The 72,089-nt window shown below is 39.7% G+C and overlaps 1 protein-coding gene and 3 long non-coding RNA genes across 4 annotated transcripts; 3 read left to right on the forward strand and 1 right to left on the reverse strand.

Moving 5' to 3' along the window:
- Positions 1 to 9,723: 9,723 nt before the first annotated feature.
- LOC132541979 (uncharacterized) lies at positions 9,724 to 53,550 on the reverse strand. Its single transcript, XR_009553097.1, has 3 exons — positions 53,438 to 53,550; positions 51,421 to 52,144; positions 9,724 to 9,789 (listed from the first exon to the last, which is right to left on the reverse strand). It is a non-coding gene; the product is annotated as an uncharacterized LOC132541979 (long non-coding RNA).
- On the forward strand, positions 12,056 to 14,587 carry LOC132541977 (uncharacterized). The gene is made up of 4 exons (XR_009553093.1): positions 12,056 to 12,125; positions 12,682 to 12,740; positions 13,767 to 13,826; positions 14,455 to 14,587. It is a non-coding gene; the product is annotated as an uncharacterized LOC132541977 (long non-coding RNA).
- LOC132542145 (uncharacterized) lies at positions 15,068 to 41,416 on the forward strand. Its single transcript, XM_060204919.1, has 9 exons — positions 15,068 to 15,213; positions 18,137 to 18,170; positions 20,545 to 20,663; positions 25,965 to 25,998; positions 30,203 to 30,331; positions 32,290 to 32,414; positions 32,998 to 33,141; positions 36,242 to 36,275; positions 40,890 to 41,416. Exons 1-9 carry the CDS (start codon positions 15,068 to 15,070, stop codon positions 41,268 to 41,270), a joined length of 1,146 nt encoding a protein of 381 aa, XP_060060902.1. The 3' UTR covers positions 41,271 to 41,416.
- On the forward strand, positions 42,392 to 47,279 carry LOC132541978 (uncharacterized). Its single transcript, XR_009553095.1, has 2 exons — positions 42,392 to 42,634; positions 47,072 to 47,279. It is a non-coding gene; the product is annotated as an uncharacterized LOC132541978 (long non-coding RNA).
- Positions 53,551 to 72,089: the final 18,539 nt, after the last annotated feature.

The following is a 72,089-nucleotide window of genomic DNA, read 5'->3' on the forward strand; positions in this document are numbered from 1 at the left end:
GCTCTTAAGTCTAACCTGTCAGAGAAAGTAAGGACTACAGAAGCTGGATAATGGCAGGAGACCAGCATGCTTTCATTATGGCCCTTACTGAAAATACTATGGAGCACAATTGAAAACAGGAAAACAATGAAAAGCACTCAAAGTAGAATGAAATAAATGAAGTTACTCTCTTTCTGATACTTTATTTTTATAAAATAGATTCAAGAGAGAGAGAGACAGAGACAGAGAGAGGCCCTGAGAGTCTGACAGACATCAGAGTACTGCTCACCTCTGCATTATAGGGTAATATAGGGCTTGAACCTGGGAATTTAGTGCACTGGGCATGAAAGTCTTTTGCATAACCATTATTATATCCCCCAGCCCAAAATGAAATAATTTCTACTTGTAAATTGCATGATCCTCCAGATAGAAATTCCTAATGACTTCACAAAATGATATTAGAAGTTGTACATATTGGGGGGGTTGGAATTGTCATGATTTATATTTATATTTCTCTTTTTTAATTATTTTATTTTTTTAAATGTATTTAAGAAAGGAGACATGAACAAAACCGTAGGATAGGAGGGGTACAAATCCTCACCATTCCCACCACCCGATCTCCATATCCCATCCCCTACCCTGATAGCTTTCCCATTCTCTATCCCTCTGGGAGTATGGACCCAGGGTCATTGTGGGTTGCAGAAGGCGGAAGGTCTGGCTTCTGTAATTGCTTCCCTGCTGAATATGGGCATTGACAGGTCGATCCATACTCCCAGTCTGTCTCTCTCTTTCCCTAGTAGGGTGGGTCTCTGGAGAAGCAGGTATATTTCTCTTTCTATGCAAAAAAGCATCATGATTTTTAAGACAAGTCCATACGTTTTACAGAATTTCGGCATTAAACACTAACACAACTCAGTTCTATTTTTCTACTTACCTAGAGACAATCAAAATAGAAGATTTTCATTTACATAGCCTCTAAAGAAAAAATACTTAGGAATCAATTTAAACATGGATATGTAATATTCACCACATTGAAATCTACAAAGAAGTGATGAAATTAAAGAAGACCTATATAAATGAAAAAACTCTCTGGATTACAAATTGTAATAATGTGGGGACAAGTGGTGGTACACCTGGTTAAGCATTTACATTACAGATCAATAATTTTATTTTATTTTTAAAAAATATTTATTTATTCCTTTTTTGTTGCCCTTGTTTTATTGTTCTAGTTATTATTGTTGTCATCATCATTGGATAGGACAGAGAGAAATGGAGAGAGGAGAGGAAGACAGAGAGGAGAGATGGAGAGAGGAGAGAAAGATAGACACCTGCAGGCCTGCTTCACCGCTTGTGAAATGACTCCCCTGTAGGTGGGGAGACAGGGTTGGAACCGGGATCCTTAGGCCGGTCCTTGTGCTTTGTGCCACCTGTACTTAACCAGCTGCACTACAGCCCTACTCCCTAGATCAATCATTTTAAAAGGCCCCAATAATGTTAGCAGTAGAACCCAATGTGATCTATAGGTTCTGGGCAATCCTTATTGAAATTTCAGCCTGTTTTAAATTTTCAGATAAAGGAACAGTAACGTGAAGTGAATGTAGATTCCAAAGGACCTTGCTTAGGGACAGTTTGGCAGTCCTACAAAGTGGAAATAAAATCATCATACAAACAATCCATTTTATTGCTAGGAACCAACTAAAAATAGGTCTTCAGACAATGACTAGTACATGAATGCTCATAGAAGCACATTTTCAATATCTAAGCACGGAATCACCCTAAATGTTCGCCAACTGAGAGAAGGGGAAAATGGTAATATATAAAATAGAACCTTATGGGGTTTTTTTGGTTATACTTTTAAATTTTGTATCACAGAATTACATGTCAGCAGGTTTTGAATCCACACCCTTCTCATCACCAGAGTTCTGAGTCATCATTCTACCCACTACAATCCACCACAATGCCCCTAAGGTTGTAGACATGGGCCAACCATCTTCTCTTCAACTATCTGCCCACATTTATTCATATTTGCCACCCCCTTTTTCTGATTCAATCTCTCTTCCTCTCCAAGCCACTCTTGACAACATAACTACCTCCCTATGTCCTTTTCCTTTTCCTTCTCTCTCTGGGAGCTGATGAGCTGAAGTTCAGAGCCATCTTATCTTTATCCTACCACTTTTCCTCTTCTGGGAGTATGGATCACGGTTGATTTTTGGGGAGCAGAAGGTAGGAGTGGAACCTTATGTTTATTTGTATGGAAAAGGATGATGTATTGGCATATGCTACTACATGACTGAGTCTTGAAGTCATACACAAGCAGAAAAATACATGTTATGTGACTCAATTTATGTGAGACATCCAAAACAGGCAATTCTATAAATGACAACAAATTTGTAGTTGCTCTTGGGATTGGGTGCTTAATTTTTAAATTAATTTATTTTTTCTCTTCTTTCTTTTCTTCCATCACTGGGTTTTCTCTACTCCAGGCTGACTTTTCTCAGGTGGATACCTACCTACCAACCTACCTACCTACCTACATATCATAGCTCTGACACTTCCTCCGGTGTGGTGGGGCTGGGTTAGAGCCTGGGTCCTATGCCTGGCAATACAGTGCACTATCCAAGTGAGCAGTTATGCTGGACCTCTTTATTTTATTTTTATGAGAAAGTGAGGTAAAGGGAAAGAGGAAGAGTGGGGAAGAGAGAGGCAGATAGACACACACCAGAGCAATGCTCAGTTCTGGTTTATGGTGATACCAGAGCCTGAACCTGTAACCTGTATGCCTCAGGCATGAAAGTCTGGTGCAAAACTTTGATGCTATCTCATTGGATCCAGCTGTTGATTAAGTTATGTAAGTGCTTACTAAGGGTATGTGGTTCCTTTGCAGTGTATTGAATATACTGGGGATGTAAATGGTGGTGGTGGTTGCCCAGTATTATCACTGTCAGTAAGTTTTAAAATGAAAAAAGGTACATTGTGAATTTCACATTATATGCACTTCATCACAATTAGAAAAGAGGGAAACAGCCAGGGACTTAACTGATGGAGCACAGGATATGCATGCCAGAGCTTTCCAGTTGACCATCACTGTGTTGTAGGGCATAGCTGCCTCCCAGCCCCCTCTTGTTAAGTAAACACTAAAAATGAAAGCCCTTGTTAGATATTGCAAAGTTCCACCTGCTGCCCAGTATCCAGATATTTCACACAGCAAATATCAGTTTACTAAGTATCCATCCTCCATCACCCGGGTCTACCTAATCTTGCTGCTGCTTCCCTTTTTTTCCCCTTTAAATCTTTTATTTATTGTAGAGACAGAGAGAAACTGAGAAGGGAAGGGGAGACAGAGAGGGAGAGAGACAGACAGACACCCACAGCCCTACTTCACCACTGGTGAAGCTTTCCCCATGCAGCTGGCTTGAACCCATGTCCTTTTGCTTTCTAATGTGTGCCCTCAACCAGGTGCACCACTGCTGGCCCCATCTTGCTGCTGCCTTTAACAGTGGTTAAGTCCCAATGCTGGCACTAAATGTTTTTATTATCTTTATTTGATAAACACAGCCAGAAATTGAGTGGGGAATGATGTAGAGAGGGAGAGAGAAAGGGAGACACCAGCAACACTGCTTCACCACTCCAAAAGCTTCTGCACTTGGCACCTCACCCTCCAACCACCTTCCCAGCAGGGCCCCTGGCGCCCCTCCCCCACCAACTGCCATTGGGGCTGAGGGTTCTAACTGCCTTGTTGTGTGGAGCAGGGTGCTGCTTGGCATTCCAGCGCTGCCTGGAGAAGCCAGAGGAAGGAGAGGAGGATTCCTGTTTCAGGACAAAGTGAATATTGGGCCTTAGGAGCCAGACAGAGGTAAGTAGAGGGGTTACTGTTACCATCCTTTTTACTTATTGACAGTGTATGCAGAAAAGGAGTGTTTAAGTGTTGGGACATGGAGAATCATATTATTACTTACTCTTGTTATTCAACAATACTTCCTGCCAATAAAAGCTTCATGTTTTCTTCTTCTTTCCTAATATTTTCTTCATTTATTCCCTTTTGTTGCCCTTGTTTTATTGTAGTAGTTGTTATTGTTTTTGTTACTGCTGTCGTCATTGTGAGGACAGAGAGAAATGAAGGGAGGAGAGGAAGACAGAGAGGGGGAGAGAGAGACAGACACCTGCAGACCTGCTTTACTGCCTGCGAAGTGACTCCCCTGCAGGTGGGGAGCCGGGGTCTCCAACCAGGATCCTTAAGCCAGTCCTTGAGCTTTGAGCCACCTGCACTTAACCTGAGGTGCTACTCCCACTTACAAGCTTGATGAGGTGGAATCAGCAGGAGTCCTCAGCTGGGAGTGTGCCTGCTTTGCTGTATGTGTGACCCGAGTTCAGCCCTAGCCCCACTTGCACTGGAGAAAGTTTGGGTGCTAGAGTGCCACTGTTCCTGTGTGTCTGTCTCCCTCTCCCAGAGGAAAAAGTCAGTCCATAGTGGTGAAGCTCAACAATCACAAAAGGAAACTTTATCAAATAATTAATGACAGTCAATTTGACATGCTTCTCATCAGGCCAAGTATCTTTTAACAATATTTTATGCCATAGGTAGATTTAAAAAAATGACTAGTGTGCATAATCACTAAATAATCTATCTAAAGATATTTGTCAAATGACATTTGTAATGATTCTTTTACAAAATTACTATCTTTATTTATTTGACAGAGACAGCCAGATATCAAAGGGAAGGTAGAGATAGAGAGGAAGAGAGGCAGACACCTGCAGACTTGCTTCACCACTCATGAAGCTTTCCCCCTGCAGGTGGGACTGGGGGCTTGAAAACAGGTCCTTGCGCATTGTGACCTGTGTACTCAACCAGGCGTGCCACCACCCAGCCCCATTAAATGCCATTCTAATTTGGTCAGAAATTGGTAGTGGAGTAAGCTGTTTTGAATTTAATTTTTATGAGGACATTTAAATGTATAATTGGTGTACTCATTGAAGAAGTTGTTTATAGTCAAATTTGTTAAGTGTCCTTTTAATTCAGTGAGAAGTTATAGTTGGCCTTCCTGAACTTATTGTTTGAGATCTGTATGTAAGCTAGATTTTATGCATTATTTTTGATGCTACATATTGATTGGATAGACACAGAGACATTGTGAGGGGAGGTCATTATAGAGAGGGAGAGAGGCAAGAGCGTCACCCGCTTCCCTGCTCCAGCAATTTTGAAGCTTTTTCTCTGCAGATGGAGACTTTATTCAATCATTGATTTATATGCAGAGTCTGGAATGCACACATGGACTATTTCACTACTCCTGGCTAATTGTTTTTTTTTTCCATCTAGGGAGACATAGTGAGAATATCTGAGAGAGGGAGAGTCTCACATAGGTGGAGATAAAACACAGCACTGTAGAGTCCCTGAGTGCACTCACGTGTGAAACCAGGACTTGAGCTTAGGTCTTGGGGGGGAAGTCACAGGTCCTGTCTCAGGATCTGCCTCCTATATATGAAAGCATTTATTCATGACTTCTAAGTACAGTTACAGAATCCAGGGTCAAGTGAAGACAGATTGACACAAAGATACACATATCAGGAGGGCACCTGTTTTGTTTCCAATTTAATTATTTTGGTTTTCCAAATTCTTGTTTTCAAGCTGAATTGCATTGCTAGTACATACTTCAGGTATTGTCTTAGAACATATTCAGATATATTTATGCTACTCATTATTGACATTAATTTTAGGAGAATATTTGTGAAAACATCCCACTGAATCATACTGATCACTTAACTGGAGATACAGATGAAGGAGGAAGGGATATAATAAGTGGACAAGTTGGAGAGAAATGTTAGTTTTTATAAAGGAGTGATGTGACAATGTTAATTTCAGCATGAGTAAGATATATTTTGTAGCCAAAGAATTTCACTTACTAGATGCATAGTGAAAAAAGAACAATAAAAGTTGATATGTTGTATACGTTATCAGTTAATACCTGGTGATCTCACTTATAGTTAGAACTGAAGAAACAAGGAGAGAGTGGGAAACAGAATGACACTTGGACTGGTGTGATCCATTGCACCACAGAAAAAGACTCTGGGGAAAGAAGGGAAGGGAAGTAGTAGAGACACATGTGGGGGCTTCTGGAGCAGGGTGGTCATCAAAACCACAATTTGGGACCGAGAGTGTTCTGCAGACACTTAACATGGGGAGATGAGAGACTGTACCCATTTTTCAATAACCACACTGTAAACCACTGACTCCTCAGTGGAATGAAACAAAATGAACTGGATTTTCATCTTACCCAGCCCCATCATATTTACATACCTGCTCTTTCATGATACCAGTAAGAGCTGGCTTTTTATTGACCTGGGATAATTTCCATGCTTCATGATACGTAACCAAAACTTTGTTGTAGAATTAGGCTACTTATTAATATAGTAGACACCCTGGAGAAGAAAATATCAGAGAGAGAGACCCATACATAATGAGGCAGATATACACCACAGCACCAGAGATTTACACAATGCAGTGTTTCTCACATTTAGAGATGCTTTGACTTTAGTTTCGCTCTGCATGTGCCCGATTATTAATTACCTTGCTTTGGGTGCTAACTTATGGACTATTCTGTGTAGATACAATGGTAGTAGACACAATTTAACGAAGCCAGTGTAGTCTCACTGGAATAAACTATGGCTTAGTAGTGATGAGGAATCAATTTTATTTCTCTAGTCAGGCTTATTTAATAGCTGCAGCATCATTTAAAGTCTTCTTAGGATAAAATGAAATATTCTGTGATATAAATTGATGTGGTGAACCTCCCAATTAAAAAGAAGTGTGTTTATTGTTGTATTTTTGAAGTTGGAATTTATCTGCTCAGGAAATATTCCTCAACTGGTCGAATACCAGAGCTGTGTATTGTGTACCACACATACAAGAAGATGTATTCTCCTTCTCCCTCTCCCTTCCTCCTTCCTCCTTCCTTCTCCTCTCTTTCTCCCTTTCTTTCTTCTCTTTCCCACTATCCCTCCCAGTCTCTTTCTCTCCTATCACATTCGAACTATTTAAATACTTTTTTGAATGTGAACTGCAATTTGAATATATAGTGGCTGATCTTGAAGTCGTATTACATTTGAATTTTTGAGAGCCCTGTAGGGCATAGTTCAGGTGATGGAATGGATTAGGGGCAGTAATATGTGAAATGTATTAGCACAATGTGTTGTTTTTTCTGAACTTCCAAGAGTAAAAACAACATTTTGAGGGAGTCGGGCATTAGCTCAGCAGGTTAAGCAGATGTGGTGCAAAGCGCAAGGACAGGCTAAAGGATTCCTGTTTAATCTCCGGCTACCCACCTGCAGGGGAGTCACTTCACAGGCAGTGAAGTAGTTCTGCAGGTGTCTATCTATCTTTCTCTGCCCTCTCTGTCTTCACCTCCTCTCTCCATTTCTCTCTGTCCTATCTAATAATGACAACAACAATAATAACTACAATAACAAAATCAACAAGGGCAATAAAAGAATAAAAGGGAACAGAAATAAATAAACAAAAATAACATTTTGATAGTTAAGTAGAGTACTTTTAGAATGTTTCAAAGTACCTCTCAAACACCTTGTGGCTACATGAGTGTAAGTTGATTAATTATGACCTATTCTAAGGTGACAAGTGTCAAAAGATATACCTGTCCCAGGGAATATCTATCACTGAGCAATGTAGGTGACATGAGAACATGTTCTAAATCATGACAAATTGTGTTTGATCAGTTTGAATGTCAGGGGCCTTGTTCTTAAAGGATGCTGGTGACACTTTGATGTCTGTAATGCTCAGATGTGTAATGCATGTGAAAACATTTTTTTCTTTTTTAAATTTCTTCATTGGGAAATTAATGTTTTACAAATTCAGCAGTAAATACATTTATAACATCTCCCAGTTTTCACATATCAATACAATCCCTACTATGTCCTCTGTCATCATTTTTGGACCTGTATTCTCCCCCCCACCCCCACCTACCCCAGAGTCTTTGACTTTGGTGCAATATGCCAATTGCAGTTCAGGTTCTATTTGTGTTTATGTGTGAAAACATTTTGTGAATTCAAGGGGGTGGATAAACATATGTTATACCAAGTCAGCACAGAGAGGTATAGTGTTTTCCTTATGTATGTAACTTTCTAAAAGTTACTAAGCCTCCTTTCAGAATGCATACATTAAAGATATAGTGACAGCAATGTCAAGAAAAGAATTTGACAGAATGAGCACGTGTATGTGGGACTTGAGTGCGATTATGTAGCCATAAATATCTTGAGTGTGCCAAGAGTAATCGGGAAGGAGGAGCCAAAGCTGTGCAGGTTTGGGAGAAGCATCTGGACAGTAAGCAAGTTGTCACAGTTCTTCATACTGTGCAGACAGTAGTGGGGCTACCATCACCACAGTTGTTCATAATTTGTAGAACGTGTAACGTGACTAAGTCATTTCACAACTAACACGGTTAATCTGTAAATGTTCTTATTCCTAATAAGGCTTAAAATAAACTTGTGGGAGGCAAACATTAAGATTTTGTCATTATTTACTGTAACTTTAAGATTATATTGTTTTTTTATATGCTTGTTCTTCATTTCCCATGCATATAAATTTTATCAAAGACAGGGTTTTTTTTTGTTTGTTTGTTTTTGTTTTATCAGAGCACTGCTCAACTCTGTCTTATGGTGATGATGAAGATTGAACTGTGGACCTTCATTCTTTTGTGCTTAAGAGTTTTTTTTTAGCATGAGTCATTTCCTATTTCTCAGGCCCCCAAACAAATTCTGTATACTCAGCAAGGAGAAGTGGATGTAGATGAAGTCACTGATTTCAGTTCCTTCTAGAGTCTAGGGGCATAAGCAGATTGGGAACACACACTGGCCGAGTACCCTGTGCGACAAGCTGTGGTGAAGCATGTGCAGTGGAGTCCACTAGCTATAGGTCCTATAAGCAGATAGTGGGGAACACATTGGGCCAGAGGGTGGGCCAAGCCCAGCCCTATGAAAGTGCCTAACAGTTTATTGGGATAAATAGCTTACAAGGCATTTGTTGTCACATGTAGAAAGGGTTCTTCCCTCTCCCTTGATAGGTGTCTGCACCCCTCACCCATCAGCAAGTAGAGTTTTCTCAACCATAGTGCAATTGGTCAATTCTAACACATTCTTGAACAATATTCAGGACATCCCACATAAGAATGTCGGTAATTCAGCTGGAAGTACACCTCACAGCAGAAATTGTGCTTTAAAAGGACATGGAGATGGTAAGAGCTGTATGTTATGAAGAAGTCATTTAAGCCAGGCTGTGGTGCTCCTACTTAGAGTGCACACATTACATTGTGCACTGCCTGGGTTCATGTCTCTGCCCTCTCCCCCACTGGAGGAAAGCTTTATGAATGGCAAAAATTGGGCTGCAGGTTTCTCTCTGCCTCTTCTCCTATCTCCTCTTTAATTTCTCTGTCTCTTTCCAAAAATAAATGGGTAAGTAAGTAAATCGAGGTCATTTAAGTGGCATGGGGAGTAGTGCAGCAGAAGACAATGGAACTTGCAAGGCTGCACTCATAAGTTTGACACAGCTCGCAAGTGGCACCCAAAGTGGTGCTCTGGCACTCTCACTCTGCTCCCTCTTCTTCCCTCCCTCTCATTAAAAAATAAAATTGTTGAATTTTTTAAAGTATTTATTTTTTTCCTTGTGTTGTCCTTGTTTTATGTTGTAGTTATCATTGATGTTGTTGTTGAAGAGGACAGAGCAAAATGGAGAGAGGAGGAGAAGACAGAGAGGGGGAGAGAAAGAGAGACACCTGCGGACCTGCTTCACTGCCTGTGAAGCAACTCCTCTGCAGGCGGGGACCTGGGGGCTCGAACCGGGATCCTTCCCCTGGTTCTTGTGCTAGTGCGATGTTCGCTTAACCCACTGTGCTACTGCCTGACTCCCTAAAGTTATTGTATTTTATGTGGTAAACTGAGAAATATTACACATGTACAAACTATTGTATTTTATTTTATGGTTGACTCTTAACTATTAATACCCTAGTAAGTAAATCAAGGGAATTAGTAAAACTGGCAGAAAATTTTGACAGTAAGTTAATTTCAAAAAATAGCATATATATATAGATATATATATATACATATGCATACATATTTAACTTTAGTTATTATTGATTGATTTTAATTACACCTTATAGGAATGCACAATTGAAGGGAAATAGTTCCATGTCAAAAGGGTGTTCCCTTTCTTCACACCATACATCTTTTAAAAAAATTACTAACTTTATTTATTTGATAGAGACAACCAGAAATCAAGAGGAAGGGGAGATTGGGAGAGAGAGAGAGAGAGAGAGAGAGAGAGAGAGAGACCTGCAGCACTGCTTCATCACTTGTAGAGCTTTCCCCCTACAGATGGGAAAAGTAGCTCCCAAATATCGGGACAATATAGTAATGTTGACTATAAACCTCATCAATTTTTATTGTTCATTTTTAATGATGTCAACATAATTACACTAAAACAAAGGTGTAGGGGAGTCGGGCGGTGGCGCAGTGGGTTAAGCGCACGTGGCGCAAAGTGCAGGGACCATCATAAGGATCCCGGTTCGAGCCCCCGGCTCCCCACCTGCAGGGGAGTCGCTTCACGGGCGGTGAAGCAGGTCTGCAGGTGTCTATCTTTCTCTCCCCTCTCTCTCTGTCTTCCCCTCCTCTCTCCATTTCTCTCTGTCCTATCCAAAAAAAAAAAAAAAAAAAAAAACAAAGGTGTAGACAATTGTTCTAGAGGACTCAAGAACTATATTTCCATCTGGGACCAACCTTTGCTGCACCAAATATACTTTGTGGTTGTATTCATCATTAAAATTAGATGAATAGAGAATTTAAGTATCAAAGGTATCTATCTATCTATATATATATCTATATATATATATATATATATAATTTAAGAAAGGAGACATTAGCAAAACCGTAAGATAGGAGGGGTACAACTCCACACAATTCCCACCACCTAATCTCCATATCCCATCCCCTCTCCTGATAGCTTCCCCATTCTGTATCCCTCCCCACAGATAAGTTTTTACTATATTTAACACACAGTCTTCCCCATATATATATATATATATCGGTAAATATATATATTCACACAGACACACACATACTTCTTTATTCACTTCTACGGCCCTGCCTTCACTTCCTTTCTGAATTCCATCTCCACCTACTAGTGTGTTGTTTTCCCTCTTTTCTCCCACAGAAAAGAAATAGTGCCTGCGTTCCTTCCATATTTCCAGATTCTCTTTCAGTGATGGCATAAGTGTAAAGATTCCTGCTGATGAATATTTTGAGTCCTGGTTGGAACTGGGGTTCAGAGCCCTCTGGTTATCACCCCCTAACATCCCTCCTCTGCAAATCCGGACCTAAATTACTTTGGGGCTATAGAAGAAAGGTGTTCTGGCTTCTGTAAACAGCTTCTTTGCTGTCCGTGGATGTTGGCTGGTTGATCCATACCACAGCCCCATCTATCTTTTCCTATTCGGGGAGAGCTCTGAACAGGTGACATGTTTTGGGATCAGCTGGCATGGTCATTTGCCTAGGGAGGACAGTATGGGATCCTAGTAGCATCTGTAACTTGGTGGTTCAAAGGTGGTATGATAGCGAGCAGGATGAAGTATTTAATCAAATAGGAACCAAAGAACAGATATAGAGGGAATGACAATATGGACTTTAAGGTGGATAGATCTAGGATGTCTATCATAGGTTAGTTCCTGGGATACCAAGAAACCTGCAACATCAGTCCACTGCCTGTAAAGCTCCTCCCCACCATGGATGGGATAATGGGTCTTTGTGCTTGGCAACATGTGTGCCCTACCAGGCACATCATATCTGATGTCACAATGCAGTCATTTTCACTCAAAGTCCGGGGGTTTCAGTTTCCTGTTTACTGTCTATGAATTGAAGGGCTTCACGAAGTCATATAATTCATTTTACGTTTTATTTCAATCATAGGTTTTCATAAAAAATGTCCTGATTTGAAGGCAATAACCTGAGTTAGTATAAGTGTTTGAGATTGTATGAAATTTGTAATATTCATTAATTATTTTGTTTCAAACCCATCCAGGGCATCAATAACGTCAGAAAGTCTGCTTCTAACAAAGCAGTAGCAATGAAAAAAATACAAAAACTACAATCAGGTCAGTTAGTAACACATTTATTTCTTGATGAAGTAATGAAATCATTTTGAAAAAACTACCTTCCTCTGGTTTTTTTGTCATCTTAACTGTCCTACTTAACTTTATTTTTCAGAAAAATCTGTTCTTTTGCCTCCAGGGTTATCCTGTGTCTTGGTGCCAGCACTACAAAGCCACTGCTCCAAGATGCCTTTTTTTTTGTTTTTATCTCCATTATATTAGACATAGAGAAATTGAGAGAGGAGAGGGGAGATAGAGAAGGGTAGAGATTGACAGCTGCGTACCTGCTTCACTGCTTGTGAAGCAACCCCCTTGCAAATGAGGAGCTGGGGGCTCAAACCATGATACTTTAACAGGTCTTTCCATTTCTTCTTATGTGCACTTAACCCGGTGCACTGCCTCCCAGCTCTCTAGAAAAAATCTTGAATGCTATGAAACAACTTGCTGTTGTTAATTATGTTTTACTGGAATATGCATGAGCATATATAGTGTTGCATATGTATTTCCAAGCCATGGTAATTAATGTTCTCCTTATCATGTCTATGGCTACATTATATAGATCTAAAGTCTTCATTGGCATTCGAAGAGACTGGAACAAATGGCCTTGGGGATTCTAAGGTACTGTCTTCTCCCATCATTATTTTAAGATATAAGCATTTGTGTTATCAAAATATTAAAGGAGTTGCTGGACTATTCTGTGTAGATAATATGCTGGTAGACAACATTTAATGGGCCATTGTAGTCTCAGTGGAATAACCTATGGCTTAGTAGTGATGAGGAATCAATTTTATTTCTCCAGTCAGACTTATTTAATAGCTGCAGAATAAAGTCTTCTTAGGATAAAATAAAATATTCTGTGATATAAACTGATATGGTGAAACTCCTGATAAAAAACAAGAAATGTGTTTATTGTTGCCTTTTTGAAGTTGGAATTTATCTGCTCAGGAAATATTCCTCAACTGGTGGAATACCAGAGCTATGTATTGTGTACCACACATTAAGAAGATGTATTCTCCGTCTTCAAGGTGGGTTAGAGCCCACCTTGCTTCTTTGCAGACAGTTTCCATGCTGCGGTTTCTTACCCTCCTTCTCTCTGTCACCCAATGCAAACAAAACAAACATGCATCAGTGCGAAGGATGGGTTTGGGAGTTAGAATTAGCAGGTATTTTATTTTGTTTTTATTATTTTTTGTTGTTGTTTAGATAGATATATAGAGGCAGAGAGAGAAACATTGAAAGATACCTCAGTATCAAAGCTTCTTTCAAGGTGTGTGTGTGTGTGTGTGTGTGTGTGTGTGTGTGTGTATTGTAGGGTGGGAGCAGTGGAACCTGTGTCTTGCACATGGCAAAGCAGAGCACTCTCTATGTGAGCTATTCTCCTGACCCGCCTGTCAATTCTGTATTTAGGGTATGTGCTTTCAGAGACCCATATCAGAACTGGCCCAAAAGGTGTAAATATCATATATGCATACATTTCTAGTCATTTGATACTTGACTCACACTGGATGGAAATTTAAATGGCTTTAAAAATTTTAATATGTATTTATTCCCTTTTGTAGCCCTTGTTGTTTTATTGTTGTGGTTATTATTGTTGTTATTTTTAATGTTGCTTTTGTTGAATAGGACAGAGAGAAATGGAGAGAGGAGGGTAGACAGGGGGAGAGAAAGATAGACACCAGAAGACCTGTTTTGGATGATGCCCAGGTGTGGAAAATGTTCTGTGATTTTTTAAAATATGGTCTCTACTGCCCTATCCCTCTTGCATTTATCTTTCTGACAAAATCTGCTGTTTCACAGAGAATTGCTTCATATTCCCCAAATCTTTCCTCTCTTGCATCTTTGAATTCACACTGTGTGTTAGCTGAGTCTTCATGATTGGTTCTACTTCCTTGACAAGCTATATGAGACAAAATTGCATTCAAGTGTCTTTCCTACATTGAAACTCTGAAGTTTCCCTTTCCTGATTTATAGCCTCATAATGAATTCTGCTTGCTATTCTTCTTTTTGTTTTTGGTAACTCTCTGGTGATGTGATCTTTTAATTCTTGAGTATGTTTCTGCATGTTAAGTTTCAATTCTTGAATTTCATCCTAAGGAGTTTTCTAAATTCCTGTACAATCTGCCACGGCTGTAGCTTTTTTTACATCTCAGCTTGTACATGGAGCCTGGATTCTGTTATTGAGCTGGCAGGTGGTACTGTGGCTGATATACTAGGTTTTCTGGTTTATACATGAGATTGGGCAGCAGAGGGGGGATTCTACTGCATATTATTAAGCCAACTGAGTTTCTGCCAGTTGAAGTACATGAAGTAATCTCATGTCACTGTGTTTCAGTTCCTACAGAGGCCTGTGGTTGTGGATAAACCCACCATAACCCCACCAGTAAAAGTTCCAGTCCACCTATTTAATGTTATTCCATCCAATAAATCTAATAAGTCCATTTCAGAAAATGCAGTATTTGCAAAGGTAAGCCTTTAAAAAACTTTTCTATACTCACTTACACACTATGCTATGGCCTTTTAATAATGACAAAATCTTTAAAAAGTAAATTGGAACTCCTGCACGTGGCGCAAAGCTCAAAGGCCAGCTTAAGGATCCCAGTTCAAGCGCCTGGCTCCCCACCTGCAGGGGAGTTGCTTTACAGGTGGTGAAGCAGGTCTGCAGGTGTCTGTCTTTCTCTTCCACTCTCTGTCTTCCCCTCCTCTCTCCATTTCTCTCTGTCCTGTCTAACAAAGATGACAACAATAGTAACTACAGCAATAAAGAAAAACAAGGGCAACAAAGGGGAAAATAAATAAATACATATTTTTAAAAAAGCCAGTGATCTAGAGGGAGCAAATAAATAAATAAATGAGAGAAAGTTTAAAGTTATGAAAATCGTGATCATAGATAACAAGTCAAATGATTAAAATTGACAGATAAAACTATATTTTAAAGAATTAATATAATGTTTTATGTCACGCTTCCATTAAAGGGTGAAGATGAAAAATTGACAACAAAGAGTAGAGTAGAAAAATACAAAGGCAAATGTCATCACTCTGCTTTTAAGAATCGGGTATTGCCATCTACCAAGCATGCGCATGCTAAGAAAAAGTAAGTTGTTACAGTGGAACATAAGGGCTTTGATAAGTAAGTGTATAGAAAAGATGTCTGTGTTTCCTCTTTGGAAATAAAAATTTAGGAAAAAAAAGTTTTAAAAAAAAGATGTCAGAATAGTTGTCGAATTGCTTTAAGAAGATGAGTTTGTGTCAGTGTTGTAAAGAACAGCTCTATTCTTTTTCAATCTTTTAAAATGTGTGCTATTGGCCTTCATGTTCTATCTAAGATGAGGTAAGGGAGATAACATCATTATTTATAACAGCTGTGCACTTTGCCATTGATGGGTTTTAGTGGAGTTGTTGATGTAAATGTAGGCTCTCATCTCCCTGTGAATATTATCTGAAGGAGGCATTTTCCTATACATATGTCTGTTTTCCACCTTCACACACCTGAAGCTCAAGGCTCTGTTCCATCTCTTCTCTTCCATGGCCTGCTTTAGTAGCTTTGATGCAATGTATCACGTTCAGTGCAGATTTCATCTTGCATGATTTTGTTTTCCTGTTTTTTCTTTTCTTTTTCTTTACCTTTGTTTTCTTTTATCTCTTGATTTTATTCTTATTTTTTGTCTCCCCTCTCTCCCAGGGCACTACTCAACTCTGGCTTCTGCTAGTGTGAATATTACTACTTTTAGTAATAGTTGTCAACTATACCTGATAATCAGAAAATGCAAATACATAAACAGTATGGATTTTTGAAAATGTTAGACAAATAGCTTATTTAAAATGTCAGCTTATTCTTAACAAATTGTGAAGCAGGCTTGCAGGTGTCTTTCTGTGTCTCTCCCTCTGTATCTCCACCTTCCTTGCTCACGTTCTATCTCTATCCTATAATAAATAAATACATAAAATATTTTAAAAGGAAGCTTTTTAAAAATGTAAGTAGATTGCTTGCTTTTGCAGCACATACAAGCGCCCTGGAACAGTACAGACAGGATTATGCTGGCTCCTGCCCAAGCATAACATGCAGATTAATGAAGTGCTCCATGTTACATATATACACAGTATGCATCTCTTCCTGTCTGTATTGATAACCCACTTGTACTTTAGGTACAGTTTCTTATCTCCTCATGATTGCTCTCTGCACACTCCTCCTATTCACAAAGGGCAGAGTTTCTCCATATCGACATAATTTAAGGAACACGTCTCAAAATTTCATTTCATTCCAGCATTTATTTAGTTAACCTCAAGTGTCACTTTTGTGACTCAGTCCTGAAAGAAAATAAGAGTTTTGTTACACACACACACACACACACACACACACACACAGACACACACGCACACACCTCTCCAACACTGAAGAACATTTAATACATTCTATTATGTGTGCATTAAGTGGTAGGGCACACATGTTGGAGACCTTGAGCAGTGGAGGGTGAACTTTCAAGGGCTTATATATATGCCATGTGTGCTGCCTACTATAGTGTAATGCCACTTTCTGTTCATGGTCATTGTCAGCCTTTCTGACTAGTGTGTAGCCCTCCTTCAGCTTTGTAAGCCTTGGTTTCCATCTCTGTTAATGAGTTGTTCTCTTCTAACTGGATAAATGTTTCTTTGAGTTGTTCTCTCCTAACTGGATGAATGTTACTTTGAAATAGATCTTATAAGAGTATGTACTAAAGCCCATCTTTAGCAGTCATGATCAGGATGTCATTATCAAGGAGTACTTTATTTTTTTAAAAGTATTAGTTGTAGCTTAATAGAAATTTACAAAATTTTGAGATTTCCAGAAAGTAGTTTCATGTGTGTAGATGTATGTGTGTGTGTGTGTGTGTGTGTGTAACTTGCTGCAACTGCCACCACAATTATTGTGTCTTCTTCCCTCTGCCAACCACATCATTGCTTACAAAATCTATAAGACAATATAATAAATAGTTTTTCTAATTAATGTGCTTCAGTTAATTACTACTTAGCAATCTACATAATTATAACCAACTCTGAAGAGCATTATGAGGTTAAAATGTATTTAAAGATGTGTAGTTACCTATAGTAATGCATGTGGTTGTTTGCAAATTCTCAGTAGTCTTACAATATCGAACACATTGAAAACTGTAACCTGGCAGTCAGGCGGTAGTGCAGTGGGCTCAGTCCAGGTGGCACAAAGCACAAGGATCAGCAGAAGAATCCCAGTTCGAGCCCCTGGGTCCGCACCTGCAGTCAGTCACTTCACAAGCAGTGAAACAGGTCTGCAGGTGTCTATCTTTCTCTCCCCCTTCTGTCTTCCCCTCCCTGTCCTATATAACAACAATGACATCAATAACAACTACAACAATAAAACAACAAGAGCAAGCACAGGAATAAATAAAAAAAATATTTTTTAGAATTTTAAAAGCATTGTACCCTAACGTAAATACTGGTTGCATTCCTATTTTTCCATCCAGTAATAGATATTTCCTTTTTAATTTTATTTTTTATATGTATTTATTTCCTTTTGTTGCCCTTGTTGTAGTAATATATTTGTATTATTTTTCCCTTTTGTTGCCCTTGTTGTTTTGTTGATGTAGTTATTATCGTTGTTGTTGATGTCGCTGTTGTAGTACAGATAGAAGTGCCGGGAGGAGGGGAAGCTCGAACCAGGACCTTCTGCTGGTCCTTGCCTTTGCTCCATGTGCGCTTGACCCGCTGCGCTACCACTGAACTGTCACAGTAAAGATTCTTAATCAAAATGACAAACTGTTGTATCAACTTACGAAGTAACATACATTTCCTCTCCTTTTGCCTATCTCAACAGTTAAATACAGTGTTTTTGTTAGAACAGCAAAATGTATTTTCATCACTTAAAGTTTATCTTGTCATTGTGTTTTCCACATACAATTTCCTTATAGCAAATTGGTTACAAATGCAGAGTGTCTGTCAAAATAATAGCATGATTTTCCATAAGGATTTTATATTTACTTGGAATGACCATTTATCCTTTCCAGGTGCCTAAAGAACTCATCAAAGGAAAATCACAAGGTATAGTGAAATAACTTAAATGCATTTCTTAAAATGTATATGTTTGTATAAATATATATATATATATATATATATATATATATATATATATATATATATTTGTTATTGTCTCTACGGTTACTGCTGGTGCTGCTTTCCATGTTTTTTTCCCATTTTATTCAATAGGTCATAGAGAAATTGACAGGGGCAGGAGAGACTGAGGGAGAAGGAAAGACAGACACCTGGAGACCTGCTTCCCCACTTGTGAAGCTTCCATCCTCCAGGAGGGTTAGGGCTTTGAATCCAGATCTTTAAGGGTCCTTGCACTTATTACTGTGTGCACTTTTGTGGATTTGCCACTGGCGGGTATTAACATTTTGTATTAATTACAAAGTACATTAGTTTAGATACAGTGAAATATTAAATGTGCCCTTAGTTGTAATTCCTTTTGGCATAAATGTAAGCTCTGTGAAGAATTGCCAAGGCTTGAAACTGGGTCTTTAAACATGGCCATTTCCTCTTCTTTTCTTTTCTTTTCTTTTCTTTTCTTTTCTTTTCTTTTCTTTTCTTTTCTTCTCTTTTCCTTTCTTCTCTTTTCACTTCTTTTCTTCATCAGCCATTTGATAATGGTTCAGAAAGTCATAGCTCCAGGAGCATAGTCCTACACTGCCAGCTCACCAAATTTATTTTACTCACCCACCACTCCTAGCACTACTACTGTAGTTCTCACAAGGTCCTTTCCCCCCTTTATTTAAGTTTCTTAAGTTTAAATTCTCTCTATATATCTTACTTGTGAACAAAACCATAGGGTAGAGTTGTCTTTGACTTCATTCACAGTCACCCATTAACCTAATTCACCAGCCTTTGATTGTACCATTCTGTCCATCTTGTGCTCCCAGTTCCTGTCTCTTTGTGCTTTCCTATTTCTGATGTTGTGTTCCCATCTACTCTGAATTCATTTACTTCTTTTTCTTTCTTCCTCTCTTTTTTATTTGTTGTTGTTGTTGTTTCTGCTGCTTTCGGGGTGTCTCCCTATCAGGCTCACACATGTTCCCAACATTCTGCTGCTATCACATGCTGTTCTTTTCAATAATTCTTGACAGGCAAGAGTTTGTGGAGGCAAAAGATCTTTATTCCGCCTCCAATTTAAGGGTAATTTGGCAGATAGAGCTTTGGTGAATGGTCATGGTATCTGTTAATGATTTGAATACGTCCTTCCACTCCTCCATTGCTCTTGAGTCTGTGATGAGAATTAATTCTGAAGAAAACCTCATAGCCCTATATTTGTACACAAATGTCTTACTTCCCACAGCATTCTGCCATAATGTCTTCTTGTCCATATCTTCTTTTTCCTCTAACCAGTACAATGCTACCATCATATGGTGTCCCATGAATGCTAGTAATGCCAACTTTGGGGCATTTGACAAATTAGGCCTTTCTGATCAGATATCCTAGTCAAGAGATCTTATTAAAAGAATAGAATGGGGCTAAAACAAATAATAATCTTTGTGTCCTCTGTTTCTACAGCAGTATAGCTATGGAATGTGAAGCTTAGGGAGAATCACTCAATCTACTCATTTTTCATTGCTAAGTTACAGACTTTTATGGAACCCTTGCTGGTTCTGTATGGTAAAAATATGACTTTTTTCTTAAAACTACAATATTCACATGAAAAGAAAGAATTGTACAAGTTAGGGGAGACTAGACTAGCTAAATGTAGAAGAAAGGAAGCTCCCTTTGCATGCCTGAAGCAGCACCCCACCTACTTCTGACTGATTGTTCTTTGTTTATTATTTATCTTCTTTCCATTAAAATGGGGGTGACACTGTTAAGCAGTGAACAGTTGATAGTTAATCTGTTGACAAGTAGGAAGGACTTTTCACAGATGTTTGTTTAGTAGACCTGCTGCATTTGCCCAGGAGTAATGGGGTATAAAAAGAAGAAAGAAAGGGGGTTCCGGCGGTAGCTCAGCAGGTTAAGTGCACATGGCGCAAAGCTCAAAGGCCAGCTTAAGGATCCGAGTTCAAGCCCCTGGCTCCCCACCTGCAGGGGAGTTGCTTTACAGGTGGTGAAGCAGGTCTGCAGGTGTCTGTCTTTGTCTTCCACTCTCTGTCTTCCCCTCCTCTCTCCATTTCTCTCTGTCCTGTCTAACGAAGATGACAACAATAGTAACTACAGCAATAAAGAAAAACAAGGGCAACAAAGGGGAAAATAAATAAATACATATTTTTAAAAAAGCCAGTGATCTAGAGGGAGCAAATAAATAAATAAATGAGAGAAAGTTTAAAGTTATGAAAATCGTGATCATAGATAACAAGTCAAATGATTAAAATTGACAGATAAAACTATATTTTAAAGAATTAATATAATGTTTTATGTCACGCTTCCATTAAAGGGTGAAGATGAAAAATTGACAACAAAGAGTATAGTAGAAAAATATAAAGGCAAATATCATCACTCTGCTTTTAAGAATCGGGTATTGCCATCTACCAAGCATGCGCATGCTAAGAAAAAGTAAGTCGTTACAGTGGAACATAAGGGCTTTGATAAGTAAGTGTATAGAAAAGATGTCTGTGTTTCCTCTTTGGAAATAAAAATTTAGGAAAAAAAAAGTTTTAAAAAAAAGATGTCAGAATAGTTGTCGAATTGCTTTAAGAAGAGGAGTTTGTGTCAGTGTTGTTAAGAACAGCTCTATTCTTTTTCAACCTTTTAAAAGGTATGTTATTGGCCTTCATGTTCTATCTAAGATGAGGTAAGGGAGATAACATCATTATTTATAACAGCTGTGCACTTTGCCATTGATGGGTTTTAGTGGAGTTGTTGATGTAAATGTAGGCTCTCATCTCCCTGTGAATATTATCTGAAGGAGGCATTTTCCTATACATATGTCTGTTTTCCACCTTCACACACCTGAAGCTCAAGGCTCTGTTCCATCTCTTCTCTTCCATGCCCTGCTTTAGTAGCTTTGATGCAATGTATCACATTCAGTCCAGGTTTCATCTTGCATGATTTTGTTTTCCTGTTTTTTCTTTTCTTTTTCTTTACCTTTGTTTTCTTTTATCTCTTGATTTTTTTCTTATTTTTTTGTCTCCCCTCTCTCCCAGGGCACTACTCAACTCTGGCTTCTGCTAGTGTGACATTACTACTTTTAGTAATAGTTGTCAACTATACCTGATAATCAGAAAATGCAAATACATAAACAGTATGGCATTTTGAAAATGTTAGACAAATAGCTTATTTAAAATGTCAGCTTATTCTTAACAAATTGTGAAGCAGGCTTGCAGGCGTCTTTCTGTGTCTCTCCCTCTGTATCTCCACCTTCCTTGCTCAAGTTCTCTCTCTATCCAATAATAAATAAATACATAAAATATTTTTTAAAGGAATCTTATTAAAAACTGTAAGTAGATTGCTTGCTTTTGCAGCACATACAAGCGCCCTGGAACAGTACAGACAGGATTATGCTGGCTCCTGCCCAAGCATAACATGCAGATTTTGAAGTGCTCCATGTTACATATATACACAGTATATATCTCTTCATGTCTGCATTGATAACCCACTTGTACTTTAGGTACAGTTTCTTATCTCCTCATGATTGCTCTCTGCACACTCCTCCTATTCACAAAGGGCAGAGTTTCTCCATATCGACATAATTTAAGGAACACGTCTCAAAATTTCATTTCATTCCAGCATTTATTTAGTTAACCTCAAGTGTCACTTTTGTGACTCAGTCCTGAAAGAAAATATGAGTTTTGTTACACACACACACACACACACACACACACACACACACACACACACACACACACATACACACACACACACACACACCTCTCCAGCCCTGAAGAACATTTAATACATTCTATTATGTGTGCATTAAGTGGTAGGGCACACATGTTGGAGACCTTGAGCAGTGGAGGGTGAACTTTCAAGGGCTTGTATGTATGCCATGTGTGCTGCCTACTATAGTGTAATGCCACTTTCTGTTCATGGTCATTGTCAGCCTTTCTGACTAGTGTGTAGGCCTCCTTCAGCTTTGTAAGCCTTGGTTTCCATCTCTCTTAATGAGTTGTTCTAACTGGATAAATGTTTCTTTGAAATTGATCTTATAGGAGGATAAAGTAAGGCCCACCTTTAGCAGTCATGATCAGGATGTCATTTCCAAAGAGAGTATTTTATTTTTTAAGTGTTCCTGTTGTCATCAATATCAATTTAAAAACTTATAAGGTTTCCTGAACGTAGTTTTATGCATGCAGAGGTGTGTGTGTGTGTGTGTGTGTGTGTGTGTGTTTGTATGTATGTGTGTGTTCACTGCACCTGCCACCAAAATTATTAAGTCTTCTTCCCTCTGGTATCCACCACCTGCAAAGCCTAAAAGACAATGTAACAACTAGTTTTTCAAGCTAATTTACTTCAGTTAATTTCTACTTAATAATCTACATAGTTGTAACAAGCTCTGAAGATCATTACAAGTTTAAAATGTATTAAAGATGTGTAGATACCTATAGTAATGCATGTGGTTGTATGCAAGTTCCCATAGTCTAACATTATCAAATATGTTGCAAATAGTTTCCTAATGTAAACACAGGATGCTTTCTTAATTGTTGTTCCAGTAATAGATTCTTTTTTTAAGTTTATTTTTTATTATTTCAGAAAGGAGACATTAACAAAAGCATAGAACAAGAAGGGTACAGTTCCGCACAATTCCCATAACCCATCTCCATATCCCATCTCCATATCCCATCCCCTCCCCTGATAGCCTTCCCACTCTCTATCTCTCTGGGAGTATGGATCCAGGGTCATTGTGGTTTGCAGAGGGTAGAAGGTCTGGCTTCTGTAATTGCTTCCCCACTGAACATGGGCGTTGACTGGTTGATCCATACTGCCAGTCTGCCTCTCTCTTTCCCTAGTAGGGTGGGGCTCTGGGAAAGGGACGCTCCAGTACACATTGATGGGGTCATCTGTCCAGGGAAGTCTGGTCAGCATCTTGCTGGCATCTGGAACCAGGTGGCTGAAAAGAGAGTTAACATACAAAGCCAAACAAATTGTTGAACTATCATGGACTGGAATAGTGCAGCTGAGGTGTTGGAGGTTATTGCCTGCATGCTCTTGTATACTTCTGCTTTCAGGTATATATTTTTCCCCTAGTTTATGCGCATGTGTGAATCTATGCTCTATCTCAGGGGACCTGGACTATATCTAGGTTTGGGGACTTTACTGGGGAGTGGACTACCTGGAATGGAATTAGAGGATACAATGAAAGAAAAGGTCTCACTCGAGTGATAAAGCTGAAGGGTTGTCATTACACACCTGAAGTCTCTGGTCACAGTCTGAAGTGAAGCATGTTGTAGTGGCACTCCTTGCCTTGACTAGGTTGTGATTGGCAGATCCAGTATTCTTTGATTTGAATTGAGATCAGCATGCAGGAAAGTGGGCCCCACCCTAAGGTACCAGGACTGGGGGAAAATACAGGCTCTATAGTGGAAATGTGAGGGTCCTGTTGTCTTAGGGTTCAAGAAAACAATGGATAGTTATTGTTATCATCACATTATTTGGTCATTGGGTTAACTTTGAAAAGTCCCTTTGTTAGAGTTTGCTGTTAATACCCAGCATTTAGTATATAGTGGTGCCACTGGTTGCTTCTGTTCTCCTTGTATAGGCTTTTGAGAGAGTCTACATATCAAAGACTCAGCTTATGTATTAAAAACATTCAGTCTGTGTTTTAAGAAGCTCTAGACATATGATCAATTTTCCCCTCTCATATTAATTAGTGGTTTATATGTTTACACTTTATTAGGAATGTACATAAACACCATTCCCACCACCAAAAGACTGTGTCCCATCCCCAGCCTCCCCACCCCCCACCCCACATCCCCACCTCCTGTCATGCCAGGAAGGCCAATGGCCACCCTCCCTTTCACCACAGGGTTTTTACTTTGGTGCCCCGCTCTCAATTTAATCATATCCTGCTTTTAGTGTCCCTTTCTGTTCTTCTTTCTCAACTTCTGTTGATTACTGGCAACATCCCATACTCATCTTTATCTTTCTGGCTTAGCTGACTTAACATAATTCCTGCTAGCTCTGTCCAAGATGGGTTAGATAAGGTGGACTCATTGTTCTTAATAACTGCATAGTATTTCATTGTGTATATGTACCACAGCTTTCTCAGCCACTCATCCATTGTTGGGCACCTGGGTTGCTTCCAGGTTTTAGCTATTATGAATTGTGCTGCTATGAACATAGATGTAGACATATCTTTCTGGTTGGGCATTATGGAATCCTTGGGTATATCCCCAGGAGAGGAATTACTGGGTCATATGGAAGGTCTATGTCTAGTTTTGTGAGAGTTCTCTAGACTGCTCTCCAGAGAGGCTGGACCAATTTACATTCCCACCAGCAGTGCAGAAGGGTTCCTCAGTCCCCACAGCCTCTCCAACATTTGTTGCTGCTGTCCTTTTTGATGTATGCCATTCTCACAGGGATAAGGTGGTATCTCAATGTTTTTATTTGCATTTCCCTGACAATCAGCGACCTGGAGCAGTTTTTCTTATGTTTGTTAGCCTTTTGGATCTCCTCTGAAGTGAATGTCTTTTTCATATCCTCTGCCCATTTTTGGAGGGGTCATGTGCTTTTTTGGTGCTAAGTTTGATGAGTTCTTTGTATACTTTGGTGATTAGTCTCTTTCTGATGTTTGACATGCGAAGATCTTCTCCCATTCTGAGAGGGGTCTCTTTGTTTGTGTGATAGTTTCTTTGGCTCTGCAGAAGCTTTTCAATTTGTTGTAGTCCCATTGGTTTATTTCTGCTTTAGTCTTTCTTGCAATTGGGTTTGTTTCATCAAAGATGTCCTTGAGGTTTAGGTGGCAAAGTGTTTTACCAATGTTTTCCTCCAAGTACTTGATAGTTTCTGGCCTGACATCCAGGTCTTTGATCCATTTGGAGTTCATTTTTGTTTCTGGTGAGATAAGGTGGTTCAGTTACATTCTTCTACATGTTACAACCCAGTTTTCCCAGTGCCATTTATCGAAGAGAGTCTCTTTCTTCCACGTAATACTTTGGGCCCCCTTATCAAAGATTAGATGTCCATAGGTGTGGAGATTTATGTCTGGGCTTTCAATTCTGTTCCACTGGTCTGTGTACCTATTTTTGTTCCAGTACCAGGCTGTTTTGGTGATGATGGCCTTATAATATAGTTTGAGATCTGGGAGTGTGATACCTCCGTTTCTGTTTCTTTTCCTCAAGATGATTTTGGCAACTCTAGGTGTTTTCTGGTTCCAGATAAATGATTGTAGTTTTTGTTCTATTTTCTTCAAGAAGCTTGGTGGAACATTGATGGGTATCGCATTACATTTGTATCTGGCTCTGGGGAGAATATTCATTTTGATAATACTGATTCTTCTGATCCATGAGCATGGGGTGTCTTTCCATTTCTTGGTATCAGTTTCTATTTCCTCGAAGAGTGACTCATAGTTTTCAGTATACAAGTCTTTCACTTCTTTGGTCAGCTTTACTCCTAGGTATTTTATTGATTTTGTTGCAACACAGTAATAGATTCTTAATCACAATGACTACCAAACACTCTGTGTATCCAATCATGGATTAACATGCATTTCTTTTCTTTTGCCTATCACATGTGTTACATGCAATATTTTAATTAATACTATGAATTTTATTTTTATTACTTAATGTTTATCTTGTCGTTGAGTTTTTCAATTCTTTTTAACCAATTATTTTTAAATGCAGAGTTTTTGCCAAAGTAGTTGTATGTTTTGCCATAAGAATGTTATATTTGTCTGAAATGTCTATTTATCCTTTCCAGGTCTCTTAAGAAATCATTTAGAAAAAATGACAAGGTATAGTAAAAATAACTTAAACATATTTCTTAAAATGTATACGTGTTTTTCTTATTTAGTAATTTCTTTATTACTATTGTCTTCATTGTTATTGCTGGTGCTGGTTGCAGGCAGTTGGGGTCCACAGCTTCTGTCAGCCAATTTTTTTTCCATTTTATTGAGTAGGACAGGGAGAAATTGAGAGGGGCAGGAGACACGGAGGTAGAAGGAAAGGTCTGGAAACCTGCTTCCAGGCTTGTGTAGCTTCTCCCCTGCTGGAAGCTTTCAGGGTTTTAAATCCAGGTATTTTATGGGCCCTTGAGGTTAGTACTATGTGCACTTATGCAAGTGTGCCAATGCCCGGTGTTAATATATTGAATTAATTACAATGTGCATTGGTTAGATACAGTGAAATATTAAATATGTCCTTAGTTGTCATCCCTTTTTTCATAAATGTCAACTCTGTTAAGAATTGCAAAGGCCTGAACCTGGGTCTTTACACACAGCCAATTCCTTTTCCTTTCCTTTCCTTTCCTTTCCTTTCCTTTCCTTTCCTTTCCTTTCCTTTTCTTTTCTTTTTCTTTTCTTTTCTTTCCTTTCCTTTCCTTTCCTTTCCTTTCCTTTCCTTTCCTTTCCTTACCTTTCCTTTCCTTTCCTTTCCTTTCCTTTCCTTTCCTTTCCTTTCCTTTCCTTTCCTTTCCTTTCCTTTCCTTTCCTTTCCCTTTCTCTTCTTTTAAGCCTCTTTATAATGGTTCACAAGATCATAATTGCAGGAGCATATTCCTACACTGCTACCTCACTAAATTTCTTTAACTCACCCACCACTCCTGCCAGAATTACTGTAGTTCTCACAATGTCACTTTTTTATTATTGAAATTGCATAAATTTCAGTTCACTGTATCTGACTTGTGAACAAAACCATGGAGTAGTCTTCTTCAGCAGTGACCTTGGTTATATGTCAAGTGGATTTTAATTCACCAGCATTTGATTGCATCATTCTGTCCATCTTGTCTTCACATTTCCTATCTCTTTGTGCCTCCTGTTGCTGATGTATCCTGGTCTATTCTGAATTTCTTTGTTTCTTCCCCCACACACCCCGATTTTGCCATGTACACCTCCTTTTAATAGTACTTACCAGGGAAGAATAGTTGGAGGTCAAGATAAAGGCAAATGACCTTCATTTCTCCCTGATATGGAAGGATGGAAGGGAGTAGTGTTTTGACTGACAACATTTAATTTTTAGTAATTTGAATATGTCATTCCACCTCTCCCATCCTCTAGATTTCTTTATTTGAAATGAGATTTTTTTTATCAGTTGTTGCTGCCATCCTTTTAGGCTTCAGTTAATGCTAGCAATGCCACCTCAGGAGGATTTGACTAATCATTTGCTTTCTGCTCAGACAGCCTCATCAGAGTTCCTATTATCAGCTGACAGTGGGGCTAAAGCAGAATTAGCTGTCATCTATTAATACAGCTGTATGGTTGTTTAATGGGAAACGTAGGAGGCATTAATCCTTTTTCTGATTCTTAAACTAGCGGTGCTTTATATATTCTGCTGGGACTATATGGTAAACGCCATTTAAAAAAAATTTTTATTTTATAAAATAGGAAACATTGAATTGCTCAACAATTTGTTTGGCTTTGTATGTTAACTCTCTTTTCAGTCACCGGGTTCCAGATGTCATCAGGATGCCAGCCAGGCTTCCCTGGACTGAAGACCCTAGCAATGTGTCCTGGAGCTCTGCTTCCCCAGAGACCCACCCTACTAGGGAAAGAGAGAGGCAGACTGGGAGTATGGACCGACCAGTCAACGCCCATGTTCAGCATGGAAGCAATTAGAGAAGCCAGACCTTCCACCTTCTACAACCCACAATGACCCTGGGTCCATGCTCCCAGAGGGATAGAGAGTGGGAAAGCTATCAGGGGAGGGGGTGGCATATGGAGATTGGGTGGTGGGAATTGTGTGGCGTTGTACCTCTCCTACCCTGTGGTTTTGTTAATTAATCCTTTCTTAAATAAAAAAAAAAGGAAACACTGACTTAACCATAGGATAAGAAGGGTAAAACTTCACACAGTTCCCACCACTAGAACTCTATCCCACCCCCTCCTCTGATAGCTTTGCTATTCTTTAACCCTCTGGGAGTATGGACCCAAGGTCATTGTGGGATGCTGATGGTCTGACTTCTGTGATTGCTTTCCTACAGAACACGGTGAATCCATTCTCCCAGCCTCTCTCTCTCTTTCCCTAGTGGGGAAGGGCTCTGGGAAAGCAGAGCTCCAGGAAACATTGGTGGGGTTGTCTGTCCAGGAAAGTCTGGTCGGCATCATGCTAACATATGGAATCTGGTAGTTGAAAAGAGAGGTAACATACAAAGCCAAACAAATTGTTGACCAATCATGGACCTAAAGGCTGGAATAGTTCAGTTGAAGAGTTGGGGGTGGGGAGGGTTCCCTCCATTTTGTAGGTAGCTCCATTTTGTAAGTAGTTCTTAGGCATATTTTACTTCTATTCCAAAGGGCCTGCGGCTATACTATTTTTTTTTTTTTGTTTGTTCTTGTTTTTGTTGTTCCCTGAGCTTGAAATCTGATATGCAAATGGTTCCAAGTTATTGTCTGGGGAGATGATGCCATGGCTGGTAAAGGACCAGAAAGCTGGAATAGGGAAGAGAGTAGCTCCCTAATGTGGGAAAGTGTTATAAATATTGTTGACTGTAAACCCCATTGATTTGATGGGCTTAGGAGCCTATGTGACCTCTGCATCCCTGTAGATCTGAGCTCACATTCTGTCGTCATGAGTAGAAACATTCCAAGCTGCCCCAATATCGACTCATCTTCCTGAGGTGTAGCATAGTATATTTTGTCCATCCTCCCTTTGGAGGATGGGACATTCTCTAGCATTGTAGATCCAAGTTGAGGACAATGTCCTATGGGGACCCACAAAGGGTTCTATTATGTTGTTCCTGAGAGAAATGACCGGTAACAATTGAGAGAGGGATTTATTCGAGGTCTAGGCCCATCATGCCAGTTTGGGAATTTCAGGACTCCCTGAGTAGGGAGGGAGGGCCCCAGCTGATGGGGTGGCCTGATAGTGACTAAAGAATCATCTTCTGAAGCATCACACTATCCTGCCACTATCTTTGTCTGTTCTTTATTTTCTTTCCAGGTGGAGTTGGTGCTCTTAGTTCGTGAACAGTTGATAAAGGTCTGATGACCAAAACAGTGGAGAGAGGGATATATAGGAGTGTATTTCTTTTTTTCTTTTCTTTGCCTCCATGGTTATTATTGGGGCTTGGTGCCTGCACTATGAATCCACTGCTCCAGTGCTTTTTTTTTTTTTCCAATATTTTTGTTTTGCATAGGACAGAGAGAGGATGAGAGGAGAAGGGAAGACAGAGAGGGGGAGAGAAAGCTAGGCACCTGCAAGCCTGCTTAACCGCTTGTGAAGTGACCCCCCCCACCCCCCCCCGCAGGTGGAGAGCCAGGTGCTCGGACCAGGACCCTTGTGCAGGTCCTTGTGCTTCTTACTATGTGCTCTGAACCCAGCCAGGTCCCCAAGAGCATATTTCATTATACTAGCTTCTTGTGAGATGTAAGATCTGGTTTCCAGTCTATTTATAAGTCTATTAATTAACATGATTTTTTCTTTTATCTTCATTAGACTGAGTAAGGATTTCTCACTTTTGTTTTCCTTTTCAAAGAAGTTCTTGGGTTCACCAATCTTTTGCATTGTCTTTTTGTTTCCATCCCATTAAATTCTGCCTCAATATCCACTATATACCCTGTCCACTGACTTTGTTCCATTAGTTCCATTTTTTTCTGGGCCCCTTAGTTGTAACAGTAGAGTGTCTCAGATTATATTTTCTTCCTTTTATGAGGCTGAAGTTTTATGAGCCTCCCTTAGGATTCCTTCTACACTGTGCCATATGCTTTTCTAACTAATGTCTTGTCTACATTTTCACTTGCTACCAGGAGCTTAATAATGTGATTTTTGACTCTTCCTACAATACTTCTACAATAATGGGATGACTAGCCTCCACATTATGGTTTTTATTCTAGGTCTGCTTCAGGTTGATTTCTGGCATTCTTTGTGAGACTCCCTTTCCTTGTAAGATTCTGGCCTATCATTTCCTAGCAGTATCTGCATGTAGTCCACAAAAGTATGGATATCAAATGCTTCAAGTCACAATTTACAAACTTTTCTAATGTAATCTGTGTGTTTTTATAGGAATGTGAAGGTGAGAAGAGGATGAAGAAGAAGCATGCTTATGAGGATCAAGCCACCAAAAAGGGCATTGGAATGGCATTTTTCCAGAGGGTAATTTCAGTTTTTAGAAGAAATCAGCAGTCCTCAAAGGTGTGTTGTTTTGCCCAGAGTATTGGGAGTGGGTCAATGCTAACACCACTGCCATTTGTGTTCTCATTCACTGTGTGGAAGGAGTATTGATAGGACATAGGCAGGGCACAATCTCTGTTAATCTCCACTTTGACCTGTCATCCCACAGAGATTGGGAAAGCAGATACCTGATTGGAGCTCAGCCTCCATAGCAACAGACTCACTAGGAAGGCCTTACCCCAGTTCCTGGAGACCCCAGCCCTCCCTCTGACTCATACCTCTGCTGCCCTCCAGGAGAATTCAGAGATTCATCTCTGGGGGCCCTTGTGGAGAACTGTACATCTTTCCTAAAGCCAGAGACACAAATCAAGTATTGAAGGTGGGGGACTAAGGGCACACCCAGTAGTGGACACAAGATAGTAGATAGAATGACCCGGGTTCACGTCCCTGGTCCGTATCCCAACCGTATGGGGAAAGCATCCTCTTCATGTGTGGTGGAGCAGTACTGCAGGTATCTCTCTTCTTTTTCTTTCCTTCACTGAATAGGAAGACTGTTTTAGGTATGTTCCAGGGGGCCACATGACTTTAGTAATTTTTGCTTGAGTGTGAAAGCTAACATAGGGGTAGACTAAGAATATTGTTTGGGAAGATAATGTCAGAGTTGAGAATAGGGCTAGAATGCTGGATTAGAGCAGAGAGTAGCTACCAATCTTGAAAGTATATAAATAAAATTAACTGTTTTACCCCATTGATCTGACCTGGAGCCTGAATATATTTCTATTTAGCACAGGAGCAGAGTTCCTAACAGTCTATCAATCTTTCTGTCTCTCTCTCTCTCCCTCATTCTCAGTTTCTCTTTAATATATCTGTTTTAAAAAAAAAAAAAGGAAAAAAGGAAGGGAGAGAAAGGAGAAGAAGTAAGAAGGAGTGGGAGGAGGAGGAAGAAGCAGCAATAGGAGGACGGGAGAAGGTAGAGGAGGAGGATAAGAAGTAAGATGGTGAGTGGGTTCAGTGAATTCACAGTAATGGTACTGAACGCATCAATAAGCCTGTCACAAAATAATAATAAAATACATTGAAAATAAAATCAGAGCAATTCCACCTTGAAATCTCAAGGAAAATGCTGAGTTAAAGTGCACTGAACTCTAGACAACTGAGCTCTAGACTAACAGCATGCTGAGATATCATTCTATAAAAATGGATGCTATATGAATCCATTCTACCACGTGTAGCATCAAGTTGCACTAACATGGTAACACTTTCAAATTACCTGGCTAGTTTAATTCATAAAATCATTCCGCATTGCGCTCCTAGAAGTGTGAATAATATGAGGTGTTCTTAGCATTGACCTTTCTGTTACTAGTGTTACTAAGAGGTCACTAGCTGGAGTTGGTTCAGGCTATAATTAGCTTTCTGTCATCTGGATGTACTCTTGTATGGTTATTGAATATGTAGATTGGTGGGGCAAGACTCATTCTTTGAATGCTGTTCTCTCAGTTGATAAGAAGCACCATAATGACCTGTGGCTTCTATTGTGGCAAATACTGCTTCATGTCTTTGTCAACAGAACTGAACATTTGCTAGCACCCAAAGCCATCTGAAAAGCAGAAGAAAAGTAATCCAGCCAAGAAGAGTTCAGTGCTTAGTTACTGAAGCACCACAACATCACACCACTTAAATCTGGCTGATGGTGTTTGCATCTGTCTGTCTATTACTTTCCCAGTCAGTGGGGATTGAAAATGTTGGGGAGTGCACAGTGGATGGATGTACATCAGTTCACAAATCGTGGCTGACCTCTCAGGAATGTTCATTAATTCAGAAAGCAATTTATAAAACAACTAGGGATCTGTAGTGATAAGTTCAAATAATTTTATTCATTCAAATGATAAAAATAATTCTAATGATAAAGCAGTTTAAGTGACAGCATCTTTAGTGAATAAAATAATAAACATTGTTCCTTATATTGAACTTTGATGAAGGGGAACGAGGAAATATTGCACTTAAGTAGTAGAATGGCAGTTCCACAAAGCAAAATGGATGTTTCAGGTTTCAACAATGGATTACGTGACCGCATGCAGCAGAGCAGAGCTGCAAAGTGTGATAGGTAAGTGGAGAGCAATATATCACTGTATAATTGATCTATCCCTAGGGAATGTAGGGAAGGGCTGGAACAGAGAGGGTGCTATTTCTCTGCCAGGTTAGTGTGAAGGTGTTTCTTCCTGGGCATGTGCTCTCTGGGTTGGAGAGAACTCGACAGGAGCCAGCCTGGGCTGCTGCTTACTCAGTGACACAGGATAGGTACCAGGAACTCATGGCAGAGCGAGATTGCAATGCGTCTTTATTGATCAGAGACAACACCTTTATATCTTTTGAAACAGAAGTTTCAAGTTGGAATAGGAAAAGGCTAGGAAAGGGGATGGAGAAAAGGAAAGAGCACGAACCTTCCAAAGCTACTGTTGTGAAGGTTTTATCTGGTGGGATGAATTAATACACTGTAGGCAGGGTGGCTCTCATCAAAACAATGATTATGTTAGTAGACCATAATATCAGACATGGAGCAGAGCAGGGGGGCTGCCCGACAGTTCTCGGTACATGGTTTTGGAAATGGACATAGTTAGGGGTAAGTGTGTTTCTTTACCAGTTGTATTATTATGAAACATTGATCTTCTTCATATTTTATGTTGTAGTTACCAATCTGTAATGAAGGAGATGAAAGGAAAAGGAGAGAAGAGATTGGCATCAGAAATATCTGTAGTTACACCAGTGTTTGAAAAGGGTGCTACACTAACCCTTGATGAACTTCAAACGGAGATAGGCCACACTCCAAGGAGGTAAAATCTTCAAATTCTTTATTGCTTTATTAAAGCAAAAAATAAATAAATAAAAATAAAACTGTTGTTACTGAAAATGCCATTCAGTTTCAATGACTAGTATAGAGAAATCTGAACTATACCAGACAAAGCTGTTGCTTGTTTAACATGAAAATAGATGAGACAGATATGAAGTCATTACAGTAAATGCTTCTTTTAGGGCTGAGGGTTCGTTCAGTGGGTAAGGCACAGCTCACTAATTGTACAGCCAGTATTGAAGTCCTTACACCACAGGGGAGTGCAACTACACTAAAAGGTCTCATTCACTGAGGTCCCTGGGCCCTTATTTATCTCTGCCTGAAATAAAAAGAATGAAAGTGAGGTTGGGAGCAATAAAAATATGCATGTGTGATGATCTAGTTTTACACTAGCAAATGATAGTTAATTACTTAAAGATTGCACTGACATGTAATTACAATAAGGAAGAATTAATCCTTTAGAAAATCATATATATTCAGAAAGGCATTAAAGGAATTAATATCTTGGAATGAATGTGGCTTCAAAGGTTATTATTTGGGTAGTCGGGAGTGGAGATAGCATAATGCTTATGCAAACAGACTCTCCTGCCTGAGGATCCTTAGTCCCAGGTTCAAACCCCTGTATCATCATAACCCAGAGCTGAGCAGTGCTCTGGGGTTTCTCTCTGTCTCTTTCTTTTCATCTCTCTCAAAAATAAGATAAATAAAAAAAAAATTTTAAAAGCTTTTTAATTTTTCTTTACATATTTTAAAACATTTATTTCATATAAAAATGACTTACAGGGGGCCAGGTGGTGGCGCACCTTGTTAAGCACATACACTACAGTGCACAAGGACCCAGGTTCAAGCCGCTGATGTCAACCTGCAGGAGGAAAGCTTCATGAGTGGTGGAGCAGAGCTGCAGGTGTCTCTATGTCTCATTTCCTCTTTATCTCCCCCTCTCAATTTCTCCCGATCTCTATCTAGTAATAAATAAATAAACAAATGTTAGTTGCATTGGGGAAATAGGGAAAGACCTGCACCACTACTTCACGACTCATGAGCTTAGCCCCGGCAGTGACTGACCTGAGTCTTGAATCCTGGGTCATACACATTGTGGCAGATATATTCTAACAGGTGTAACAATATATCTTTATTTATTTATTTATTTATTTATTTATTTTTAATATTTATTTTATTTATTCCCTTTTGTTGCCCTTGTTGTTTTATTGTTGTAGTTATTATTGTTGTTGTCGTTGTTGGATAGGACAGAGAGAAATGGAGAGAGGAGGGGAAGACAGAGACGAGGAGAGAAAGATAGACACCTGCAGACCTGCTTCACCGCCCGTGAAGCGACTCCCCTGCAGGTGGGGAGCCGGGGTTCAAACCGGGATCCTTATGCCAGTCCCTGTGCTTTGAGCCACCTGCGCTTAACGCGCTGCACTACAGCCCGACTCCCTACAATATATCTTGAGTTAAGAAAAAAGAGGTTGTTATATGGGTATGTGAATTGTTGTGCTTTTAGGAATAATTCATTAGGGAAAGCCATACTTATTAAACTTGATGTGTCTGCAATTGCTCTATAAGAATCAAATTGGGGAGTCAGGGTATATGACAGCGGGTTAAGTGCACCAGGTTAAGCACAGGTGACACAACGTGTAAGGACCTGTTTAAGGATCCCGGTTTGAGCCCCCAACTCAGGGGAGTCGTTTCCCAAGTGGTAAAGCAGGTCTGCAGGTGTCTATCTTTCTCTCCACCCTCTTCCCATCCTCTATTTCTGTCTGTTGTATCCATCATAATAAAATCAATGACAACAACAACAATAATAACTACAACCATAAAACAGGGTTAACAAAAGGGAATCAATAAATATAAAAAAAGAATCATGTAGGTTTAAATGCATTATTTTATAAAGATAGTAGTGGGCTATGGAGTTGGGTCAGTGGTAGAAACAGGACTTTCATGATTGGGGCTCTGAATTTTATTCTGAGCACTTGTCAATCTGAGGGGAGTGACCTTATTCAATAAGGAATAGATGAGATCCTAGTAAGCTCATGATCCATTCATGGGAAGATTTATAGCAGTGGCTACGCATTCTTAAAGTGGAACATCCACATATAACCACAGATATTATATGCATGCCCATTATGGTATTATACAAAGATTTTACAGTTTTAGTAATATGTCATGCTGTGACGCCGAGGAGAGAGAGAGGAGATCCAGAGCAGAGAGGGAACACAATTGTTTATTCTGCTGGCACCTCAAAGTTGGGTGAGAGTGCAGTGGTTCAGGCCACGTGGAGTTAGCCATTTTGGATGCCTCATGCAGCAACCTTCCCTGTGTCTAATCACCCAAGTGAAAGGCTGGGAAGAGAGTGAGGGGCAGAAGAAGAAGGGCTTTATAGGACAAAAACCGGGAGTGACGAGCCTGGACAAGATTGGTTGGGAAAGGTACTCCGAGAATGTCCCAACTCTTGCGTGAACTGGCACTAGCCTGAGGGGACATCTGCACAACAGTCAGAGGTATGAAGTGTTTAAATACTAATGGTAAGAACAGTGCCTTTGGCACAAGTAGGTGTGACTTTGTTGAGCACTTTGCACCTGATCAAGGCATAAGAGTAGTTCTGTGTATGACGGCAAACAGGAGATTTGTGCACGAGAAGCAGCCTGTTATGAAGAGCACTACACAGACTATATTTCAGGGTCAAAATAATTCAAGGGCAAGTGGTATGCTCAATGTACCAAGCAGGGTCAGTGACAGATGTTGAGAAGTCAATCATTGGTCTTGTCAGCATCAATATAGTTTTGAATGGAACACAGTCTGCATATTGGTGAATGTTTATAGAGTCAGATATATATCAACTGTAGATTTTTTTGCTGTTTTGCACATTGTATAGCAACCTTTCCATGTACACGGAATCCAGATGCTACATTGGGCAAACGTGTGTAGCAGAGAATGATAATATTGATTCCTTTATTTTGATAATTCTCAAGGAATCTGAAATGTACAATGCCAAGAGTTTATTCTGATAAACTTAGAGTTCATTCTTTGTAATAATTACATGACATTAGCCTGAAATCATTCTTTTCCCTCTTTTCTTTCAGGCTCAGAACAGTATGGCTTGATACAAAGTACATGGTATAGTACAAATGACTTCTATGCTACTTAAAAAATAACCATTTATGTTGATAGTCAAAGTGCAATTGCCTTGTATTAGGTATAACTAGAGCAAGAGAGAAAGTACCTGTAGTTACAGAAGAACCAAATTATAGCAGCACTGAAATATGGCTGACTATGTTTGTGTTTATTCTAGCCTCTCTCTTTGGCAGTCAGGATGGTTCGGGAATTTTGGGGACAGAAGAGGAGCAGGAAATAAGTTCACTGCTTAGGAATGGCCTTTCAGAAATATTTGTTACTTCTGCTGCTTTCACTCAGAATTAAGGAGCAGTTTACTAGTTAGAAACCTGTAATGATAAACTAAAAGAAGTTCCAATCATTTTATTCATTCATGAAAATCATTGAACACTTCTTTTTTTATTTAAGAAAGGATTAATGAACAAAACCATAGGGTAGGAGGGGTACAATTCCACACAATTCCCACCACCCAATCTCCATATCCCACCCCCTCCCCTGATAGCTTTCCCATCCTCTATCCCTCTGGGAGCATGGACCCAGGGTCATTGTGGGTTGCAGAAGGTAGAAGGTCTGGCTTCTGTAGTTGCCTCCCCGCTGAACATGGCGTTGACTGGTCGGTCCATACTCCCAGTCTGCCTCTCTCTTTCCCTAGTAGGGTGGGTCTCTGGGGAAGCAGAGCTCCAGGACACATTGGTGGGGTCTTCAGTCTAGGGAAGCCTGGCTGGCATCCTGATGACATCTGGAACCTGGTGACTGAAAAGAGAGTTAACATACAAAGCCAAACAAATTGTTGAGCAATCATGGACCCAAAGCTTGGAATAGTGGAGAGGAAGTGTTAGGGGGGGTACTCACTGCAAACTCTAGTGTACTTCTGCTTTCAGGTATATATTTCGCAGTAGTTGATGGATACGTGTGAACATATGCGCTCTCTCACAGAAACTGGTGTAAATCTAGGTTTTGGGACTTTGTTAGAAAGTGAACCCCCTGAGATGATCTTGAATTTATTGATGCTGTCTTTGTGGCCTAACCTGTGGTCTATCCTTGGGTATGTGCTGTGTGGATTTGAGAAGAATGTGTATTCCAGATTTTTGGGGGTGAAGGGCTTCTGAAGATGTCCAGGAGGTCTAGTCTGATCATCTCTTCATTTAATTCTCTTGTTTCTTTGTTGAGTCTCTGCTTTGTGGATCTGTCTAAGTGTGAGAGTGGGGTGTTAAAAACTCCCACTATTATTGTATTACTATGGATGTATTTTTGAAGTTCTTTCAGTAGGTGCTTGATGTATTTAGATGGACCCTCATTGGCTGCATAGATGTTAATAATTGTTAAATCTTCTTGGCTGATTGATCCTCTAATCATTATGGAATGACCTTGCCTGTCTTTTAGTACTTTATTTAATTTAACATCAATTGTGTCAGAGATGAGAATGGCTGTTCCAGATTTTTTTGTGGTCCATTAGCCTGTATGATAGTTTTCCATCCTTTCACTTTAAGTCTGTGTTTATCTTGTTGTGTCAGATGGGATTCTTGCCAGCAGCATATGGTTGGGCTATGTTTTCTGATCCATCCTCCCATTCTGTGCCTTTTGATGGGTGAATTTAAGCCATTGACATTTATTGATATTATGGATTTAATGTTTTGTAGTGCCATTGTTGAACGAATTTTTATTTGCTCTGATATATGGCAAGTATTATAGTGAAGTTCTTGTTTATAAGAGGTCTTTTAGAACCTCTTTCAGGGCCGGTTTGGTGATGGTTGCTTCCTTTAACTGCTGTTTGTCTAAGAATGTTTTGATCTCTCCATCTAGTTTGAATGAAAGCCTAGCAGGATATATTAAACTTGGTTGAAACCCTCTTTCATTCAGAGCTCGACAGAACTCTTGCCATACTCTTCTGGCTTTTAGAGTCTGAGTGGAGAAGTCTGCTGGTAGTCGTATGGGTTTTCCCCTGTATGTGACTTTTTGTTTTTCTCTTGCAGCCTTTAGGATCCTTTCTTTGTCCTTACTTTTTCTCATTGTGACTATGATGTCTTGGTGTCTTCAGGTCTGGGTCTCTTGAATCTTAATGTCCTTTGTATTGTTCAAGTCTGGGAATGTTTCTTCTATAATTTCCTCTAGAATGTTTCCTTCCCCTTCCTCTCTTTCTTCCTCTGGCAGGCCAATTATACGAATGTTACTTCTTTTGAGATGATCCCATAGGTTTCTGTTGTTGTTTTCAGTGTCTCTCAATCTCTTTTTGAGCTCTTTCGCCTCTTTCTTAGTTTTCTCTTGCTCATTCTCTGTCTGACTAACTCTGTTTTCTGCTTCTGTTAGTCTGCTTTCCCTTCCCTCATCTTCTTTCCTCAAGTCAGCTATTTCAGCTTTCAGTTCTCTAATTGCCTTAGGATAACCAGTATTTTCCTTGAGGGTCTCAACTGTTGTTTCCTTAATACTGCCATTCCTTTCCTCCAAAGTTGTTTTCATTTCTGTGATTAATAAATTTATTATTGCTTGCATACTTTTCTTACCTATGGTTACTTCTAGCTGATTTGTAGTTTCTTCTGGGCTCTTGTCTTCATTCGTTGGAGTAGCAGTTTTATTTGCTCTTGATCTACCCATTTTTTTGATTAATGTGTTTCTTATTTTTATGTTCTGTTGTTCCTCAGTTTTTGTGTTTTGAGTACAAGCAGCACTGTACTAAATACCCTTATGACAAATGCAATCACCAGCCTCAGCTATTACAATAGCAACTGAAGCAAGGATTGAAGCAGTTTAACCACTACCAGTTAGCCAAACAATGTCTCCAGTCCATGAAAAAATATCAACCAAGTCCAAGTGAAGAAGAGAAAGAAAAAAATGGATAGCAAGTATAGATAGTTATGCAAATCTACTACCCGCTGTATATTCTAGGGGTAGCAAGAGGAGTAAGGGAAGTAGAGCAGAGCTACACACATAGAGAGTCCACGCTGAATCAGATTTCTTCCCCAAAATAATTCACAAATGAATATCAGTGAATTCAGAAATCCGAAGAAGGAGAAAGGAAGAAAGGAAGACCAGAAGAAAAAAAAAAAAGAAACAAGAGAGAGAAAAGAAAAAAGATAAGAAATAGAACTGTAATAAAAGAGCAGTGAAAGGAAAGTTGTTTAATTAATTGATTTGTTTTTTATTTTATTTTTTAATTAGCTAGAAGGAGTGAGAAAGGGAGATTGTGTAGTGGAGGGAAGAGTAATGAAACAGGTTCCTCTTACAATGGATAAGATGTCCGGTCCTCTAGCAATGGAAAATACACTAAGAGTTAATTCTGGTCAACCTTAAGGAGGGGGGGAAAGAGATACACCTTTATATAATATTAATCATAAAATAGAGCAGGGTAAAAAACCTGTCCCAGATTGCCTCAAGCTGCCTGAGCAGAGGCAGCTGATTGTTAAGGAAGTAAAACAAACAAACAACAACAAAAAAGCACCTCAGGGCTGTCTTTCCCTTTTGTAGATCCAGTTGGCCACTTAGAAAGAAAAGGAGCCAAGGGTTTCAGAAAGGAATAGGCTTAGAATGGAACCCCTGTTGGGCCAGGAATCTTGGTAAAGAAAGAAGTTCAGCAGGGAAGCCTGCTAGGAGCAGCTTTCTGCACCCAGGGTCTGGTTATGGGGGGGGGCACAGGTGCACTTTGGGAATAATTAAAAAAAAACTGTTCCTTTCTTTTTTCCTCTATATTCTAACCCAAACTGGGCTATATTCACCCCCTTGATGTCACAGCTGGGACCCCGAATTCACTGTCTTGCTGAAGGCAAAAAATCCTACCGTTTCCAGCAGTTGTTACCTTACCTCAGACCAGTAGCTGCTTCTCAGTCTGCCATCTTGGCTCTGCCTCCAATATACTTATTTGTTAAAAGTTTTATCCTGCTATTCCTGTGCTACTCTTGTATTAGTCACTGTTGAGACATTTGGAAATGTGCATCATTTCACCATTTAATGTTTTCTCCACTCAGCAACATTTTAGAGTTGTCTCTGTATTACTATGAATAAGCAAGGCAGATATAGAGAATAATGATTAATGACATGTTTGAGAAAATTGTCTTTTTCTCACCTTCACTGATGTGTGTAGACATAGAATCTATGATTCTCCTAGGTTTAATGCCCAACTCCTCTAACATTCAGAACTGAGCAATTTTCAGCCACAGAGGAAGGAATCAAGAAAGTACCTGTGGCTATTGATTTATTTGTTTAGATTCACTGTCTTCAACTGTATGTACTCTCATGCTTATATATGTAGAACATATAAATGCACCCACCCACACACAGACACATGTAGGAAGGAAAGGAAGTGTTGCACTGATGAGCTACTTGTGATGCCCTCTTTTATATTTTCTTGTTTATTTGTCTTCCTTGTTTATATACCAGCTCAGAATCAAAGCCAGGGCTCACCCCATGCAAGAACTGAGGTGTAATATGGAGTTACCATCTCTGTCCTAAAATTTCAAACAGGTGCACACTTATACTGCTTTAAACTTTAAAGATTAATCCAACTATTTCTAATTGCAGAATATTAATCATTTCTGTGTATAGCACAAGCAGTGCTTATAGTTGCAGAGAAAATTGTAATCGGTCATTTTCCTGTTAGCTGAAAGTCTTCTATGCTTTACTTAGGATACGGGAAGTCCTGCAACTGAAAGCAATATACTGGATACAAACCAAAAGCTACAGGATGAAATTGCTACCCTACAGAGAGAAATGGAAAAAATGAAACACGAGAATTTCATGCTGAAACAAGACATGGAAACAATGCGAGATGAGAATTTAGTGCTGAAATGGGACATGGAAACAATGCGACACGAGAATTTAATGCTGAAACAAGACATGGAAACAATGCAATACAAGAATTTAATGCTGAAACAAAACATGGACAGACGGCAATGGAAAGATAAACAAAAAGTGAGTGCTACAATACCACAGATGGAACGTCAAACAACATCATTAAAAGAGATGAGAGAAGAGTTGTTAAGAAATGTAAGTCAAATTGGATGTTAACTATATTGAAATTTAACTTGTCATCTTTAGGAGGCCTGGCTGTGGCATGCTATTTGAGTGCAGGCATTACCATAAGGAACAGGTACCAGCCTCTATTCCCCACCTGAGCAGGCCTGCAGGTGTCTTCCTTTCTCTCTCCCTCTATTTTTGACATCCTCTCAAATTACTCTCACCTGATGTAAGGAAGTCGAAAAGCAGAAAGAGAAACAATGGAAAAGTAATAGCCATCAGCAGCATTGGAGTCATAGTGCTGACACTGAGCCCCAGCAATAATTCTGGTGGTAATTCAAAGACAAACAACAAAAAAATATCACCATGAATCTTAGAATCAGTTTGCATTGATAGATTTCTATTACATTTACACTTTTGTTATTCTTACACTGATTTCTTACACTTTTTTGTGCTGCTATTCCTGTAGTAGTCCCTGTTGAGAAACATGGGCATGTGCATCATTTCACCATTCAATATTTTCTCCACTCATCAATATTTTTTGTGTTATCTCCCTATTACTATTAGTAAGCAAGGCAGATATAGATGGAGAATAATGATTAATGACATGTTTTAGGAAATTACCTTTTACTCACCTTCATTGATGTGCATAGACATAGATTCTATGAGGCTCCTAGTTTTAATGCCCAGCTCCTCTAACATTCAGAACTGAGTAGTATTTCATCCCAGAGGAAGGAAGCAAGATATTCTGTGTGGCTGTAGTTTATATCTGGTGGGATTCACTGTCTTCAACTGTATGTTCTCTCATATTTATATATGTAGGACATATAAATGCACCCAATTTCACACACCCATGTAGGAGAAAGAGGAATTATTGCACTGATGAGATACTTGTGATGTCCTCTTTCATGTTTTGCTTCTTTGTTTTCCTTGTTTATATACCAGCTCAGAATCAAAGGAGGGACTCACCCCATGCAAGAATTGAGATGTTAAATATGGAGTCACCATCTCTGTCCTAAATTTTTGAATAGTTACACACTTATACTGCTGTAAACTTTAAAGATTCATCCAACTATTTCTAATTGCAGAATAGTAATCATTTCTGTGTATAGCATAGGGAATGTTTATAGTCCCAGAGAAAATTAGAACCTGTCATTTTCCTGTTAGCTGAAAGTCATCTATGCTTTCCTTAGGATACTGGTTTTTCTGCAAGTCTAAGAAAGATACTGGATACAAACCAAAAGCTAAACAGTGAAAATGCTACTCTACAGCGAGACATTGGCACATTTCAAAATGAGGTTTTCATACTACAAGAGGATATTAACAGACGGAAAAGGAAAATGAATGAGACAATAAAATACATGGAACATCAAACAATGTCAGTAAGAGAAGTGACAGAAGAGTTGCTAACAAATGTAAGTCAAATTGGATTTAAAAAAATTGAAATGTAACATGTCACCTTTAGGCGGCCAGGCTGTGGCATACTCATTTGAGTGCAGTCATTACCATAAGGATCAGGTACACTGATAAGCAACAAGAGCAACAAACTTGAAAAAGAAAAGTTGTCTCCAGGTGTTGGGGATTCGTAGTGCAGGCTCTGAGCCCCAGAAATAACCTTAGAGGCAAAGAAAAAAATGGAAATATTGACAAGACTGTGGAATAGGAGGGGTAAATTTCCACACAATTCAAACCCCTAAAACTCCATATCCAATCCCCTCTCTTGATAGCTCCTCTATTTTTAATCCCTCTGGGAGTATGGACCCAAGATCATTGTGGTGTGCAGAAGGTGGAGCATCTGGCTTCTGGCATTGCTTCTCCACTGAACATGGGCATTGGCATGGGCATGAATATGGGCAGATCGATCCATATTCCCAGCCTGGAGCAGGGATCTGGGGAGGCGGGGCTCCAGGACACATGGTGGGGTCTTCTACCCAAGGTGGTCGGGTTGGCATCCTGGTATCATCTGGAACCTGGTGGCAGAGTAATGAAGCTGAAGGGTTGACATTCCATACCTGATGAGAGACACAATCTTTGGCTTTTATTTTAAATGCATTCCAAGAAATTAAATACAGAACTTAAATTATTGATACAAACAATTGTTCATATTCACATTCAACTTTGACTACAACAGAACTGTATTTTTCCTTCATTATGCTCTCAGCACTGAAATTTATGGATTTTTAACACGTGGCCAACTCTGAAGCTCTGGGGACAAATTCCAGCCAGACAGGAAAGAAGGAAGCAAGTAGTTATATGTGTCTGTAATTTTTGCTTTGTGGGATTCATTGTTTTCAGCTGTAGGTTTTATATAGAATGAATGTAAGAGCATGCACTCGCTCACACACACACACACACACACACACACACGTAGGGGAGAGAGGGAGAATGGCACTGGTCAGCTCTACTTGCGATGTCCACTGCATGTTTGCTTGTTTGTCTTTCTTGTTTATATACAGGCCTAGAACCAAAGACAAGGCCTACCCCATGCAAAACATGAGACATAATATTGAGTCAGTGTCTCTGTTCTAAAGTTTTGAATAGGTCCACACTTATACTGCCATAACTTTTGCAGAATGCACCCAACTTTCTCTAATTGAAGAATATTAATCATTTTGGTGTATACCATAAAGAATGTTTATAGTTCCGATGAAAATTGTAACATGTTAGTTTATTGTTAGATAAAAAATCTTTTATGCTTTACTTAGGATTCTGGTTGTTGTGAAAAGACCAGAAACATATTCCAAGAAATCCAAGAGCTAGAGGATGAAATTGCTACCATAAAGCAATTACTGGATGTAGTAAAACATCATTTTAAATGAGGATGCAAATGCTGAAAAAAAAAAGGACAGGTAAAGACTTCTCATCAGGAAATGAAATTAGAGAACATGAAGTAAAGATATTATCAAAATAACAGAAAATTTAAAAAGAGATGTAAGTCCAATTTGATGTTAAATATTGAAATCTATCATTCACCTTTAGGTAGCCAGGGAGTGGCATATCATTTGAGCTTAGTCATTGCCATATGCAAGAACCTAGGTCCAGCCCCTACACCCCACCTACAGGGGAAATACTTCCTGAGCAGGTTTGTAAGAGACTTCCTTTCTCTCTCCCTCTGTTTTTCTCTCTCCTTTAAATTTCCTCTCTGTCCGATATAATGAAGTAGAAGGAAGGAAGGAAGGAAGGAAGGAAGGAAGGAAAAGAAGGAAGAAACAAAGGAATAGAGGAAAGAAACGTAAGGAAGAAAGGAAAAATCAGAAGGAATGAATAGTGGGTGGAGGGAAGGAAGAAAAGACAGAAGGAAGGAGGAAGGAAAGGAGGAAGGAAGAAAGGGCCGTCTGCTGCAGTGGGTCATCCTGCTGGCACTGGTCCTCCGTAATTACTCTGATGATAACTAAAAGACAGACCAACAGAAAATATCACTTTGAACCTTTATAGGTGATACAAGTTTTTAGAATCAGTTTGCAGTGACAGATTTCTATTATATTTTCACTAGCATTTATGTTTTATTGTTCTTATATCTTAAACTTTTTCATCCTGCTATTCCTATAATACTTACTGATAACAAAGTTGGAAATGTGCACCAATTTCGCCATTTAATGTTTTCTCCACAAAGCAATATTTTGAATAATCTATTACTAATAAGCAAGACAGATATAGCCAGAGAATAGTGATTAATGAAATGTTTCAGCAAGCTCTTAGGCTCACCTTCATTTATGTGTGTAGGCATAGAACCCATGTATACTTATTTCACAAACGTGTAAGTAAAAGGTATACAGGAAGGTTATTATATCAACCAGTTAAAAATAAGTATTACCTTCATTATATTTTCACTTTATTTTTTTAAGTCCTGGAAACATTCATATCTTATAGTAAATAAAGACTGATGCAGTGCTATGAGGGCTGTGTTCAGGGAGATCCAGTCAATTTCCCCCAGAACTGTGTATGGAAAGTAAACCCAGAACTGCTTCAGTGTCTATTAATGTGACCAAGGCTCACAAACAGGAAGGTGGCAGGTGGAGTAGGCACTTTGTGCAACCCTGCAAATGTTTAGGTCTAATGCTGTGCCGACTATTTCCTGATCTGCCTATTGGTGCACTGATGTCTCTCTAGTGGAACAGTAGGTCTGGGGGAAAGTTTGCAGCCATATTGCTGACATTTAACATTATACTATTTGCATTTGCACTTTTTTATTGTTTTTATTTATTATTTTTGTTTATTTAATGGACAGAGACAGCCAGAAATCAAGAAGCAAGAGCATGGTAGAGAGGCAGGGAGACAGACAGATACCCGTTGTTGCACTACTTCACCACTCAGAATCGTTTCCCCTTCAGGTGTTGACCAGGGGCTCGAACCAGATCCTTGATCATTGTCACATGTTTGCTAAGCCTGCTGCACCTACAAGTGACCTCTGGTTTCACATTTTCTAACTCAGCCTTAGAAGTCCTAGAGCTGGGAGTCTGGCAGTGGCGCAACGGGTTAAGTGCACGTGGTGCAAAGTGCAAGGATGGGCTTAAGGATCCCAGTTTTAGCCTCTGGCTCCCCACATGCAGGGGAGTCGCCTCACAAGTGGTGAATCAGGTCTGCAGGTATCTGTCTTTCTCTACCTCTTTCTGTCTTCCCCTCCTCTCTCCATTTCTCTCTTCCTATCCAACAACAATGACATCAATAACCACAACAATGTTAAACAAGGGCACAAAAATAAATAAATAGCAAAAAAGTTTTTAAAAAGTCATAGAGCAATTGCATAATATTCTATTTGTGGCCTGAATATGAAACTGCTCTGAGAAAACGTGTCTTCCCTCAGATTTTTATGTTTCTAGCAACAGTATGAAGGCAGAAATACCTGACTAATCTAGCAGTAAGCTTAAGTAATAAAGCAGTCAAATTAAATGACAACTCTAAATTCTACAGTTCTTCACTTGGCCAGTGATTGAACTTTGGCTTCAGAAGTGCTCAGAAACCCTTGCCATGAAATATAAAATCGCTTACTTTGTTGCTAGATTATACAACCTTGTATCTTTCAGTGGACTTACCCCCACTCTGTCCCTTGCTCCACAGCACCTCACTGAAATGGAGCACTGAGGCAGCCATAGGAGCAGACCCTTCTCTCTCTCTAGTCTTTGCCTGAGTTTCTACCCTCTGTCAGCCCCACTGTTTTCTCCCCTTTCACTTGTTAATTTACCACTCCAACAAGATGTCCACAAGTTGTGTATGCCCCTTTTGTGGTACACAGCAGCATTCCATTGTACACCTATCATGGTTTATAAAACCTGTATGGAAACCAGATGTTTAGTTGATGAGATATGACTTGTGAGGTGTGACTTATACCATCTTCAACTTTCTTACAACTCGAGTGCTAGTTGTAGCACCTTAATATGGCTGTTGAATGAATGAGTGAAGAATGATCAAAACAGAAATTACTCTGTGGGCTGGACAAACAGCATCAGTTATGCAAATGATTTTAGGCCCTCAAGCTCCCAGGCTCAATGCCCAGCACCTCCAAAAAGCAGTGTTAAGTGGTCTTCAACCAGAAAGGAAGGAAGGAATCAAAAGGAGAAAGAGAATTAATGAATGAAAGAAAGGAAGGAAGAAATATAGGTGGGGGAGAAGCAAAATGTAGGTAGGAAAGAGGAAAGAGGAAAAAGTCAAGATAGAGGAGTGAAGTCCTGCAGACAGGTAGGCAGAACAGAAAGTCTGCAATATTTATAGGCAAATTGTTTTGATAGTAACTTTCTGTTTTGTTGTTCAGGAACAATTTCACTCATAATGCTAAGAAAGGATGACTTTCACTTATGGTAGTTTAGTTGCCTTCAGAATGTTTTAACAAACATTTTCTGTGTGTTTTTCTCTAGATACAAAATGTAAAGTATTCCAGATTTCACAGAATTCATTCACAACCTAATGCTGAGGCCTGATCTCAAGCAAGACACAGTATTCAGTGATAGAATGGAGGCCTGGGGGTTGTATTCAAAAAGCTTCAGGTTTGGCCCCGATACGATGTGTAAAGTATGTGTAAAGTATACTCTGCAGTTCATTTAAAATAAAGTCAATAATTTTTTATTGCTTCTTCAACTATGTCTCAGTATCCGGTTACTCTAGCTTAATGGCATGTAATCTGAAATGTTAAAAGTGTATTTGCTGCACTATTTAGACCATATTTTATTTTATGCATCATTCTATGACTTCTGAAAAATCTTGTCCCTTTTTTTGCCTCCAAAGTTATCCAAAAGAGTTCCCTACCAGGGAGTTGTTTGATAGTGCAGCCGGTTAAGTGCAAGTGGCACAAAGTGCGAGGACTGGTATAAGGATCCCAATTTGAGTCCCCGGCTCCCCACCTACAGGGCAGTTGCTTCCCAGGCGGTGAAGCATGTGTACAGGTGCCTGTTTTTTCTCTCCCCCTCTGTCTTCCCCTCCCCTCTCCATTTCTCTGTGTCCTATCAATGACAATATCAATAACAATAATAACTACAACAGTAAAAAAGCAACAAGTGCAACCAAATAAATATTTTAAAAAATTTTAAAAAGAGTCCCCTGCCTGCACATGCATCCACTGAAACATATATGTATATTTTTTAAATTTTATTTATTTATTTATTTATTTATTTTGCCACCAGATTTATCAATGAGCCTCTGTGCTGTTACAAATCCATTGCTCCTGAATGCAACATTTCGATTTTTTTTTTTCCTTTTCTTGGATAGGACAAGAGAAATTGAGAGGGGATGGGCAAATCAAAAAGGAGAGAGAGAAAGAGAGAGAGACAAGGAGAGAGAGAGAGACTTGTAGGCCTCCTTCACTGCTTGCAAAGTGACTTCGTCAGTGATAGGGAGCCTGGTGCTCGAAACAGGAGCCTTGCATGGGTCCTTAGGCTTCACACTACATGCGCTTAACCAGTGTGCCACCACCTGACACCCCCTCCGGGTTTTATTTCTTTATCTGGTAGGAAGGAATTGAGGGGGGGAACATAGGGAGAGAAACAGAAAGACACCTTCAGTACTTGTTCATTGTGTATGCAGCTTCCCTCCTGCAGGTGGGGAGTAGGGTCTCGAATCTGGTCCTAGACATAATATGTGTGCTTAGTATCTGTGCCACCAATTGGAGCCCTTAAGCTATCTCCTAGTGGAAATTATTTGGGTGCCATGTGTATAATCAAAATTTACATGACATTGGAAACTATTTCTCTTGGCAACTGACTAGTCTGCAGATGTAGTGGCTGAACCCCACCTCCATGGAATTTTACATATTCAAACAACACGGATGTTCAAAGTTTCAATAGCACTGTAATGAACAATTCTTAATTCTTTCTATTATTGATTAATAATAGTGTTTGTAATTGTTTGCTGCTAGTGTTTCCACTGGGGCTTTGCAAGAGCACAGTTGATCATTCCCAGGATATTGTTTCTTTCCCTATAATTGCAAAAAGATAGAAAGAGAGGAGACACTCCGGAGCACTACTCAGTGCTTCATGAAGCTTCTCCTTGCAGGTCCTCCCAAGATGAAGTCCAGTCTTCAGGCATGGCAAAGTAGGCACTGTGCTGCTGGAGAAGCTATCTTTTTTTTTTTTTTCGCTCCTCCAGGGTTATTGCTGGGTTTGGTGCTTGCACCATGAATCCACCGCTCCTGTAGGCCAGTTTTTTTCCCCCTTTTGTTGCCCTTGTTGTAGCTTCCTTGTGGTTATTATTATTGCCCTTGTTGACACAATTCGTTGTTGGATAGGACAGAGAGAAATGGAGAGAGGAGGGGAAGACAGAGAAGGGGAGAGAAAGATAGACACCTGCAGACCTGCTTCACCGCCTGTGAAGCGACTCCCCTGCAGTTGGGGAGCCGGGGGCTCGAACCGGGATCCTTACGCCAGTCCCTGCGCTTTGCGCCACATGCGCTTAACCCACTGCGCCACCGCCCGACCCCTAGAAGCTATCTTTTGCCCCCATATTGGGTGCTTTTAATTTATGTTGGTATCCACATAGAGATTTACACAATTATAACTTTGATTACTGCACTGGACTTTGTAAAGAACTGGATATATTACAGTTGTTACGCTGTCATGAAAATTATTGCGTATTGCTTTATTTTATTATATTTTCCTTTATTTTGTTTTTTACTAGGGAGATTGAGTTTACAGTCAATAGTAAAATGTAGTTGTTTGTACACCTGTTACATTTCTGAGTTTTCCACATAACAATTCAACCTCCTCTAGGTCCTATCTGGCATCATGTTTCAGGACCTGGACCCCACCCCCACCCCTGAGTCTTTTACTTTGGTGCAGTACACCAATCCATGTCCAAGTTCTGCTTTGTGTTTTCTTATTTTTCAACTTTTTTTTTTAAAATTAATTATTAGTGATGTAATAATTATCCCACAAGATTGTGGGCTGAGGAGTATAATTCCATACATAAAATTCTCCCCACCAGAGTGCCATATCCCATCCCCTCCATTGGAAGCTTCCTCTGGGAGTATGGACCAAAAATCTCCATCCTTTTCTGCTGGACATGGCCACTGACAGGTCCATCCATCCCCTTCTATTTGAATAGTGACTCATAATTTTCATTATACAAATCTTTCACTTCTTGGGTTAGGTTTATTAATAGATATTTTACTGTTTTTGTTGATATAGTGAAAGTGATTGGTTTCTGGATCTTCTTCTGCTAACTTAATATACAAAGAAACAAACTAAGGAATCCAGTAGGAAGCTCTTAGAAATTATCAGGAAATATAGTAAGGTGTCAGGCTACAAAATTCACACACACAAGTCACTGGCATTCCTCTATGCAAACACTAAGTGAGCAGAAGAAGAAACCCAGATATGGATAATTTTAAACACTGATTAGTGTTTCATTTCTAATTAAGATATAAAATGTGCCAGAGGATTTTTCAGCTTTACTGTTTTACATGCACAAAACATGCATTTCAATGCACAGACAGAAAGGAATTCGTATACATTAATAGGTCTATTTCTTATCCCTGTGGGAACATGGACCCATGATTTTTTAAAAATATTATTTATTTATTCCCCTTTTTTGCCCTTGTTTTATTGTTGAAGTTATTTATTGTTGTTGTTGATATTGATGTCATCATTGTTGGATAGGATAGAGAGAAATGAAGAGAGGAGGAGAAGGCAGAGAGGGGGAGAGAAAAATAAGACACCTACAGACCTACTTTACCACTTGTGAAGCGGCTCCCCTGTAGGTAGGGAACTGGGGGCTAGAACTGGGCAGGTCATTGCCCCTTGAGCCATGTGTGTTTAACCCACTCCATTACTGGCCACCCCCCACCACACCCCTTTCTACTACAATCCCTGTCCCCCTTGTGTCTTTTGCAGTATTTTGTGTCAGCATGCACAACAGCAGTCACACACACACACACACACACACACACACACACAATTCTACCACCTGCATCTAACACATCTAAAACATTTGTTGAGGATATTTTCTGTTCAGCAGTAAAGGCTACTAAGACCAGGTGACTCGTCATACGCTGCAAATTACAGTACAAACTCACTAACAGATTTCACAGGATATGTCATCCCTACCAGGAACATTTACAGTTGCTCCATTTGTTTACATCACAGATTCCCTAACACTGTCCACAGCAACAGTCACTGCAGCTGGCCTCAGTCACCTGGCCTCAATCAGTTTTGCAGGAGCCAACTCACTAACAATGACCCATGACTTCACAACATCCTTACAATCCTGCCTATAACACCCTATTTTTGAAGGAATTCACAATCACGCTGTATGTTAGCTTATGGATAACAAACACTGCTACCAGTGACTATACTGTGATATCTATTATTACTAAAATTAATTAGTATGTTACTAATTACTGCAATACTACCATTATTATGGCTATTAATACAAACCAACTGATATCGAACATCAATCATTAACATAATCAGGATATTTTGAGATAACCATGTATTCTCATGACTTTTCTTATTTTGCCTCCAGGGTTACTGCTGGGGCTCAGTGACTGTACCATGAATCCACCAGTCCTGGAGGCCATCCCCCCCCCTTTTGTTGCACTTGTTTTAGCCTTCTTGTGGTTATTATTATTATTGATGCTGTTATTTGTTGGATAGGACAGAGAAAAATGGACAGAGGAGGGGAAGACAGAGAGGGGGAGAGAAAGACAGACACCTGTAGACTTGCTTCACTGCCTGTGAAGCGACTCCCCTGCAGGTGGGGTGCCAGGGGCCTGTACCGGGATCCTTATGTTGGTCCTTGTGCTTTTCACCAAATGTGCTTAACATAGTGCACTACGCCTGACCCCCCATTTGCTTTTTTTTTTCTCTCTTTTAAAAAAATTACTATTTATAAAAATGAAACACTGACAAGACCATAGGATAAGAGGGGTATTGTTCCCACTACCAGTAGTCTGGATCCAATCTCCTGCCCTGATAGCTTTCCTTTTTTTTTTTTTTTTTTTTTTACATTTGTTGCCCTGTTTATTGTTGCTGTGGTTATTATTGTTTTTGTTATTGCTGTCATTGTTGGATAGGCCAGAGAGAAAAAGAGAGAGGAGGGGAAGTCAGAGAGAAGGAGAGAAAGACAGACACCTGCAGACCTGCTTCACCACTTGTGAAACAACCCCCTACACGTGGGAAGCCAGTGGCTGGAACCACGATCCTTGCGCCATTGTGCTTAATCCACTGTGCTACTACCGCCAGACCCCCACTTTCCTATTCTTTACCCCATGGGAGTATGGACCCAGGGTCGTTATGTGGTGCAGAAGGTGGAAGGTCTGGCTTCTGTAATTGCTTCCCTGCTGAACATGGGTATTGACAGGTCGATCCATACTCCCGGCCTTTCTCACTCTTTACCTATTTGGACAGGGCTCTGAGGAGGCAGAGTTCCAGGACACATTGCTGGGGTCATCTGTCCAGGGAAGTCCAGTTGGCATCATGGTAGCATCTGGAACCTGGTGGCTGAAAAAGAGTTAACATATACAGCTATACAAATTGTTGATTAATCATGAACCTAATGGCTGGAATATTGCAGAGGAAGATTTGGGGTCTCCATTTTGGAAATAGCTAGTAGGTCTATTGTAGATATATTCCAAAGGGCCCATGTTTTTATTAGTTTTTGCCTGAGCCTGGCATCTGATATGCAGGTGCACCCAGGTTATTGTCTGGGGAGATGATGTCATGGCTGGAAAAAGGGTTAGATAGCTGGATCAGGGCAGAGAGTACTTCCCAAATATGAGAAAAGTATATAAACATTGTTGACTGTTAACCTCATCAATTTGATCTGGGGCCCATATTCAGCAGAGGAGCCTATGCAACCTCTACACCCTTGTAGGTCGGAACTTGGATTCTGTGGTCATTAGTAGGAACATTCCAGGTTTCACCAATTTCAGAAGAAATATAGAGTATGTTATCCAGCCCTCCTCTGGAGGATGGAACATTCTCTACCATTGTTGATCTACATTGAGGGCAAGGTCCTATGAGGACCCCAAAGGGGTCCATTATATTGTGCCTGATGGTGATGACCAGAGATAATTTAGAGCAGGATCTAGTAAAGGTCTAGGCTCATCGTGTTTGTGTGGGAATCCCAGGACTCCTCGACTAGGGCCCCCACTGATGGGGTGGCCAGATACTGACTACAGAGTCATGATTAAAGTGTGCCAGTCTCTTGCCCTTATTCAGCTTTTGTAGTCATTACTTTGGTAAGATTAACTTTGGGGTGACTGAGGGAAGTATAATAGGAAGTAGGTCAGGAGGGTATCTAGGTCTAAGTAGAAACTATTTCATTAGGTATTTAAAGGTGTCTTTTCAGATCTTTCTACTCGCTTCATTTATTGACTCACTGCAAACTACTGTGCACTCTTGCTTTAATTTGCCCTAATTTATGGATACATGTGTACATCTGCCCTCTCTCATGGGACCTGGTCTATACCTATGTTTGAGGCTTTGTTGGAAAGTGGAGATTTGCTTTTCTTTATACTGGTCAATTTGTTCCTCAAATAGTTACATTATTCTAAATAGTGATCAATATAAAGAAGGGCAATCACACACACACACACACACACACACACACACACACACACACACACACCCCCCAAAACTGTTCAACTATCATTCACAAAGTCAAATGCACAAATGGTACTATACTATCAATCCTAAAGTCATTTAGGGAGAACAATATATACAGTAAACTTTAGAACATAAATCTACATTCACAGTTAACATTTTTTTCTAAAAAAACTTTATTTTTTTTACCTTTGTTGCCCTTGTTATCATCGTTGTTGTTATCATTGCTATGGTTATTGCTGTCCTTATTGCCCAGGACGTGGGTGCTCAGGAGCAGGCTGATGCTACGCTTCATTTTCTCCTCCCGTGGGCCATGATTTTTTTGGTCTGCGCCTTAATGTTCTCCCAGCACTTCTTCAGCTGTTTGAAATCCCGCAGCTACAGGCTGGGCTGAGAGTTGTACTCCTCGGCCATGTGCACTGCTAGAGAGCGATAGTTCAATAGTCCAGGTCGCTTTTCTTACACTTCAGGACATATTTGTACTTTTTCACCAAGGCAAGCAGGATGCTCTTTTCCAACTCGGCGAAGTATTTGGCAGGTGTTATGATTGCGTTGTTTTGCATTTTCCAATGTTGGTCCTGGCCCATTAATGAGGCTGCAGCGAAGGAATTATGTATATTGTGGTAAAGTGTATATTAAGACTTATGAGTGAAAGAAAGATATAAAGAGCTAATATTATGCCTTCTAAGCATAATAGTGAAGATATTAGATGATATCGATATAGTAATGTACCGATTAGGGCGATTATAAATGCTAGGAATACATTTATAAATACAATAGACATTTGGTAATTATGATATTAATCATAATCTAATGAGTCAAAATCACTAATTTTCATTTAAACTAATTACCTTATTCATTTCATTCTAAGCCTTCTTTTGTTCATTCATATGCTAGGCTTGTGGCTAATGCTATAATGAGTGTGAGGACAATTATGATAGATGTTGTTGTACTTAGTGAATTTATTAACCAGGGGATAGGTAGGAGTAGTGCAATTTCCAGATCAAATAGTAGAAATGTAATTGCTACTAGGAAAAATTTTATTGAGAAAGGTAAACATGCTGATCCTAGGGGATCAAATCCACATTCGTAAGGGCTAATTTTCTCTACATATGTATTAAGTTGGGGCAAGATACATATATATATATATATATATATATATATATATCAACTTCAAAGAGCTTGCATTTAAAGGGATAATTTTCTAGTTCCATATGTTGCAAATTGTGACATGATAAAAAGAGTCTTCAATGCCTCTGATTACCTAATCATTCTTCTTTCTCTTCCCTCCACGGCTTTTAAAAAAATCCAAGTGTTGGGGTCAGATGGTGATGCAACTGGCTTAGTACACACAGTATGATGTTCAAGGACCTGCCCAAGTTCCAGCCCCCACGCCCCACCTGCAGGGGGGACACTTCAGAAGTGGTGAAGCAAGTCTGCACATGTCTGTGTTTCTCCCTCCCTTTCTATCTCCCCCTCCCCTCTCAATTTCTCTCTGTCCTAGCCAATAAAATGGGGAAAATGGCTGCCAGGAGCAGCCTATTCGTAGGGCTGGCACCTAGTCCCAGTGATAACCAGGGAGACATAAACAAAATAAAACATAACTACCTAGTTTTAACTAAACCCTGTCAACCCAAGAACAATATCAAAGTTTTTACTGTACCCACCATATGCATACTTTGAATGAATGAACCAAGGGCATAGCTCACAAGGTAGGGTGCCTGCACTACAATGTATAGGATCCAGGTTCCTACCCCAGTACAAGAAGGATGCTATGACAACAGGAAATTTCAGCACTGTGGTATCTCCTCCACCCCTTGATCTCTCTCTCTACTGAAAGAAAACAATAGGAGAGAATAGTGAGATCGTGTATGTAGGAGGCCATGGTTACACACACACACACACACACACACACACACACACACCCTCTGTAACAGTTAACATATAACATTCCAACAATGGGAATAGATTTGTAAGGCTACACATATGGAGTAAAGATTACTGCCTGACAGACTAAATGGGGTAAAATTTAAGCTCAGCATACCTTAAGGACAATACAAAATTATCTAACACATGGTGTACTTTACAAAGGGGTGGGGTAGGGAAATGGGTTCATTCAAGCCTATCTATGTTTAAGAGAGCTTCAAAAATCCAAAACAAACCATGAAATGTGTACCAGCTGATTGGCTCATCTTAATTTATATATGCCTTTCAGCAAAGAACATTTCTTTTCTTCAAAATTTCATTAGGGAATTACTAACTCCATGAACAGCCTCTACTGTATAAGAGTCTAAATGCTATACCAGAAGACTGGGCCCACCAAACTTAGTTATGAGGAAAGATGGTCACTTCCCAGGGAGAATGACTATCTTCAGAAAAATAAATAAGTAAATAAATCTAAGTAGCAAAATTCTCCCCAAAGAGAGTAAAGAATTAGAGGAAAAAAAATCACTTAGTATATGCATATGGGAGATAAAAATGGGCAATTCTGATAGCACTAAGACCTAGGGATGCAAAAGTCTATGGACAAGCTAGAATTAAAAAGATGAATCAGTGGTCCAGGAGGTGGTACAGTGGATAAAGCAGTGGACTCTCAAGCACGAGGTTCTGAGTTCAATCCCCAGCAGCACATGTACCAGTGATGTCTGGCTCTTTCTCTGCATCTCTCTCTCTCCTCCTATCCTTCTCCTTAATAAATAAATACAATATTAAAAAAAAAAAAAACAACAGGGACCCGCACAAGGATTCAGGTTCGAGCCCCCAGAGCCTCACTTGCAGAGGGGTCACTTCCCAGGCGGTGAAGCTGGTCTGCAGGTGTCTCTCTTTCTATCTCCCTTTGTACCTTCCCCTTCCTTCTAATTTCTGTCCTAGCCAATAAAATTGGGAAAATGGCTGCCAGGAGCAGTGGGTTCACAGTGCAGGCACTGAGCCCCAGTGATAAGCCAGAAGGCAAAAAGAAAAAAAAAAAAAGATGAATCTAAAGATAAAGTCAAGGGAGTCCAGTGGTAGCACAGCCGGGTTAAGTGCATGGGGCACGAAGCGAAGGACCTGCATAAGGATCCCAGTTTGAGCCTCTGGCTCCCCACCTGCAGGAGAGTCACTTCACAGGCAGTGAAGCTGGTCTGAAGGTATCTGTCTTTCTCCCCCTACCCCCATCTTCCCCTCCTCTCTCCATTTCTCTCTGTTCTATCCAACAACAAATGATACCAATAACCACAACAATAACTACAACAGGGCAACAAAAGGGAATAAAAAAAGATAAACAGTCAATCAGAAAGAATTAAAGAATGAGAATGGACAAGGAGATAACAACAACAACAAAGTAAACAGCAGGCATATCTAAGGTCCAAGAGGTTCTGGTTCAATTCCCAGTACCATCTTATGCCAGAGCTGAGCAATGCTCTCCCTCAGGAAACTAAATAAATAAATCCTAACAATAAATGATGAAAAATGTCCAAGAGGTATTTTTCAAAAGTAAGTAAACAAACCAGGATGAAGATCCTCAATAGATGTTTCTGTTCCCAATGGCTTGCCTATTTCATAAAATGTATAGAAAGTCCCCTTTATCTTGAGGAAATTGAGAATCTCTGTCGAAAACAACCACTTTAGTCCAACAGAAGTCATACTAGATAACCCCTCCAAAGCATTTCCCTTTCTCTTTCTATAGAGGACAACCATTATTGCTAACTGAAGAGCATCTCCTAAAATAGATACGCCTTTTTCCCCTGTGAGAAACACAAACTCTTGTGATTAAGTGGGGTTTATACCACCCACCCAACTGCTACCCTCCGCAAAATAAAAGGCACATTCAAGCTTCCATTGTTAACTGGCTCTTTTACACTTCTGCCCTCACACTTGCCCATGTGCCCCCCCCCCCAACACTTATTTTCCTACATACACACACACTCCACAATAGGAATGACTGTGACTCATGTCCAAGCAATCCAAATACTCATCTCACTAGCTCAAAGACATTCAGGTCTGTGCATCAGGCCCTAGGCTATTTAGCACAAATCCTCCCCATGACTTTTACATAGGATTATCAATGGCCAAATTTTAAGCTTGGTGAAAAAAACAACTACTAAGCCAAAAATGAACAAGGAAAATCCATCTATGACTCTGTTGAATTGTATACCTAAAATAGGCTTCCCAGCTTCTTCCCACAAAAAAGACCCCTAATTTAATCTACTCTATTCCTACCTTTGGGTTCCTGTTTATTCAACAATGTATCCTGCTTTGTATCTTACCATCTTTCAGCCACCAAGTTGCAGATGCTACTATGGGGATATCCTGACTTCCCTGGGCAGGGACCTTATCAATGTGTCCCAAAAATCTCACTTTTCCAGAACTGTACCCCAGTAGGGAAATACAGAGACACAGGCTGGGGATACAGATTGACCTGTCAATGCCCAGGTCCAGTGAAGAAGTAATTACAGAAGCCAGACATTGCACTGTCTGTGCCCCATAAAGAATTCTGATCTATACTCCCAGAGGGATAAAGAACAGGGAAGTTTCCAATGGAGGGGATGGGACACAAGTGTCTAAGGGGTAGGTGAAGTAAATGGTAGCAATCTAACCAGTATTCTTTAAGTCCAAGTTTCCTATTGGATCATGATGACTCAAGCAGAACCCCCACTAGCTTACAATGTAAGCAGAAATAACAACACCAGAGTCAACTTTACAAACTAAACCTACCGAGTATTAATAAGCATTCTCCAACTGTAATAGTAAAGCACTCCAAAAATATCAAGTAAATAGAAATCCCAAACAGTTCAATCCATTATAATTTCACTATAGCTCTAAATACAGTTAGTTAAAAGTGAACGATTACAAAGATTATTGAGCAAAACTTTTCTGGCTCATAGGAATAAAAAAAAAAGACTGCAATTCTACACAAGAAGTTATCTTCTTGGAAATATTATTTTAAGAATTATAACAGCAAGCTAAAATTAATGTCCTAGCAATAACAGTAATTAACTATCATAGTTAGAAGCAACCTTAGAAATTATCTGGATCAATGCTCTCTTTCATAGAAAAGACAAAGGAATAAAGAATATTTGCCCAATAAGAACATGAGAATGGGGAGCAGGTGGTGATGCACCTGGTTACATTATAGGGCACAAGGACAGAGGTTCAAGTTCCTGGTCCCACCTGCAGGGGGAAATCTTCAAACAGTGAAGCAGTGCTGCAGGTGTGTCTCTATCTCCCACTCTATCTCCCTCTCTTCTCTCAATTTCTCTCGGTCTCCATCCAAAATAAATAATAGACTATATAATAAAGGATCATCTAAAAATAAACAAACATGAGACTAGCTTTCAAATTCAGGGAGTATACATAGGACAAATGAAAATATTAAGTACCATACTAAAACTCAGGAGAATGTAAATTGGCAATGAACAGAAATACTTACATTAAGAAGTAACTCATCTTTGGTTTTCAGAGGAAAATTCTTATTTTCCTTCTCAACTTGCAAATCCTCTTCTCCATCTGACAGCATGGAAGGAAGGGATATATGAGAGGATGAGGAAGATGAAGAAGAGGAGCTTGAGCTATCTGAATCTGTCTCACTGTAGAGGAAAAAAAACTAGATAATCAGTAAGGCTTTATCTGTATTAAAACAATACTATTCAATTATTATCTACTTTACATTTTCCACTATTGCTGGTATAATTCAAAACTTAGTATTCTGAAGGTAACTATATACATCACTGATGGGTCTATTTCCTGGAAACTGATTTTAAGTGAAAAAATATATAATGGAAGGCAGATCCTAAATAACAAAAGTCCTTCATTCAACGCTTACCAGGAATGTTCATTATTCTCATCAATATTAAAAAGAAATGACATAGTTCAAGAACACCTACTGTAATATTTAAGCAATCAATGAAAGTTTCCAAACCCCTGCTAATACTTACTCTTGGGAGGAGAGGGGATGAAAAACCCTAGTTCTCATGAAAGGCAAGGTAAACTCTCATTATGATAGCCTTATACTTTTATCTTGCAAGCTTGGTCTGAGTGACTTCAAAATACTGAATCCAGACAACCATGGGGTCACATTGTAGACTGAAGCAAACTTTGTAACTGTTTCCACACCAGCTCTGTCCCACTCTTGTTTTCACTCTTTAACCCAATTCAAGTTCACCCCTACAGAGCAAAGCATATTAGAATGCAAACTTAAGTGTGCCATCTCTGTTTAAAATTCTACAAGAGCTTAAAATTTTTTTTATTATTATTTAACCAGAAAGAGAGAGAGACACCAAAGAACTCTTTCTACATATCCAGAGTCAGAGATGGAACCTGGGGCCTCATATATGTAAGTCCTATACTTTGGGGGAAGTTTTCCTGTTAGGAAAAATCCAACCAAACATGAGAATAGCCAGTAAGCACAGCAACAATCAGCATGTTAAGGATATTTACTAAAAGGATTAAGGGTAAATGTATTCAGGCTGGGAGTAAGGATCCACCTGTCAATACCCATATCCAGCAGAGAAGAAATTACAGAAGCCAGACCCTCCACCTTCTGCACCCCAAAAAGATGGAACTACCCTATGATCCTGCAATTCCTCTCTTGGGGCTATATTCTAAGGAACCCAACACACCCATCCAAAAACATTTGTGTAAACCTATGTTCTTAGTAGCACAATCTGTAATAGCCAAAACCTGGAAGCAGGTGTCCAACAACAGATGAGTGGCTGAGCAAGTTGTGGTACATATACACAATGGAATATTACTCAGCTATAAAAAATGATGACTTCACTGTTTTCAGCCAATCTTGGATGGAGCCTGAACAATTAATGTTAAGTGAAATAAGTCAGACACAGAAGGATGAATATGGGATGATCTCACTCTCAGGCAGAAGTTGAAAAGCAGGATTGAAGAGAATACACAAGTAGAAGCTGAACTGGAATTGGCATATTTCACCAAAGTAAAAGACTCAGGTGGGTGGATGGAGAATACAGGTCCATGAAGGATGACAGAGAACCTAGTAGGGGTTGTATTGTTATATGGAAAACTGAGAAATGTTATGCATGTACAAACCACTGTATTTACTGTCAAATGTAAAACATTAATTCCCCAATAAAGAAAAAAAACATTTTAATAAATTTTAATGATGAAAAAAAAAAGATCTTTGGTCCATATTCCCAGAGAGAAAAAGAATAGAGAAGCTTCCAATGGAGAGGATGGGATACTGAACTCTGGTGATGGTAATTGTATGGAATTGTATCCCTCTTATCACACAATCTTGTTACCTTAGTAAACACTACTAATTAAATCACTAATTTAAAAAAAAGAGCTAAATTTATTAAGGAAAGCATCTTTTAACCCAAGAACAACCACTTGGAAGATTTTAAAGGGGTGGCGAGAGAAAAATACGATAGCAAGCCAAAGAATCCCTCCCAAGTGGCTGGGTTCCAGTAGCCTACCACACCTAGATGGCAAAAGAGATCAGAATGGGCTAGGACCTGGGGCTTTGTGCTCCTTCAGTCCCACCCCCTACTGGTTGTTCAGTACTGCTAACTTTCCTTCCTAACTGGCCACAGGTAAGGGAGGGTCTAGTGGGCAGTTAGTATTCACCAATCTACAAGTCTCTTCTTAGGCAAATCCCAAAGCTCAGCATCCAGGGTAGTTGTCTGTCTCAGTTTATTACTGCTTCGCTCCTGCTGTGGGAGAGGACATACGCAGGCAGCCATCTTGCATGCTCTTGGATTTCTTCTATTTTTGTAGGATGCCCAACAGGCAGGCAAACAAAGTAGGCAACCAACTCCCTTCCTACAGTCTAAGTGAGAGGCTGGAAAAACGTAAACATCTCAGGTAAGTTTGAGTTGGTGGGAAATATCTTGAAGGAACCAGCAAGGTGTTGAGATGGTAATAGGAGGGCCCTGTTCCTTGGAACCCTATAGTTAAAACGTTTTAATTCTAGAGGCCTAGGAGGTGGCTCTTCCCAAAAAGAAGTGGTGAATTATCCCAGGACATCACCACAGAGGTGTTACCCTGAAAAGACATGGGGGCTAAAGTCCAAAGATCTCAAAAAAAAACCTTTGCAAAACACACGAGACTATATACAGTATCTTTTTTTTAAAATACATATTCCCTTTTTTTGTTGTTGCCCCCTTTTTTACTACTGTAGCTATTCTTGTTATTTATGCCGTCGTTGTTGGATAGGACAGAGATAAATTGAGAGAGATGGGGAAGACAGAGACAGGGAGAGAAAGATACTCGCAGACCTGTTTCACTGGTCCTGTAGGTGGTGAGGCAGAGGCTCGAACCAGGATCCTTATGCAGGTCCCTGCGCTTTGTGCCAGGAGCACTTAACCAGCTGTGCTATCGCCGAATCCCTACATACAATGTCTTTAAACTCATGATGGCATATGCTCCCTGGAAGGGTTCTAAGAATTAACCAAAAAGCCAGAAGTCAATTCCTAGAAATATGAAATACAATTCTTTAACCGAGACTCAACTTTCTTGATTCAGAAAGCAAGCTCAGACGCTAAAAATAATGTATGGAGGAAAAAAAAAAAGTGGATGTCACAGTCAACATTAAAGCCACCATGAGATCTGTCATGCTGAGTAGTTAAAAAAAAAAAACAATTCTTAAGAGACTGATAACATACATGAACAGCACGCTCTAAGATTACCAATCTTCTAAGATTACCAATTTTAGCAGAACAGAGGTCAGATTCTCCAACTCTCCACCCCTAAAGCAATTAGCAGAGATCTGGGAGGAGGGGCGGTCCCCGCGCAGCCTGCGCCCTAGCCGGGCCCCTCCCCGCCCCTGCTCCTCCTCCTCCAGTCCCACACCCCTCGCAGGGCATAGCCGCCCTCAAAGCTCCAAGCCCGCTAGTGCCCGAGTCCGAGGGTCCTAAATCCAGGGTCCCACCAGTCCTCCAGCGCCAGGGCCGGAGACACAGTTCCCGCCAGGTTGCAGGCTCCGCAACAGCCATGGCTGAGCCTCCGCGCCTGCCCAGCACCGGGGGTGCTGGCATCCCACCGCGACGAAGGCCTTGGTGCCTCGACCATTATAGAGCCCAGAGACTGCTCCGCCTGACCTTGATCAGCCCCAGCGCCGGCGAACTGAATTTCAGAGTTTCCAGCTGAGCCGGGGGCCTCCACCACCTCCATAGCGTCGCGGCAGAGACTGCTGCAGGTTCACGTTCTGGGCCCTCAGAAGGGCCCACAGCTCGCTGGGGAAAATACAGAAACCACCTTTGCAAAGGATACAACAGCACCCAGGCCTTCCCACAACTACAGGAGGAGCTGCCTGGAGACACACCCCGGACGTTGACTCAGAGGCACTTGCCAGAGGGCCCTGTGATGTAAAGATGCAGAGGCTCACTGGGGGGCGGAGCGAGACCCCTCAGAGTTCTACTCTGGCATCTCATGTGTCAAGGTGATGTTCTAATTCTGCCTGCCTGTCTTATCTTTCCAGCTCTCCCTCTTTGTGTGTGTGTCGCTCTTTCGCTCACAAATAAATTTTATAAGATCTTTAAAAAATGGTTGCATACGTCTTCTACAGGGCACCACATTAAACAATTATAATAAACTCATGTAATTTTCTGCTTTACCCACCCTCAAATATCTTTAGTTATGCTTAGAATACTCCCTACTTTCATCTTCAGAGCTCTGTCAGATCCAGCTGTTACTTATCTCTCTGACTTCCATCTCTTGTCTGTTACTTTATTTCCCTTGCACCGCACTTCTCACCAATCTTGGTCTCACTTCAGGGCCAAGTTTTCTTTTACATTTGGCAGTTTCTCTTTGCTGTTTTCTCTGCTCTCTATATGAACATGGTTCATCTCCATTTACTCGTGTCTCTACTAAGACGCTTGACCTTAGGAAGAGCTTTACAGCTCTACAGCACCAGTCACTATCCCATTGCTCATTTAAAATAATAATAGTAATAGTAATATTAACTATAACTTTGTTATTTTATTTACCTGTTTTTTTTCCTTCATCATTTGCTCTGTGTGTGTGTGTGTGTGTGTGTGTGTGTGTGTGTGTTCTCGGGGCAGGAGGGCACTGGGGGAGGGGGGGACAGGGAGTGGGAACTGCTGGAGCCATAATCTCCAGGTTCCTGAGTATCCAAATATTATGCCTTTTAAGATCTTCGGATATTAGGGTTGGTGAAATAGGTCACTTGGGTAGTGTACTGCTTTGGCATATACATGATCAAGGTCTGAGCCTGGCCCCCAATGCATTGAAGGAAGATTCAGTACTGTAATATTCCTCTCTGTCTCTCTCTCTCTCTCCTGATGTGATTTCCACACATAGAACTACCCTACATGTGTCACTCTTTACTCAAGCTCTCTCTTCTCTGTCTCTCCCTTCCTTCCCTCCTTCCCTTCTTTCCTCCCTCCCTCCTTCCTTTCCTTCCTTCCTTCCTTCCTTCCTTCCTTCCTTCCTTCCTTCTTTCCTTCTTTCTTTTGGTTCTTTCACTCTTTCCATTTTTTTTCCCACAAAAGTAAGTGTTCTGAATCCCAGAGCTTTGTCTCATATACAGTTGCTTCTTTTTCAGAAGAAGCAGGATAAAAATCTTTAAAAAAAAAAAAAAAAAAAAAAGGTTTTCTGATGGCTCAGGAGGTGTTGCAGTAGATAAAGCATTGGAAGCTCAAGCATGAGGTCCCAAGTTCAGTCCCCCAGTAGCACATGTAACAGAGTGATGTTTGCTCTTTCTCTCCTCTGAAATTCTTAATAAATAAATAAATAAATAAATAAAATATTTTTTAAAAAGTGTTCTGAATGAAGAAGGAAGGAAAATGCACAATAAAGGTTTGTGATCTAACCACTGTAATGAACTAAAGAGGAAATGATTTACAGATAAAGGTATAGATGACATTGAAGTTACTCATTCAACTTAAATGAATAGTATCATAGAAATGTTACTGGTTTTTCATAAATTTTTATTGTTTTCCAAACACAAAGCAGAACTGGGACTGGATTTGGTGTATAACACCAAAGTAAAAGATTCTGGGGCTGGGGGAGTAGTGGGGAAGGTTAATGTTCAGTCCTGGAATATGATGGCAGAGAAGGACCTCAACAGGAAGTTAGAGTGTTATGAGGAAAACAAAAATGTTACGCATATGTCAACTACTGTATTTTACTGTCAAATGTAAACCATTAACTCCTCCAAATAAAGAAAAAGAATTTTTTTTCCAGGTAGAGGTGGTAATTTGTGGTACCTTTGCCTGGCTTTAAACTAGGTCACTATTTTGCTATTTATACTACCTCTAAGTATTTTAATGTTTTAAAGTGTCTTGAATTTACTTACTTCCAGAATCTATTTCATACTTCATTATTTCTAACAGCTGCTAAAGTTAGCTTACAGTCTTTAGCCTAAGGCTAAAAGCTAAAAAAAAAAACTCCTTGAAAGAATGAATTACTAAAAATGATTAAATTCTTTTAAAATTAATTTTGTTGTGAATTAAATTATGACTCGAAAGTGACATTACATCTTGAGGCAAACATGTAAAAAGTCTAAACATATTGTTTAAAGTGAAAAAAAGATTTATATCTATTTGAAAAAAAAGCAGTATTTTGCAAAAGCACTGGTCTTTATTCAGTAAAAATACTGTGAAATTTATAAAAAGACAAGACTAAATCTCAATTCTGTTTTCACTGCTCTGCAGTCCCCTGCTACTTAAAACCCCATGGTGCATGAGCAACTTTAGCATCACCTGGAAACTTGCTAGCAATACAGACATCCAGGCCAAAACTTCTCACTCAGGATCAGTATTTTAAAATTACTGCCTACATAATTTGGATGCACATGGCAGCTTATGAAGCTCTGCCATAGTGACTATGTGAGGGCAGAAAACATTCCCCAACTAACGTAGTGCTGGAATGTAAAAGAAAGGAGAAACAGAAGCAAGAAAATTCATTCAAAGAGTTTGCTTCATTTGGTATCTGTGTGACTCATGTTCCAGCCAGACCTGCCTGGCACCAGAAGCTTCATGCTGTGGTGTTAAACGTCAAAGATATTTAGGAAGTTTTCTAACTCTTGGACCCTCTTGAGAGTTGAAATCATAAACTTGATCTTAGACTTCCCTGATGAGTCCACACAATTTTATAGTATAAATATAATAAATATAATTTTATTTATGGAATCATACTTTTATCAATTAAAAAACATCCACATGTAAAATATTTATATTATCAAATACAGCATATGTTGAATGAGATAATGGATGACACCAGTAATGCTAGCAATATGAGTTCCAGTACTGATATTATGAGTATTGTTTTGTACAGCAAATTATATTTCTGAAAATGACAGAGCATAAAGATAACCTTAATTTTTAGTTATAAACACTTGCTTTCTAATGTGCTTAAAACTCACATGAATCTTTACCTACTAGTCATCTACACATGTGACTTTATAGTTCTTTTTATTTTATTTTTTAATAATCTTTATTTATAAAATAGAAACACTGAAAGAGCATAGCAAAGGGTCTCAGGCATAAAAGCCTGGTGTTCTCCAAAGGGAGGCTGGACAACATACTCTATGCTACACCTGAGGAAGATGGGTCCTGATATTGGGGCGGCTTGGAACATTCCTACTTATGACCACAGAATGTGAGTTCAGGTCTATAGGGATGTAGAGGTCACATAGGCTCCTAAGCTGAATATGGGCCCCAGATCAGATCAAATCGGTGGGGTTTACAGTCAACAATATTTATACACCTTTCCCATATTTTGGAGCTATTCTCATCCCTGATCCAGTTTTCTGGTCCTTCTGACAGCCATGACACCACCTCCCCAGACAATAATTAGTATCCACCTGCATATAAGATTTCAAGCTCAGGCAAAACAAACAAACAAACAAACAAAAAACAAAAAAAACACACTAGTATAGCCACAGGCCCTTTGGAATATAACTAAAATATGCCTACTAGCTATCTACAAAATGGAGACCCTTCCAACTCTTCATTTGCATTATTCCAGCCTTTAGGTTCATAATTTGTCAACAATTTGTTTGGCTTAGTAAGTTAACTCTCTTTTCAACCACCAGGTTCCAGCTGCTAGCATGATGCCGGCCAGACTTCCCTGGACAGACAACCCCACCAATGTGTCCTGGAGCTCTGCTTCCCCAGAGCCCTTCCCCACTAGGGAAAGAGAGAGACAGGCTGGAAGTATGGATCGACCAGCCAGAACCCATGTTCAGCTGGGAAGCAATTACAGAAGCCAGACCTTCCACCATCTGCATCTCACAGTGACCCTGGGTCCATACTCCCAGAGGGTTAAAGAATGGGAAAGCTATCAGGGGAGGGGAGGGGATACAGAAGCCTGGTGGTGGGAATTGTGTGAAGTTACCCCTCTTAGCCTATGTTTCAGTCAATGTTTCCTTTTTATAAATTAAAATTTTAAAAAGCCTGGTGTACTACAACTACAATATATTTCTGGTTGTGTTGCTATATTATGCTTTTTTCAAATGCATCTTTTTCAATGGTAACCATGGTTAAAAGAAAAATCAATATAATTGACTGTCAAAATAAATGCAATGAAATTATGAGTAGTACCTAGATATTGAAATGTTGGTCTCAAAAGGACAGGACTTTTTGTCCTCAAAAGGATAAAACCCTGTGGTGAAAAGGTGAACTGAAATTGACAAACTGGGTTGATTAAAAGTGGTAAATACCAGTGCTTGGCCAGCAGTTATTATATTAAAACTGATTTCAAAAAATGAAAAGACAAGTAATTGTCAAATGATGTGTAATATTGAAATATTTCAGACTTCTGTATATTATGATGTTTTTTTTTTACATCTTTTTTCGTATTAGATAAGACAGAAATTTTGATAGAAGGGAGCATAGAGAGGGAATGAGAGAGAGCAAGACACTTACAGACCTGCTTCACCTCTCCTGAAAGTTTTCCCTCTGCAGGTGTGGACCTGGTATTGAAACCTGGGTCCTTGAGCATGATCATGTTTATGCTCAACCGGGTGCACAATCACCTGTCCCCTATTTTGACATCTAAAATATCTTTTCTGGAAGGGGCAAGAGTGGGTCTAGTCAATTCTTAAAACAAAGGGCCTAACAACATGGATCTCTGATATGCAAAGTAACCTACCTAAAAGTTAACTCCTCAGTTTGACCCTAGGTCATAGTGAGAATATATTTTATTTTACCTTGCTACCCCAGGAATGGGTGCTAGGCAACCAGAAGTGACCTCAAAACACAAACCCAGACAGAAATTATTCCAACTAGTTAATCCTAAATTGTCGCCCCCCTCCCCGACTTTTCCATCCTCACAGAAAGAGTCTCCAGTAAAGACAAGTTACCTAACCCTTTCTGTAGTATCTGTATTCTGCCTCCTCACCATCCTGGTGTCTTTCTAATGTGACTCCTCTTTAAGGACTCCTCATAAGTCTGTTTCTAGGACTTATGGCAAACTTATAGTAAACTTTGTTGTAGAGCCTGCACACATTTTTATTATATTTTTTATTGCTCACATTTTCCTTTTTTAAAATGGAAATATTGATAAGACTTTAGGATAGGAGGGGTACAATTCCACATAATTCCCACCACCAGAACTCCTTATCTAATCCCCTCCCTTGATAGCTTTCCTATTCTTTATCTCTCTGGGAGTATGGACCCAAGGTCATTGTGGGATGCAGAAGGTTGAAGATCTGGATTCTGTAATTGCTTCCCTGCTGAACATGGGTGTTGGCAGGTCGATCCATACTCCCAGCCTGTCTGTCTCTTTCCCTATTGGGGCAGGGCTCTGGGGATGTGGGGCTCCAAGACACATGGTGGGGTTGTCTGCCCAAGGAAGTCTGGTTGCCATCATATCATCTGGAATGTGGTGGCTGAAATAGAGTTAAAATATAAAGCCGAACAAATTGTTGACTAATCATGAACCTGAAGGCAAGAATGAATATTGCAGATGAAGACTGGGATCTCCATTTTGGCAAAAGCTAGTACGTCTATTTTAGGTATATTCCAAGAGGCCCATGCCTTGACTAGTTTTTTCCTGAGCCTGACATCTGATATGCAGGTAGACCCAAGTTATTGTCTGGGTAGATGGTGTCATATTTGGAAAAAGATCTAGAAAGCTGGATCAGAGAGAAGAGTAGCTCCTAAATATGGGGAAAGTATATAAATATTGTTAACTGTAAACCCGCTCAATTTGATCTGGGGCCCATATCCAGCACAGGAGCCTATGAAACCTCCGCATCCCTGTAGGTCTGAGTTCATGTTCTGTGGTCACAGCTAGGAATATTCCAGGCTTCACTAATTTCAGGACACATTTTCCTCGGGTCATAGGTAGTATATGTTGCACAGCCTCCCTTCAGAAAATGGAACATTCCCTACCATTGTTGATCCACATTGAGGGCAAGGTTGTACAGGAGCCCACAAAGGGGTCCATTATGTTATTCCTGATGGAGATGAACAGTGGGTTACAAGATTGTAAGATTACAGTGTATAGTTCTAAACCACATTTACCACAAATGTCCTGTGTCTCCACCCTCCCACTTCCCAAAGATAACCACCATGGTTCTAACAAGTTTTAGAAGCAAGCACATTGCTTCTCATTTATTGTTATTTTTTTAATATATATTTTTGAAAGTTCCTATGTATCATTCCTCTATATTCCACACATAAGTAAAAAACCATCTGGTAGTTTCTATCATCTCTTATTTGGCTAAACATAATTACCACCAGTTCCATTTATTTTTTCCTGAAAGACACAATGCCACTTTTTTGATGGCAGAGTAGTATTCCATGGAATATAATCACATAACTCCTTTAGCCGGTCATCTATTGATGGACATTTAGGCTGTTTCCACTCTTTGCTGGTTAAGCACACATATTACCATGTACAAGGACCTGGGTTCAAGCAAGGACCCAGAAGTCCCCACCTGCAGCAAGGAAGCTTCATGAGCAGTAAAACAGTGCTGCTAGCATCACTTTTTCTCCCCCCTCCATCCCCTCTCCATTTCTCTCTGTCTCTATCCAATAAATAAATAAGTTAATAAATCAATGACTTTAATATTTTAAAAATAAACTTTGTTGTTTCCTGTGGTTTGTGGCATAGCTGTCTTACTATTACACAAAAACTTAGGCGCCTGCATCCAAAACAGGTTTGGAGACTACTACCTTTGAAATCATCTAATCTATCTTCAGCACCAATCTAAGTAAGACTTCCTTCAATATTTTCTTGGTGGAATATTACTGTATGATTTTAAACTTAGCTACCTTTTGAAATGGTTGATTCCAGTGTTACACCAATAACAGGAAAAGAAACAAAGAAGCAGTGCTGGGGGCCCAGGCGGTAGCGCAGCAAGTTAAGCGCAAGTGGCACAATGTGCAAGGACCGGGGTAAGGATCTCGGTTCCAGCCCCCAGATCCCCACCTGCAGGGAAGTCACTTCACTAGCAGTGAAGCAGGTCTGCAGGTGTTTAGCTTTCTCTTCTCTCTCTGTTCTCCCCTCTTCTCTCGATTTCTCTCTGTCCTATCCAACAACAATGATGGCAATAACAACAATAATAGTAACAACAACAATAAACAATAAGGGCAACAAAAGGGAAAAAATGGCCTCCAGGAGCAGTGGATTCATATGCAAGCACTAAGCCCCAGCAATAATCCTGGAGGCAAAAAAAAAAAAAGGCGTATTCTCCTTAAAAAAAAAACCAAACAAACAAATAAAAGAAGCAGTGCTAAATTGGTACTTCCCAGGTCAGAAGAGAAGAGTGAACAGAGGTAATAGAAATGCTATTTAGATTTTTGCTTAATTCCTTCAAAACATTAGTGTCTGAAGAAACAAACAAATAAACAGACAAAATAGTCTGCTGTCTATCAGGCCAAAGCACCTTCTCCTCACTCTAGCATTCAATGTCCCCTTTCCCATGATACATGCAGTAAACAAGTCATTGACTGCCATCATCACTTAATTCAGGAAACTGAGTAAAAAAGGACCTTGGTGTATTTGAATGTGTAAAAACCTTCCTTCAATCCACTATACACCACAGCAAGGCAGTGTGAAAACAGTTTTCTATGACCTAGCAAACAAACCAAGAAAAACATCATCTGTCTGTGTTGTCTCTCTTCCAACTTGGACATCAAGACAGATGCTATATTCCAATTGGCAGGTTCACAAAACTATTCCACTATCAACTGACCTCTTTTTAACTTTCACATTGCTTCATTAAAAAGAACATATTTTTCTTGGAAGAGTAAAATAAATTTCAGTAGCTTCAAGACTGAATTTCTGACAACAAATTGCAACACTCAAAACTGGATTGTAAGCAAACATTTAGAAAAGGGAGAATGAAAACCGTGACTTCAGAGAATTTCTGACAACAAATGGCAACACTCAAAACTGGATTGTAAGCAAACATTTAGAAAAGGGAGAATGAAAACCGTGACTTCAGATAGAACGTTACATTATTTTAAGTGAAGTGCAAGAAAATTGATGGAATGTGTCACCTTTCCATTCACAGTGAGCTACTGAGACTTCAAAACTACTGTTTCTCCTTTCTCTTCTTCCTTTAACAAAAAAAATTAAAGCTGGTATAAATGCAAACTGGTGCAGCCCCTTTGGAAGACTGTATGGCGAGACCTTAAATAAAAATCTGTTAGTGAGAGTGCAAAACAGTGCAACCCCTTTGGAAGACTGTATGGACAGTCCTTAAACACATATAAATGGAATTACCTTGTGATTTATCAATAACCACTCTTAGGCATTTGTTCCAAGGACACTCAAACACTAGTTAGAAGGGACATATGCACCCCTATGCTCATAGCTGCATTATCACAATAGCCAAAGAGTGGAAGCAGCCTAAATGATCATCAATAGATGACTGTCTAAAGAAGTTATGGATATATATTTTATGTAATATTACTCTATGATCAAAAAAGATGACATTATGTCCTTTGGGACAAAATACAACTGGAGGTGATCATCCTTAGCAGAAATAAGTAAAGAGATGAAAGACAACTACCTGATGGTTTCACTCATATGTGGAATCTAGAGTTCTGATTCACATATACTTGCCAAAAAAAAAAAAAAAAAAAAAAAAAGCCAGAAGCAAGCAACCTGTTTGTAAGACATGTGAGAACTATGGTGGTTATCTTTGGGAAGGTGTGGGTATATAACTTTAGTGTGGAATTCTGCACTGTAATCTTGTAACTATTAATAACAATATACATATACAAAAGTTAACAAAGATTCTAAAGAAGTCCAGCAGGTCCGTACTGTCCTGGTAACCCTACCTCGCATGATCCCCAGAAAAAAAGCAAAAGGCAGTAGAAATGATCAATTTATTAAGCTACCATCCTAGAAATGAGGCATTTCCATGGGGCAGCTGGATCACTTCAGAAACACGAGTCTCAGAGTTCTTTGAAGTCTATAGTAATATCCTGCATAGGGCAGAAACTCAGGGAATGCCTTAAAGAAAAGGCTCAGGTCTTTATGCATTGTACCTGATCCCTGACAGTTCTGAGCACAGGAGTGAGATTTCAAGGAAATTCAAGGCATGAAGACTTTAGGCATGGGAACTAATTAGAGGCTCTTCATGACACTATCTGAAAGCAGTCCTGTTCATCAGAAAAGTTTTCCCCAACCTCCTTATTGAACATTTCTCCCTCTACTCCTCTTGCTTTATTTATCCACAAAATACTTAACAACGATTTCACACACCAAAAGATACTCATCTTTTGAAAAATTTAATGTCTACTCGCTCCTTCTCAAATGTATGAACCAAGAAAGCAGTTTTCTCTGTCAGTTCACTCTTGTGCCTCTTTCATCTAGAATCAACTTGGAATCTGGCAGGCACTCAGTAATATCAAAGTGTTAAAAAAAAAGTTGTTTGCACAAGATGGAAGGTTGGGGTGGAGGACTACTT

This window comes from Erinaceus europaeus, chromosome 1 (genome assembly GCF_950295315.1).
Source record: "Erinaceus europaeus chromosome 1, mEriEur2.1, whole genome shotgun sequence".
Taxonomy (NCBI): domain Eukaryota; kingdom Metazoa; phylum Chordata; class Mammalia; order Eulipotyphla; family Erinaceidae; genus Erinaceus; species Erinaceus europaeus.

What these genes read in the sequence shown, in the direction of transcription:
- LOC132542145 (XM_060204919.1), top strand. Translation starts at nt 15,068, where the DNA reads ATGTTTTATGTCACGCTTCCATTAAAGGGTGAAGATGAAAAATTGACA. An exon ending in CATTTAGAAAAAATGACAAG is followed by an intron (nt 25,999 to 30,202) that starts GTATAGTAAAAA and finishes GTGTTTTTATAG; the next exon opens with GAATGTGAAGGTGAGAAGAG. An exon ending in GGCTTGATACAAAGTACATG is followed by an intron (nt 36,276 to 40,889) that starts GTATAGTACAAA and finishes TGCTTTACTTAG; the next exon opens with GATACGGGAAGTCCTGCAAC.